A 72,089-nucleotide genomic window follows, 5' to 3' on the forward strand; every position below is an offset into this window, starting at 1 on the left:
ATAGTCTGATTCAGTGCCAAGTCAGCCAAGATTTCTTAAATCTATAGGTAATTTAAACTAGTTTGGGCATCTCGGCTGAAAAGGACTCTAAGCACTTATATATACTATGTGGGCTCAGCTATTGTGGTACTGCTCCAGTTCTTAGGATGAAATCCACAAACTACTACTGTATGATCATTACCTACAGACCTGGAGATTGATGTTCTGTGAAATGCCTTAAGTGGCACTTTGGGTACTTACATTTTCAGCTTCAAAGCAAAAACCACAAAAGAAGTTGCTATTTGCACTGCCCAAGCACAGCAACACTGGAACTTCCAGAAGCAGCACAAGCTAATGAAAAGCTGAAGCCTAAATGTATGTGAGAGGTAGAACAACCTTTGCTTCAAAGGACAGAAGATAACTCCTGAAGACAGGTATGGGACCAGTTCACCACAGTGGCACATTCAGACTGTATTTCTATTTGTAACAGAATATACGGGACTCAAGTAAGTCCTGCATTCATGTGGCAGCAGCCCACTCAGGAGAACGCCTTACAACTTTTTCTCAAATGTAGCTACAGTCAGCTCTGAACTTCTCAATGTGCACACATGGTTGAAGCAGAGCCTGCAGAAAATAGAGCTGGGCAAAGTATTTTTAACCTATCTCCTTGTATAAATAATATAAAGAAAGCCTTTACATGGTCTAAGTTTGAAGAAAGTAACAGTTAAGGAAAAAGTTCCATCTAACCTGTCAACAAACAAAACACATCAAGATATTACCTTGGTATTTTGAAGAGTGCCCTCATGGGGTGCAAGTCAGCAAGGGGTGGATCTCCATCTCCCAACTCTATTGCAGTAATACCCAGTGACCATGCATCACATCTAGCATCGTAGGAGCTATCTAGCTGCTGCTCACAGGCAATCACCTGTTGGAGTAAAAGACTGGGATGGTCAAATGTCCAGATTTAAGAGCACACCCCCAGTTGGAGGAATCTCTTACAGAATATCCAGTGAAATAAACAGACATGCACACATATAGAAAGCTAAAGCATCTATCCAACTGCCAAAAGCCCCCCAGTGTTTAAACTAGAGAAAGCAGGTATCTGTGAACACCACGTTCTCTGGCCAGATGTTCTCTGACATGAAAAAAAGGTACAAATCCATGGCTTTTTCAGCTGAAGGTGATAAACTGCATCCCACAACTGAGGAAGCAGAAGGAAACTCAGCAGCCCTACAACTCTTTATATGGATTATTCCTGCTAAGTAACTATTGCAACTATACTGCTCTCTTTATGAAGTGCAACAATCAGGAAAAAAGAAGCTGAATTCACTATATCTTACTGGGTCCTTATTCAACCAAATCAGCCAATTTCCAGATCAAGTGGATTTGGACAAAGTTCATTAGATCACAGCAAAACAGTTAACTTCATATACATTTCAGCTCATCCATAATGCTGGATGAATCTAGAATTTTTCATTCCATTAGCTGCAGATCTAAACCAACATGGATGTCATTAGTTATACGGTTAGACGTATGTGTATGAACAGAGTATGTTGATAAAAATAAATGTGTATAAACAGAGCAGTTCCACGTGCTATAAACAGATGTACTTGCATGTGTTTGTGTGCACATAAATACTCTAAGCAGATAAGCTTATTTATAAGGAAATATTTTTCCTGTCTCAGCTTAAAATGTATCTTTAAATGCTTCAATTTCAGTCTGGAAAAACCTCCACAGAATCACAGCGCATCTTCTTCATTCATAATAACATTTTCCATTTCTTGCTGCAACAAGTATGGATATATAGTATTAAAACTTTCCAGGTGTAGAAGTCAAAGAAGAAGAAGAAGCTATAATGTGTCACAGTACCAACCTGGTCTCCTTCCATCCACGGGGAGATGAGATATCTATAGTTTCAGAGCTTGAAAGGCTGGAAAGTATCAGTAGTAGTACTCTATATTCTTTAACATTTTAGTAAACATTTCAGTGTCTTGCTCCCTCTCTCTAATATTATAATTTCAAAAATAAACCCCATTTTAACTTAATCCTTCCAAACATGTAAGAAAAAATGGTTTAAAACACTTTTTAAAAGGACATTGCTGTTTCATTTGGTGAAAGGACCAGGAAGAAAAACAAAGAAGAAATGCAGAATACAGCAGCTCAAGTACCAGTGACAAAATATTTTGAAACCTGACCTCTGGAGCCATCCAGAATGGGGTGCCCACGGAGGTGTTCCGACGGAGACGAGTGCTGGTCAGCTGAGCAGACACACCTGGAAGAATGAGGGGAAGCTATCATCAGAGCAGTGGCTATTTCCATCCAAGACAGCCCTTCTGAAGGGTGACATCCTCATCTTGTCATGCTACAACTTCTCCACATGAGAATCTCAAATACATCTTCCCAGTTCTCTGGAAAGAGAGGCCCAGTCCTGAGAGGTGCCCAGCACTTCAGCAGAGGTTCTCCACATCCTTGTTTCCAGTGGCTTCAGCAGGACCGGGACTCAGTCCCAAATGAGCATTTGATTAGTAATCTGACTCCATATATTTTGACAGGTTAATTACAGGTTTTCTATATCCTGTTTTAAGACAGCAGTAAAAGACTTCAGGGGGCGTGGAGGAGTACTGTACCCTCCACAGCTTCTAATGCTCAATACTGACACTAAATGTCTATTTCATTTTATACATACATATATATATATGTATATATATACACATATATATATACATATATATATATGCATATATATATTTCATGTTAATGCTATAAAAGATACCTATGCTCATCTCTTAACTCCTCTGCCATAAAAAAGAAACAACAAAACAGTGAAACCTCAAAAATTCTTACAAAAGCAGAAGTCTCTCCATGCTCAAAGCACATTCTCAAAGCAACAATCCTGTAAATCAGCTTTGCAATATGAGCTGTAGTTTACGGAATTAACTATTTCAGGCCAAGAGTTGGAAAGTGAACTCTGAAATTTAAAGATTCTTTGCAGTTTTGAGTTAAAAGACACTGAAATATTAGAAATTCAAGTGGGCTACAGCACAATTCTGAGCAGCCTGCCACCAATTTCCTTCCTTACAAAACAAGGTGTATTGGTTGGAAATAGCTCTTAGTGCATGCAAAGGGAACAGTACGACACATGGAGAAAAACAGCCCCTTAGCCAGCATGCCCTAAACCATTATGGATTTATGAGTCACAATTAACTGTGAAGTCCACACATAGAGAAAAACAGCCCCTCAGCTTGCATGCCCTAAACTATTATGGATTTGAATAATAGGCAACACTGAGGTCCACCAAAGGCATATTCTTGAAGAGCTGATGCCATGGATGGCCAGAAAGATCCTGTGCTCTACGTATACATGCTCCAGCCTCAGTCTGACTGACACTGGAGCTCACCAATTTTGCCTTCCCACATGCATCTGCTTTTTCTTTAAAATGTAAAGACTCAGTTTCACTCTGTGAGTTCCATCTCATTTTTCTGAAACACATGAAGCTCCAGCGAGCACAACTGTCCAGTTTCAGCTCTGTATTGTCTAGTTTGAAAACGCTTGACCTTCTCTTCCCGAAAAGCCTGCAGACAATTCATAACAAGAGCAATTCACATTAACTATCCAATGGGACTATTAACTAAACCTCTGTCTGGATAGGGTTTGATAGTTTTGGGGTTTTTTTCAGTGCAGTGAAGAAACCATGGAGAGCTTGATCTGTTTTTTCACTCCAAAGCTACATGTTCAGCTCTGATTCACTGAATATCTGCATTTGGCTCTCAAAGAAATGTACGCAACATCTGAAAATAAAGGCTGCAAGGAAGACCCCGCCTGTTCCTTTGAGATAAATGCAACCACTGCCTTTGTGGTTGCCTCCCTCTAGTCTAAACCAGCCTTGAAAAAGCCGGATCTTTTCTCTCTTTATGTCTGCAGAAAGTCCACTACAGTGTTATGCATCAGGTAAAGCAGGACAACGTGAGTCTTAGCTCAAAGTCCATCAATCCTACTTCAGCTCAGCTAAGCAGGGGCTTTGTTTTTACCATCTCAAGGAGTTGTCTGAGGTCCAGCTTCCGGCTCACAGTCTGTGGCTGTTCTGAGCTCTCAGAAAAACATGTCATTTAGTAAGCACACATCACCTCAAGTCTGAAACCATTGCAGGGATGCCAACAGACATTATTAAGTGAGGTCCTTGATTTTGGAGGGAGCTGAGGCTACTCTCCCTTCCTCCGTGTTGTGGGAGTCCCCTGTGCATAGCTCTTCTTTTTGCAGTCTTGGACAAGGAAATGGGATTCAGATCTGCAGGCAAAGAAAGGCACTAACTATATTTTTATTATTTCAGTGTCAGATTTTATAAATAATCATAACTTTCTGTAGAGATAAGGAACAAAATATAAAAGGTACATTAATGTGTTCAATCTTCTCTGTCTATTCACTGTCGGGTTTTTTCCCTCTTCAAACTGTAATTATTAAATGAACTGAAGATTTTTTCCTCCTCACCGTTCTTTTATTTCAGTAAAAAACTGATTTAATTTGAATTGTTCACCACTACTTGCTTTAGGCTCTTGGGGGTTTTGTGTGCTTTTCCTTTGGTTGGTTTTTTTAATCCTTTTGCTCTTAGCACTAAAGTGGCATTTCAGATTATGCAGTGGAGGCCTTATGAAAAATGATATTTCCTTGGGCTTTTTCTGTGTATAGAGGAAAGATGATGTAATTCCACACTTAGTAACATTTCTTCCAGCATTTCAGTAACCAGTCAGGCATATGGCTGGCCGCTTTTTAAAACTTATATATTCTCAAACAAAATTATCTTGCTCCTCCCCTTCCCATTTACTACTCCTTTGTTGCAAGATGAACTAAATATTATCCTAAGAAAATATAAAATATGTCATAAAATGGTGTTTAATTACACACAAATGATTTTTTCTCATGAAAGCTAAGAGCTTTATAAATATGTGCATTAATAGTACCAATGCACAACAAAAAGAAAATATTGTGCATATAGCTGCATTTCTTTTTAATTTTTCAGGCACCATTTTAATAATAAAAACTGAAAATCGGGACACTTACACTACGAGTATTATTCAAGGTTTTCATTGCCAAAATGGGCATATTGAAATAACATTGCAAGTAAAGCTGTCTACGCCTGATCTTAGCACTCAAGAAAAGAAAAACAGGGCAGAATAAGTTCCCTATTATTAGGAATGGCTTGTCTTAGAGTGCCCAATCTGAGCAGACAACATTCTGATCTGAACTGGGAGGCTGCACAACATCACTTTATGATGACGTCCTGTGACAGAAGTATGCACATATTAGTGGTTGATGCCAGTGAGGGAATGGCGAGCCCTAGTAAATTGTAGTGATCTCACATTGGACACAGCAGGGAGACCGGATTCATAAATAATGACCTTGACCTTACCCCCAAGGGCTTACACTCCTTTAGCTATTTTTCCTTCTTTATTTGTGCCTTCAGTGTACATTTCACTACCAAAACATCCTCATTGTGACCTCCTGTAGATTAAGAACATGTAACTCCATCATTCCTCAAGGTAGCATGTGGACCAAAACCTGCTCACACTGTCAACCCTGCAGATCTAAACAGGCAAAAATGCTTTGAATTATTTCCCAACGCTTTTTAAATCTCCTAGAGAAAAAGATGTGAATCAGTAGTGGTTTTACACTGCATTCCCCTTAAGCCCACTGGCAGGTATGTTTTGCCATTCCTGTTCCATGTTGTGTGATGCAAAAAGTGGCCTCTCCTTCCTCATCTCTTTGCCCGAAGGTGTGAAGTCAGTCTCTCATAAATCACTCGATTCCACCTTTTTTTAGTACACCTGAAGGCAACAGGTCCTAATGGTTTTCCACTAACACCTTAAGCTTCACTTTGAGAAGAAGCTACTATTCTTGTCAGGATGCAGACTGGGAAGTAGCTACTTCCTTCACAACAGTGGTGGAGTTATAACTCAATTCCTCTGTAAGTGCTGATACACTTGACACTCATTTCTTTGCTTCTTTCAGGTTGTATTGGTGTAATGATACATATCCAGACAGAGTATTTCAGAGAGATTAGCTGAAATGCATACAAAATGAGAAGAAAAACGTCAATCATGCAATTCCTTCATACTTCATAATGACAAAAGACAACAGGGAAAGAACAGTATTAAACCAAGGCAATTCTGGTAGTCCAAATGGCAAACATCACAACACACAAGTGGTATGCAACCACATGAAACCACATGCAGTGGCATCCCCACTAAGACTGTAAAAGCAGATCAAAGAGCTTCTCCCAGGTTTAGTTACTCATCATGAATAGAAAGCATAAAGATATTTTATAGAAAATGTTACTAACAGACAATAAGGGGACAAGTGGTTGGTTTGATGACTTTACAAGAGACGTGTCAGAACCTTTTTGAAACAATGTCAATATTCAAAATTCCTTATAGATTATAAACTCACCCCAAAAGTAAACTTTTAAACGAATAGGGCACAGAGACAATACAGCTTTCCTGTGTGAGCTGTTGCAAGAAAAGCATGCTTGAGAACTTCTGCTCATTGATAAGGACTCAAATTAAATCTAGAACTAAAAATCAGGTTCTGACCAATAAGATGGAAATAAAGAAACAGAAAACATAGAAATAGAAAAGATTAGAATTTCCAGCAGCATTTTATTTTGAAAGGTGTTACATTATGTTATGAGGAAGCATGACTTGCTTTTCATAAATCCATGCTGCCTACTCCCAGTCACCTTCTTGTCTATGTTTAGAAATGATTTCCAGGATTACTGGCTCCATCATCTTCTGTGATGGAGATCAGAAGTGGGTCTGACCAGACTGTAGTTCTCTGAATCTTTCTTCTTGCCTTTCTTGAAGATTGGAGTGAAAATAATTTTCTTCACTGCTTAAGGAACCTCCTCCAATCTCCAAGATGTTTCAAAGATTATTGGCAGTGATCTTGCAATGACATCAGCCAGTTCCCTCAGCACCCGTGGGTGCATCCCAACAGGCCCCACGGACTTGTGTACATCCAGTTCTTTTAAATGCTCTCTAACCTGATTCCCCTTTACTGAAGGTACATTTGCCTTGCTCCAGACTTCCCCACTGGTTTCAGGGATTACAAGTTAAGACTGTGGCAAAGAAGAGATTCAGTGCCTCCACCTTTTCCGTGTCCTTTTTCACCCCATTCTCCATCTTTCTGTATTATTTTGATGTACATAGTGTGTTTTACAATTGAAAACAAGTGTTTCCCAAACCCTCAGGAAAACACACACTGCAGATGCAAATTTTCAACTGAAATAGGCATATCCAAAAGATAACCAAAAGGCCCAGAAAGATCAAAAGCTTAGTATTCAAGAAGACCATATATATAAACTCCCTGGGAGATGAATAATCTATGGTATTTACTACAAAACCAAGAGACATGGAGTAGAAGGGGATAACAAACATAATCTGTACTATCAAATACAGGGTGATATAAATGGATGTCAAAGAAATGAAAGTCCAGTGGCTTTCACTCACCATGAGGATTAAAGACAAAGAAAAGACATTTTTAAGCATACAAGGAAAAAAATTAAAATCCTAAATCTGACACAATGTAAATCATGAGGTACATACTGATAATAAAATGACAAACAGTGCTCTCTCTAAAAGAAGGCAGAATGTTCACTACATTTGTGAGATATGTAATCTTTTTTAAACAAAAGGGTTTAATACAACTTCTTGCTTTAAGAAATCCAAGATCTTTCATTTTAAAGACTGGGCCTCCAGTAAAACAGGTGATCACAGACTCTCCTCCACATGCTCCTGACAGTTCAGTGCATCACACCACCAGTGATTCTAATCAAATCTCATGCTTCGGGGCTTCATATGGTTTCCTGAAAGGGATGCACAGGAACATTTGTTTTCCTGTTGCACAATTGGCCAGATGTACTTGGATAGGAGAACTAGTCTTCTCTAGAGCCTCAGGGACTTGTACAGCTACACACAATCTGGTGCAGTATGATGGTGAGGAAATTCCTCCTTCTCAGAGGCTGCCTTCCTTATACCTTAGATTTCAAACTTACTGCCACTTTGACACCTAAAAAGGATTTTTTTGCCCCTATATGACTGGCAAAACTCCGGAGATTTTTCATTGTTCCGTGACATGGTTTTTCTGTTGTGATAATCTGGGTTACTGGGGTTACTGGCAACACCTATGCTGATAGAGCAGAATATTTAAAATACCTCAGGACTGGAATACTCCAGTACAAATAAGTCACCGGGTTCAACGTTCACATAAAAAATGAATGGGGGTTTACTATACAGATGAGACCAGAGGATTTCTTAATAACCTCAAGAGATGACTATTTTGTGACCCATCACAAAACAAAGTGGAAGTCTTTGCTGGCCAAGAAGGATTATTTTCTCACTTCATGTATCTCTGGCATCCAACACTAGCTTTCAGTGTCAAGCTTCTTTAATGTTTAAGCCACCAGTGACATCCTTATGTGAATTAATAGAAGAAAATATTTGAAAGACCAAGTGAAAAAGCTTATCCTGGATATAGCATTTGGCCACATGATTTCTGTTTTTTGTTACTGGACAGCACAAAGGTTTTCATTCAAACGTGCCCCCCCCCAAAAAAAAAAAATTTTCAGGACTAAGCCTTCAACAAAGAATTAAACATTCAACAATGAAAAAGCTCCACAGCTCAAGTCAATGCAATCCATCTTATCCCTGCTCACCCTCGGCTGAAAAATTTGGAATTATTACTTTGATTGGGTTCAAACCAGTTTGACCAGCTGCTCATGAACAAAGCTTTCTTCAAAGTCTTTTACTTTTATTGGCTTCTGCCACAGTCTCCCAGTAGATGCATTTTAGCAGCAACAGGTGAATGTCTTGCTATATGGTATACAGAAATGACAACACAATAACAGCCTGGTTTTGATCTGAACCAGTGAAGCAGACAGCTTTATTATGGATGCATGCTAGAATGACTAAGACAAATACAAGTCTTGCTATGACTCATTGCTTAAAGTAAGCTAAGGGCAGAAAGAAAATTATTTTATTTTTGAATACTTTCAAATTAAATTATTTTAATTAATTGTTTCATTTTTGCAGAATGATTCAGACAGCATTTATAGCCAATGCAGGGCAAGTACAGAAGGACAAAATAGGATATTCTGACTACTCTGGAATAAGTAATAGACGGAAGTTTTGAAACACTACTCAAGGTCATGCTGAGCTCCTCTTCAATGTCAGCAGGACATACAAAGCTGGGAATGATGATACATATTAAAAAGGACAGAGACTGAAATGGTCCAACACTCAAACTTGGATCACTCACAACTCAGCCTATTCTCTGAGCACAAGGTGGCTCTAGACTCCCTCCACTGCAGCCCGATCTGTGCCATGTGCAATCTCAGCACAGTCCTTGGGAGCCTTCTTGGCCTCTTCAATGCCACATGCCCCAGACACTTGCCAGGTTGATCTGTGATCAGCCAACAAACTGAACCTATCAAGGCTATTCATGGTCATTTAGGTCATGTTAGGAATGGCCAAAGCACTGTGTCACAGCGAGATGACAGGAGAGCCGGTGAAGTGTCACAGTGAAAGGATGACACTCAGTGCCCGTGGCTCCCTCCCCAACCTCTGACCAGAGATTTCAGATGCTTTGTTCCCCACAGGACCAGCAGGAAGCTCCCTCATGCACCAGAAAACCTGGAATTATCAAGATGCAGTTGTACCATGGACTCATTATTCCATGGAGATTGTCCCCATTGTTTTGGACATGCTGTACAGTGTAACTGATTTTACTTCTCTTGCTTTGTCATTACAGCAGCTTCTGGCTCAGCTACACTTCAAAAATTCAACCTATTTAGCACATTCACAGAATTTTAAGCATTTTGGCCTGTATTTCTGTATCAGAAAAGGCATAAATATCATGGAACAAAACTTAACAAAAACACCTGTGCATTATAACACATGTTGATCAATTGTTATTGATCACTAGTAGTGGTAAAGCACTACTAACAGTCTGTAATTTGTAAGGAAGAAGTAGTGCACCACTACTGAGACACAATACAGAATGTTGGCAGAATTACTGTTTTTTAGGGGAAAAAACCCCCCAGTAAATTAATTTTAATAACTCAATTGAATTATGAGATTAATAGTTTCATTTATTATTGCCCAAATGAAATTATGTATATATTTTAAAGTAAACATAGAATGAATATAAAAATACACTACGAAAACAGTCTTGCCATTGTTTCACCAAATTGCAATTTTGAATAATAATAATAAGACCATCTTGAAACACCAGTATTAAGATTTATTTTCTTCTTAACTTGGAAAGACTTGAAATAGCTTTAAAAGAAAATAATAACCCAATTACATTCCAAACACAAAAGCTGACCTCTGTCTACCTGCAGTTTCCAAACTGCAATAGTTCAAGTATTAAACAAAGCCATACCAGTATGTCTAAATAGAGCAATACATATTCCCTTTCCCAATTCAGTTTTTCGCCATTGAGTTGTACTCAGGTTAAATCTCTAGTTGTCCCTGGCTACTGTCCATGATAAAACTGTACTAGCTATATGCAAAGTGGCATATCTGAAACTGCATTTGGAATGCCAAGACAATATTCACATACAACTTCTACACCCAACACTGACACAAAAGCAGAAAAATGCAAACTAAGCATGTTTAAAGTAAAAAAATCACCCTACCTTCACTGTATATTCTATTAATATTACAATACATGTTTTAATTATGCAACCTATTTATCCACAGTGCTAAAGGAACACTTGAAGACATTATTCTATTAACTGCAGCAACACAGCTTGTATTTTTCCACCATCTGCCAGAAGCAGTGAGGCTGCATTACCTTTTTTCCATGTTTTCCACTGGAACCTGCTTTACATATTAAAAAACAAAGATCTTTCCTACGTATTGCTTATCCAGAGCATCTAATGATGGAGAGTTTTAGGTACTATTAGCAAAGTGCCTAAGAAGAAATTGAAAATGGACAGTGCCAACCCTTTTCAATATCCCCTTCCCCACAGTTACATTGCAGGGCAAACTATGGGGAATCATGGGATCTCTTGTAGCTAGAAGTAGGCTTGAATTCTAAAGATTTAATGAATGCCCACATTTTATTTTCCTTATGGGTACTTGAATATTTCTAATATCCATCTAGATGTCTCACTTTTTTTCCCAATGGCCTTTCCTGGTAATAACAGCAAAAGTCTAACTACATGTGGTATGAAAGTATGTTTGATGCATAGACAGGCATGGCCTTCAGAAATAAACAGTGCTGCTGGAAAAATATGCATTTCCTAAGTTGAGGAGTATAATTTATAATTTTTCTGGACATTTCCAAGGCAACAGCTGCTTGTCCTGAGATATTTCCAGTCTGGGAGAGCAGGTTTCAGTAGTCCTGAAGAAGTATGAGCTACCTGTGCTCTTGGTCAAGACTATCAGCCTAAAGGTCAACCCTCCAAAACATAGCTAAAGAGAAATTTTCCATCAGCATTACAGTCTCCCCTTTTTAGCTACAAGAATCACTTGCCATGTGACCATAGGTGTTTCAAAACTTTTAGAGGAAAAATGGTTCTTTCCTCCATGGCTTCTGAGACATGAGCAACATGTTGAGTTTGCTGATAGAGAGTTGTGTCCTCTAGGATCCTCTTTGTTCGAAAACACATAAGCATGAAAAGCTCTGGCTTTCTAGCTCCCAGAAGCACTGAAATGGCAGGGGGTTTCAGAAATAATTTAAAACCTTTCAAAATGACATGTCATTTGGACTTTTTCACATCAAAGTTAAAATAATAATAATAATAATAATAATAATAAATCTAAGTTCCTTTTCTCCCATATTGAAATAGCACATTATAGAACTGTGCCTTAGATTGACATTAATACATGAAAGGCCCTGTGCAGCATCTGATTTCAAGAAAATAAACTGAATTGAGAGGGACTGTTCAAAGAAGCAAGTATTTGTCAGCAGAAGCATATGTTATACCCTCAGCATCCCATGAAATTGGTTACACATTATGAGATGCAGATGAGTATATGAATTTTTACTACAGGTGAAGTGTGCTATGTGTTCAAGTGACTTCAGGCCAGCTTTTTAACTGATGAAAAAAGATCACATACTGACAGATATTTAGGCAGCAAAGGTTGCAGATAAATATGTCACATGACTTTCAAAACCTATCTGGCATTAAATTAATTTCTTTAAATTTCATTAAATTAATTTTCTGCACTTTTAGAGGCTAAAATTTCATTTGAAATCTGTCTTTTTAACATCAATCTGCTGGGTGCTGAGTTCTGAAACAGATGTAAAAACTTTCTTCCCAGAACACTAATAAGAAACTGTGAATATAATTGGGAATATTTATCAAAAAGGAATTTAATTCACACCTTGCTTGCCTCCAGTTCTTTTCATACAACAGATTACATAGCAGTCACTCTTTAAAGTGCTGCAGGGAATTTAATGTAAATGTATATTTTGCTATCAAATCTCTATCTTACACTGAAGACATAGCAGCTACACTTGAATATAACGCAACTATATGATGTGGTAGAGGATATTCCTTGCTTGGAGCCTAATTGCTGCAATTCTCAGGCATATGTCCTACCCTAAAGGTTTTCTATCAGAACAGCTTAACAGCTAATTCCCACAAATGTTCAGGTAGTGAAACTGCCTTCAGTCAGCCTTCTCTTACAAAGAAAGTATGGACTATTAGTGTATTTAGAAGTTTAATGACTTTAGAGACTGAATCTGTGATCAGTGGACACTGTCACAGTACATCCCCTTGACTGCTACTCATTATCTGTAGAAAATAAAAATTAATTAGTTTATCTCTGCTGATCTAAACTATCATACTGGATGGATGTGAGGCAAGAGGATGCATCCCTGGTAACAGTATTTCAAAATTTTTGTGGCTTGGACAGTTTAAACTAATCTGGCAGCTCCTTGATAAGCAATTGAGCTCCAGAAGCATTACTGTGGGATGTTACAGAATCACAGAATGGCCTAGGTTGGAAGGGACCTTAAAGATCATGTAGTTCAAACTCATCTGCCATGGGCAGGCACACTGTTCACTTGACCAGCTGTCTCAGAGGCCCATCCAACCTGGCCTTGAACACTTCCAGGGATGGGGCATCCACAACTTCTCTGGGCAAACTGCTCCAGTGCCTCACCAGCTTAACTGTAAAGACTTTTTTTTCTAATATTGAATCTAAACTTATTCTTTTTCAGTTTGAAGCCATTTCTCCTTGTCCTGTCCCTATATGCTCTTGTAATTAGTCTTTCTCCAACCTTCTTTTCGGCTTCCTTTTGGTATTGGACTTGATTTCATCATTAATCTATACTGGGATTGGGTGTTTCTTAGATACGAGAGTTTGACTGGGGTGATTAAGACTATTACAGCAGAATTTTAAGGGAAAGCAAAAATGTCACTCTTCAAAGCAGTCTGAGTGAAGCATGGCTGTGGGGCTGTGGTATTCTTTCAAAGTCTGTCTCTTTAACTGTCAGTACCTCTAGAATGGCAAACAGTTCAGGGAGTTAGCCTGGATTTTGGAAGAGCTTTTCCCTACATTTTCTGTGCCACCTCAAGCAATTCAGTCTCTCAAAGTTTCAGATCCCCAGCTGTTAACTGGGAATTAAAGCAATTTACTTCTCCATAAGGGTGTTGTGAAGGTTATCCATTACAGACTGTGCAGTGTTCAGAAACTATGGTCCCAGCATACATAAATACCTATGACACAATGACTATAAAGCAATGTGTATAAACTGTGTCACAAAATGCAGCTTCTGAAAAGTTGGTACCACTGTGCAAGGAAGGACTCACCATGGCAGAACACTGAACACTGAGTTCAAAGTGTACTAAAGCAATGAAGGAAAAAAACCCTTTTTCAAAACTGATTCAATTCACTGAAAGTTGACTGTTTTTTCACTTATGACTCTTAAAAAGTTCCTAAATGTATTATTAAAAAAGGACAAAAAAAGCACAAGTACAAATTAAATGATTGCACAATGCACACAGACTGAGAATAGGTCTTTTTCTAGTTTTTTGTTCCATAAGGCACTTCACAAGCCCATCTTTCAGACACAGCGTTTATGTTTAGAAGAAAACAACCATAAATAGTATCAGGGGAGGACAGCAAAGGCTTCTTCAGGAACATCTCATCAGCATCCAGCATGCAAGAGAAGGTGTAGATAAAATTATCTTGGGAAGGGCTCACTTCCCTGGTTATTGGTTGAAGGAGTCCTTGGACGCCTCTATTCCCCTCTCCACACAGAAGAGCTGTGTGCATACTACAAAGGGTGATGTGAATATTTGGGTTGGGATTTTTTTGTATTTGTTTGGCCCCATGTAATAATTGGTTCAGTCTAAACCAAAAATTTTGCTTCCTCTGAGTATTTACTGGGTGAAAAGGACACTGTGCCTCTGTGTCTATCTTACTCCGTAGCCTGTCAATTTTAGAGGCCTGTATAATAAAAGATGGCTGAGTTTAAGCCCCTGATACAATAAATGTTTATGTACAACAGTCTGTAGCAATACCAACATGAGAGATTTTCATCAACTCACATTCCTGGCTAAAAAATGATCTTGGAATCTGATTAATGTGGGATTAAATCCCCTTAAGTAGAAGACATAAATCTCACAAATCCCAGCTGAATTCTTTAAGCAGCAGCCTGAATGGTGAATGGTACATCTTCCATGATGATTTTAGGAAGCCTATAAATTGATTCCATTTAAAACTACTCATTATTGGCTTCAGATTTTCTTCTTGGGGAGGTGGGGGGAAGCCACCTCTGCAATCTACTCCTAAGTTAAAGTGCTATTTATATATTCCTTTGAGAGGCAGGACTGCAGCTGTTACAGTCCCACAGTTTTGAGCCCACAAAAATGTGTGTATATGTATTTCTTGCGCATGGTCTAATCTGTATTTTGGCATCACAATTCTCCCGCAAGAATTTAAGACTATTTTTCAATTACAGCCTTATCAGTAGATTGCAGTTACTGGGGAATAAAGAATTCAGGTCCTCATCCCTACAGCTTGTATGTTTTGACATCTGCATAAGTGAATTAATTTTCAGAAGTATTGATCCTCTAATTGCCTCCAGCACCTTAAAAAATTAGTATCCACAATACATTAAAATACTGGTTTTTGCCTCACATTAAACTTCCAGACTATCAGAAAATACTAGAAAGTGTATGGCAAATGATTTAGGAAGTATGAAAATTTTTCAATGGAAGATTTTGTCTGAGGAATATAAAAGAAATATGTGAAATTTTAGAAGAATTACTAACCCTAACAGTTGTGGGGATTTTGTGTGTGAAGTCATGAGAGTTCCATAAATACAATCTACTGGCAGGAAGATACTATACTAAAGAGAGTTAAAATCCCACGGTTAGTTTAAACAATTGTTATGTATCAATTGAATCAATATAATTAACCAAATAGGAGGTTAAAGGAAAAATATAGATTTTCCATCTGCTGAATTAAAAATATTAACAGTTGTCTGCTGTGCTGTGAAATAGTGACCAATAAATTTAATTTTAACATAAGAAGACAGTGTTCTACCTGAAGATAATGGTTCATAACAACAAGCATTGCAAATTTTTATACCCCTCATATAAAACAACAATAACTTTTAAGGCAAATCACTGTGGTACGGCTGATAAATAACAGGTTGCATCCACTTACCCGTGTCTCTCCTCTTCCCTTTTGGTGGTGACACCAAAGATGAGAGCATTGAAGAGTCACTTTAGCCCTAACAGACTTCAACTGACCTTTTCAATGCCAATTCTTAGATTTAGATTTGCCAAAATCTGTTAGTCTTCCCAGACTTTAGATAGTGGGGATTACCTATACAATATTTCTCCCTCTACTGTCTTCAAGTATGTCTTGCTTTGTTTTAAATCAAATTAATGAAGTATATGTGTCTGAGGTGGAGCTTTCCCATTCTTTACAATATCTAGCTTACTAGATAATGCTCTCATATAAAACATGAAGTGTTTTCCTATCAGGTCCTAATTTCACTGAACCATTGCACAGTTCCTGGAGGAACTAAACACCAACCTTATTTTGAATCCTATTTACTCACTTCACCATTTCACTTACTCTGTGCCTCAAAGCATTTGGCACTTACCACAACCATACTATAATTTCTGGTTTTTAGCCATGCTATTGAAACAGCACTACCAAAATTACTAAAATTTCTATCGAGTTAAAAAAAGTAACTTTGGTAATCCAAGTGATTTTTAATGAAGAACCCAAAAACTTAAAAAAAAAATTAACACAGTTAATATTTTCTGGTTTGTTTACTCTATTTTATTTTCCATACTTCATCTGTAAAACAGGGTCTATATTAGTAAACATAACATACCAAAATCCACAAGCTTGACTCCTCCTTCAGTGGTCAAAAGGATATTATTTCCCTTAATATCACGGTGGATAGTTTTGTTTTCATGCAAGTGCTGAAGTCCCTGGAAGGCGAGATGCAAACATGAACTTTTAACAACAGCTCTGTCCTCTGTATTACATTTGCAGAAACAACAAGGTAGTAGAAAGGTATGAAAAATATTTAAAAGATTTTTTTAAATCCAAAACCACAGGGATGTCATTCTTACTGCAAAACCACTTGCCACATGACAAGGAAAAGCTATTTTTTAATTGCCACACTTTATGTCAAATAGAAATTTTAAGATGAAAGCAGAAAAATATCACTGTAAACCTATATATAATACCTTTAGAGCATAAACTCAAAGAAAACTACTAAGACCTAAATTCCACCGGAGAAAGTTAAATTTCAGTTATAAGGAAATGATAAATACATTTGATCCTAATGAGCAAAACCAAATTCTTGTAGCAGGGTTTGAATATGCTAGATATGTGGATCATTTTACTATAAAAATAGTTTGGATAGAGACATTGAAAGCTGAACAGTATTTTGATGATATTTCTGCTATCTTAAAAGAAAAGCAGTTTTGATGCTGAACTGTATTTACTAAGAAAATTGATCAATGGTCAGGAATCAATTTTCATTCTCTTAATAGTGAAACAAACAGATTAACTGCTATTTACCTTGCTTGCTTAAAAAGAACTATCCTAATCAAACATTGCCTTGATTTCATTAAACACTGCTATAATACAAGATAGTGAGCTGTGTTAGTGGGGACATGATCTTCATTAATTTTAGAAAAGTATGAGTCGAATATTGACTATCCTTTCATTGAAAGCTTATCTTACCATCAGAGCTTCTCGTAAAATGTAGGCAATTATAAGTTCATTCATCCTTTCGCCTCTCTTCAGAAATCCTTTCACAAGATCAGTCACAGATCCACCATTGCACAGCTACAAAACACAAGAGGAATATAAAAAGGAATTAGGGAGTGTTGGAGTAGCCACCTGGTTTTCACTTTCAGTATTTTTTTGTATCTGTAGCCAAATGAGATTCTACTAAACTGACAAACCACAAATTTGTCCTTAAGTCTACCATTTATACAAACAACTTACACAGCAATTTTTGCCAATTATTTTTCACTACTTTCTGCATTTAATTCTTCTTGCCCAAACACAAGTACAGTAGTCTATCTCTTTGTTTTCCTGTATCCATGATTGCTTTTCACTGAAACAGAAGTTGATTACAGTGCAATAAATTAGCTGTGAAAGCATATTTTGTGGGGCATACTAATTGCTTCTTATATTCATCATGTGCAACTCACCACCAATGCACATTATTACAACACCAATTCTCAGGCACAAAAGATATGTACAGTATAAAATGGATTTAAGGCTTCAGAAGACAGGCAGCAGAGAAATTTCCCTAACATGAAATCTTCCAACAGTAAAGCTGCCCTTTTTGCCAAGCAGCACTTAATTCCTAGCATAGGAAGGTGTGATACACAAGGCATGGGTATTGTGGAATATGATGAAAGCACTGTGGAAAGAAAGGTCTTCCACTGAAACAAGGTGTGCCATGGGTGTAAGACTAATTATAGCCCTTGTTGCATCAACCCTGTCAGCTCCTTGTTCCAGGTGCAGAGCCACTATCCGCTCTGGACAATCTTCTCTCACTCTCCAGAGGAGAGAGTCCAGCCAGACTCCTGCAAACCCCTGTCCTGTCCCATACACGTGGGAAGAAGAGACCTGGCGCTGCTCTCTAAAAACAATAGTGAGCACACATTACCAGCAGGTTAGTTTAGACTGCAGTACTTCATATGTTCATTTTTATCACTTACAATTTTTCCGCAGGAAGAAGTAACAATGTAATGTTAGGGAGTACCTACTACTGTAGGAGTTACACGTCTGCAAAGATGAAATTAGCACTTAAGCCCTTAAACTATCCATAATGCACCTGACAATACTCATTGATTGAAGAGCCATTGTCTCTACAAAGGGGTAGCTGCTTCCAATAGAACAGTAAAATAAACTTCAATTCTTATACAGTATCATCATCCAGTAGCTTTTCACATGAAATTAAATACCCATGTAAGGTATTTTAACAATGCAGCACAAAGCAGTAATTCCTTTTCACTACTTTTGAAGTATATTCAAATCAAGGGCATAATTTACCAGTAAAACCTTTCAACTGCAGAATTCTAGACGTCAGATTCTTTTGTGTATGTATATTTTTCACCTGTTCATCTATACCCCTACATTTTTTTCTGTGCTGCAATTAAAAAAAGACTTACACCTTACCATATAAAGCATTTTCTATCCCTTTTTACACAAACAGAACAATAATTCTCTCATTATCTTTGAAACCCCTAGGCTGCACTGAACTTGCACCACAAGAATGCCTCCAGAAATGCCATTCAATACATAACTCTTGTTGCAAGATGTGTCCCCCATCAGGTCAGCAAGGGCTCTGGTCTGACAGAGGCTGAGCTCTATGGCAACAGTCTTGGAACTCACTTAACCTCACCCTTACCTAAGTGGGACAATATGCATGCTTAGAGAGGGAAGAACTCATATGCTTAAATGATGGGATTAAATGCTTTGCTGGATAAGGATCAGATTCCCAAGCAGGATTTCATTTACTGTCATTAGCCATGCTGGTCTGTCTTCTACACCGACATTTTCAAGTTAGTTATTTTTTTACAATGACATTATCTTTTCAGGGTTTCCATCATTTTAACTTTGGCACATCACTGACATATTTAATCAAACCAAATGGATTATGACAATAATCCTGGTTAATTTAATGCACTTGAACTCAGGGCACTGAAACTGTCTGAGAAGTAACAAACCAACTGTGAAATACATTACACATACGATATTCTTCAAACTATTCTTCTTCATTATCTCATAATATGAGATGTAATATTTTGCTTCTTACAGATGGATCTGTTTTCTTTACAGAGCTGTATACCTGTTCAACATAAAGAAAATGAATATATTCTTTTTGTAGGCAGAAGAAAGGAGAAACAACACCTCAGAAATCACCCTCTGATGTTTAGGCAGTGAAGCCAATACTGAATTTATTTGCCTGGGTCAGCAATGTTAATTTTTACTTCCTTTAATATGCTGGTCTAACTAATTTTTCTACTACTTTCATAAGATATAAATCCTTGTTATGAGATAAATACCTGCATTATAAGATAACACCTACTTAAAATATCAGGTAACGTAACATATTAAAACTGTGATTATTTTAGACCAAACAAAACCTTAACATGGGTATGCAAAAGCTCAGCTAAACAAGTCTCAAAATAAAGAACCCAGAAGTCAGCCATACCAGCACGGAAACTCTCTGCCAACTCCCAGGGCAGGGTGGCTGCTTAAACAGAGTTCAGCTGAGGATGTTATAGACACAGGTTCTTGCACACACGCATAGGGCAACTTTTCTTTTGCTGCTTCTGTGCCAAAGAGCTGTACTTTTACTTACATCAGACAACTAATATTTTTCTGAGACCACCAGCATAGGAGGGAGAGGGGGGAAAAAGGCTGGGTATTAGAATACAAGCAGCTATAAGGAGGAAAAGGGATTACTGGAATACAACTACAATTAGAAAAGGAGATTATGGCAGACACTGTATGTGTGTGCTCTACACTGTGTGGGTGGGAGGGGGGAACGATGACGACAACGATGACACGGGTTAGTATTAACCTGTTCTATTTTTACCGTCATGGGTAAAATGCTGTCTCTGCTCTAATTTCCTATCTCTACCGTGCATTTTTTGCAGGTGAAGCTGCCACATGTCCCTAAAACTATGCACATAACTAAAGTTGAAATGGTGATTCTTTCTCCTGACTCAGGGTAGCAAGTTGCATGTGTACTCAATCCAAAGGTATCATAAACACTTCAAAAAGTCCCTGTCCTAAAAAGTCAGGCTCTTCTCTTCCCTTTCAAAACAAGAAGCTACAGAAAGTTATGATACTCCTGCCCAATACAGTGATGGACCATGCTTGCTTGAGAATTTGAGCAGATGGTAAATAAATTATCCTTGGGGATGTTTATCAGGATCTAGTCCATAGAAACTTATAGGAGTAAAAAACCCTAAATCATTAAAAAAAAAAAAATCACATAACCTTGAGTCATACAGTCCTTTAATGAGAGACTATGGGATAAACATTATTTAGCAGTTAGTTATTATGCCAGACAGAAAGTTTCCTGGGGTGTTGTTAAATATTGCAGCTTATAATTATGATATCTGCTGCTTCTCAGTAGCATGCTGTCCACAGTAGAAACACTGTGTAGCCTCTTATCAAAGCTGCTCAGTTTGAGTTAAGCCAACTGAAATGCTTGGATGACAAGAAATCATGAAGGCAACAGAGATAATTTTTTAAAAAGATCTTTCTAGTTTTCAGTGAAGGATCTAGAGAAGGGAGGTGCTGGTAGCTATTATTTTGTTGCAAACCTTGCGAACTCACATGACCAAATGGCTGATCAGTCTGTGTCATTTGCTCTACAGCATTTGGTAAAATCTCCTCAGAACACCTTGATGACAGGCACTGTAAGCAGAGAACAACAAATGCACAGAGAACTCGGGACACAGTCATGCAGCAGAAGCTATATGTCTGTCTGAGCTCTGCCACAGGGCTGCTCCCTACCCTGAAGGTCAAAGCAACTCACCAAATGAAATGGCCTTTCACCTGTCATGAGACATGGCCTCTTCTGGTAGGAGAGGGTCGTAACTCTGTTTCTCTCTCCCATACATTCACACCCATTCTCTCTTACATACACAGAAGCATTTCTTGTGGTTTGTATCAGATGGAAGCCCCCATTTAGCTTTGAATACAGTCAGCTTAAAGGGACATTCTCTTGGAATGTCCAGCCTGTGAGACACAGGAAGGGAAGATATTCGTGATCACCCCACAGGGAAGTAATTTAGAAATGTCAGAACTTTGTACATGAACAATTTACATCAAATTAGTATTAGTCACTTTTTCTATTGTTCCCTTGTGATTTAGAGGTATTTTCCTTACTGGCAGTTTTTTCAGTGCCTGCATCGATAGAATGCAAATACTACCTACAAAAACAAGCAACTAAAAGGAAGGTAAGTTGAACCCTTGAGGCTACCTACAACTGGGTGGAGAAGATAGAGACAGAATCTTCCTAGTGTCACACAGCAAAGGATGAGAGGCAACAATCCTCCACTGCAAGTCAGGAGATTCCTACCAGACATAAACAAAAAATTTTCCCACTCAGTTAAGCACTGGGAGAGATTACACAGTGAGTCTGTGATATATCCATCCTTGGAAATATTCAAATTTGAATTGAAAAGACAGATCTGTAACATTTCAGTTAATAGTCTTTGAGCAAGGGGCTTGACCAAATAACTTCCAAAGGTTCCCTCCATGCTGTACTTTTATATGATTCAGAATATATGAATTTAATGAATTTTGAATTCAGTTCCTAGTCTGGATATTCAGACAGCAGAAAGAGTGGGAAAGAGCAAAAGAAATCTTGTGTACCTAAGCCAATCAAAAGAATGATTTAATAGAAAGCTTGACTCATATAAAAATCTGCCTTAAAGAGCTGTAGCTCTGATGGCCATGCATAGCTGTATCAAAAGAGGTGCTTAGGAACCTTCTGCAGTGGTAGAAAAGGGCTCCTCCCTTATGATTTTCTGGCGCTCAAAAAGGCAAAGACTCATACTGGGATGACATGCAGTTCTCCACCCACCCATCTGCCAGAACCATGTGCTACTGTAATTGAGCTATTAGTATGCTAAGCTATCTGCAGAAAAAAAATATAAAAAAGCATGATCCTAACACATGAAATGTCACTTAAAATTGCCATCACATCACAGTCATGCAGATGTTCTTTTTAGGTCTTAGTCACTCTGACCCAGTTATACATTTCTCCTCTTCAGCTCTTCTCGATTCTGATGCCTGTTGAATAAAGATTCAGTATCATCTCCCTTTTGAAGAAAGCTATCACTTGCACTTTTGTGAGGGCCATTACAGCCTTTAATCATCTAAGTGCTCCTGACTTACGCATCTGTACTAAGCTGTCAGGTAATGTTTGCTTGCATCAAGCAGTTGTCAAGGTGCTTTCATCTTACTTCAGCAGCTTGGATGCAAACAGTGGGACAACTACAATTACTTCCTTCCCTGTCTTTACATACATAAATAACTGGGCAGCACATCACATATGCACAGTTTATGTCATGCATGAATTATCTTATGAAAAAGTCCAACCTTGCTTTAATGTTATCTCACACAAGAATGCTAAAAAGCATCACAGGCACTAATCTCTATTTTCCCCCGTTCTTAGAATAGACAAATAATCTGACCTGTTCTTCTAAGCAGCACTGCCAGTCTCTGAGCTGACAGCACCTTCCTTTCAAGACTGATAGCTGTAAGAACAGAAGACTCTTAGTTGTTGCTGTTTTGTCATCATAAAATTACAGAAGCAGAGGAGTAAAAGGGACCTCAAGAAATCACTTAGTCCACCCCATATGCACTGTGTAGAGACCTGGAACTTTCAGATGTATGTCTAACTTGCTCCTAAAAATCTCTTGAGGAAGATTCCAGTCTTTCTAAGTAGCCTGTTTCTGTGTTTCTCTAGCCTGATACAGCATTTTTCCTGCTATCCAACCTGAATCCTTTTTGCTTCCAACAAAACTGTATTAGTTTTGCCCTTCCTTTCAGCAGTATATGATAATAAATTATCATTATTTTCTATTTCCATCCCTGCCAGACTACTACCATGATATGTCTCTTTTTTCCCCTCTTTTTTTTAGGCTGTACAAGGTTAGTTGTTGTAACCTTTTGAAATTCTCCACATTTTCTCCACTCAGACTGCCTTCAATTTACCACTGATGTTTGTCTCACATTTTGCCCCAAAGTGCATACAGAATTCCTTTGGAAGTCTTGTCTTAGCTGAGAAAAGCTGAACAGAACACAATCATCTTCACTTTACAGAGAATCCCTTTCTGCAGAATAACAGCCTGGTCAGGTATGTCCCATTTTTTATTCCTATGGACAGCAGTACTTTGAATGAATCTCTTTTCTGTGATTCAAAAAAATTCCTCTCCTAGTCACAACTGTGAATCTGATGCTATTCCCCAATCTGACTTTAATTAAACTAGGTATCCACTTCAAATTTTTATGAGGACTTTTTTTTATCACTCAAGTTATTAATGAATAGAAACAGACCAAAAGCAGATGCCTGCTTGAGATTCTCCCAGCCCTGAAGTCCAGTTTTGTGAAAAAGAGGTTATTTGCTTTTTTGTTTTTGTGAAATGTCTGTATTTCCACATTTTCCTCACAAGCACGTCGCAGGGGAGCATATAAAATCCTTACAAAAGACATTCATCTATTGTTTTCTCCATGTTACACCAGTTAGCCTGTTAAAAGACTACATTGTAGTAATACAATTTGTTCTGGCCCAGTCCAAGTTGACCACTTATCACATTACTGGGCTCTGCATGTTCTACAGTGGTTTCTATTAATTTGTTCTGGATCTGTTATGGGTATCAAAGTTAAGCAGATTGGTCTGTATTTTCCTAGGACATTATTCTTCCTCACTGTAAAGACATATACTAAATATTCTTGTATCTCATTTCTCTAGTAACCTTGTCTTTACCACTCTCCACATTAGACCCTCTGAACTTGTCTCTAAATGCTTTAGCTGAGCATTTTTGTTTCTCCTATTTGAAGGCATTCTGAAATATTAGAAGAAGCAGACCCTAATGCATTATCACTAGTCTCTTACTGTGCTTCTATTTTTCTCTGCAACAGCTAATTTGCTATTGTGTTTTTAATGTCTTTAAAGAACTGCCAGCTACCCTGGCACTTTCCTATATTTTTACATTATTTTTCCTAAGTGCAGGTACCTACCAGTTCCCAAAGCCAGCTAAAGCATACTCTCCCTAAGCCCATTATCTTTACCCTGCTGCCATCTTTACCATCCTTTCTTTTCTTAGGTGAGTGAAAGCAACTACTTTGGGGCCTTTTTCACTCAAATTTCCTTCTATCTTCAGCTTTTCAACAGAGATCTGGTCTATTCAAACATAATTGACCTGATAAAGCCATTTCCAGAGTCACTGTCTTTGCCTTCTGTCTCCAAGAAAGAACTCCATGGACTGTCCATCTCACAGGGTCACCTGTGACCAGATAACTCCTATTCTCTGCCTACAGTGTGACATGTTTTCATAATTATTACTGCCAAAGAGCACATTCCACTGACAGCACCTAACACATACCACCCATACTTGAAGGTTCTTGTGAAAACTTACAGGGAACTAAATCTCTTTTCTGTATGGGCCAGGTGGTTCAGTACACAGCTCCTGTCTGTGCAGCACAGTTTTAATTTCATCTCAAATGGAAGAAAGATATGCACTGTAGCTCCTATTTTTCCTAACGACTGGACAAGACAACCCAAACCCATAACCCAACCCAAAAGAAACCACAGCAATGGTTTCTCTATGCTTTTAGATAAAGTTGATTGCTTTCAATTTAGTGTGAACGAAACTTATCACTGAAACAGGCATCTTTCCTGAGTTATTTTGCTTCAGTGATCAAAAACCATGTGGTATTTATGATTTTGCTCTCTTATATCATCTAGCACCTCCAGGGCTGTGTTAGTCACAGCCTCACGGGTGTTTGTGTGTTGCTTCTGATTTCTTTCCTTTCAGTTTGGCTTTTAACTTCTCATTTTCTTTGCCACGCACATGCACTGACAAGACAGCCAGCCAGAGGAACAGTTTGCCTGTTTCATCTTATGCAATGCTGGCCTTCACAAACTCTTATATTTCTCAGTCAGACCATAGATATCTTCACATCATGGCTAAAATGGAAAAGCCACAATGATGCAATTATTGCCTAAATTTCTTTGTTTAAACTCAGCATAATGGAATGAAGCCAAGCAGGTTTTACATAAACAGGAAAAAAACCCTACTCCCCAAAGGAAGGATTTTTCTGTTCTAAAACATTTGTAATATCACAAAAAAAAGCAAGTAGGTGAGGTGACACTGTTGTGAAAAAGGTTTACAGGACAGACCCCAGCTCAATTCTCCTTCTAGCTCATCCTGACACAAACTTACATCCCATAATTCACATTCTTTATAATACGTTTACATCCCCATCAAGGTGCTAATGAAGAAATCAATGTATCACCTGTCCATATCCTCTCAAAAGGTTATACAGCTGAAGTGGTACCAAGCTATGATTACAAATGCGCTCTGCAAAGCAACTGGGGTCAAAACATATTTAAAACAGAAATTCTAAAGGAGCTTCAACTATAGCTTCATGGCCTGGCAACACCATAGCACAGCTGTTTTTTTTTTAATAATCAAATAAATGTAAGGGTCATTTTGCAAAATCAGAGCTAACCTAACCACAAAACTGAGAGGCACTGGTCAGTAAAGAGCCAGGACCTCCTGAGCAAATACAAGAGGGAGCTTACCAAGACAGAATATTTTGATAGAGCAAACTTAGTACAATTCATCATTTTATCATACACAAAGAGCAGTGGTAAAAACAACATTTAGAGGACAAAACCATTCCCTTGGCTAGGGAGAAAAAAAGAGTGATTAACTTGGCATTCATCATGACAGAAGTATTTCTACTGACTGCTGCAAACCTTAGCTGAGGCTCTAGAAAACACAAAGACTCTCCTAAGCAAAGAGGGCAGCCTGTGGTAACAGCAAGCACTTCACAGGTTTTATTGCCTGCTCAGACCTGCCTTACTTTTGTTCACTCTTCACCAGTTAAGAAACATTTCCTAGCACCTTCCTTTTTTGTAGCATCATTTCTATATGATTCAGGGTTCAGACAGTAGGTCCAAGTACTGCCATGTCCACACTGCTCAATCCATTTCATTTGTGTATTTCTACATGAAGACAGTAATTTAGTCTAATTCACTGTAATTTAAATTACTGCAATAGAAATCTTCCCTATTGCGTTTGAAAGCACGGCCGGGGAAACACAGATCCAAACAATGGGGCTTGTCAGAAGGCTGCTTTTACAAAAGGAGTGAAGCTGAAACCCACTCATCCTCAAGGCAATTGGTGTCCTCCTGGGAGTGTGCAGGACATGAAAGGAGCTGCAGGACTCTGTAACTGTCACAGGACCCTACTAAGCAAGAACATTCTGAAGGACTTTCTTAAAGATAATTTTATAAGAACAAAATGATGCTAAACTCAAAAGCCATTTTTTTCTTCTCCTTTTTTTATTTTAATGAACTACTGGAATGATTAACTCCGAGAGACTAGAGCAGACAGAATTGAAATTAAAAGGCTTTGTAAACCAATCTCTCCCTGTTCCCTGTGTGTGTGCAAGGCAGTTCCCTGCTTCCTGGATTTGATTTTGGGAAAGTAGCAGCTTTCTGAATTGCAACAAATGCTGACATTATTTCTGGAGCCCAGGGAACTTTTCATCACCACTGACACATGACTGTCTTGTTCCTGTACCTCCTGGCTCCTTGTTCCTTGAGTACTCTTCTCCTATAGTTTGCAGCTTTCAGCCCCCTCTGCCCAAAAAAGAATGAGGAGTAGACCCCTCTCCCTACCACTGGAGTGACTTCAGTCACTTCCTTTATAAAGAAGCCCAACACGTAAACTGAGCACAAAACCAGCAAAACTGTATTGCCTATCACACTTGATAGGTGTCAGAAAGCAAACCCTCGAGCAAAGAGCAAAAAGGTCTTAGCACAAGCATTCTTACAATGACTGATGCTATTCCCCGTTACAGATAAAGGAGGTCTGGTTATCTGGGATCTAAAAAAAACCTACACAAAAGGTGGGTTTTAGTGTTTTGCTTTATTTTGCTTTTCAATTACCTCACAGTTGGTAAAACTACGATCAAAAATTAAATGTACAGAAAGCAAAGTGATGTTAAATATTAGAATGTGAGAGGCGTATTATTCATATGCCATTAAATTACATCGTGGTTTGGTAAAACTATTTTTTCTGGGCTTCTGCTTTACTGCATGATGGCAAGAATTGTTAAGTTACTGAGAACTGGGTTTTTGCATGTGAGTATTCTCCAGCAAGGTGAACCATAACCAGTTGTTTAAAAGATGCAAACTGTGCAAACCCCAATGTAATATGAAATATACATTATGCAGAGAAATTATGAGTGTTTAGTAAAAGTTTGAAGCATCAAATAATAGTTGTAGCCACACACCTTTGGTCTTGAGAAAATAGGATATGATTCAGGAGTGAAAAATTGCTATAATTGGGAAGCAAAGAGGGACACATTAGAAATGATGAAATCAAGCCCAATTCAGGCATGTAATGGATCAAAACATTCAGTGTTGGTCTGAATAGAGCAATTATAACAAAAGACATTACTGAAAAATGACCTGTGTTAAGAAATATGAAAAAGCAATTTTCAATTGTTTAATTTTTCTTCTATATATGCCATTTGAAAATAGCTAATAATATTTAAGCAAATGACAGCTTCCTTCCCCTCACCCAGCCTTTTATAAAACATAAATGGACTTGTTATTTTCCACTATGCTAATTTCCTGAAACATTACTGTTTTACAGCAAATACCACATAGCAAAAAAAGCTGTATATCTGCTTTCTTATTATAACTGTTATTATATATTCCATTAAACAGAACAACTTCCATTCAAAGCTTTTTTTAAACTCCATAAACTTGCCTTTATTCCCTTAGATGGAAACACATCTGCATATAGTAACTCCTGTATCTAACAAAAGCATACTGTAAGCATGCCAAAGGAAAATCCTAAAGAAATTATTAAACTGTCCATATCACAAGGTCCTCTACTTCATGCAAAAGAGAAGTAATTGATAGAGTGATGTCTCTAGTTTAGCTCATCTATTTGAAAGCCAAAATGAGACTGTTGGGTCTTGCTTCAAGGCACTCCCAAAAATTCCAGTGGGGCTCACTCCAGCCAGTGCTCATTACTCAGAGAGGCCTCACAGAAAGAATCGTGACTGAATTTGGATTTTCCCACCCATGCTAAAACTGTCACAGCAATAAAAACAACTCCAGTTTCCATACTTCTACCCATTCCTTATAGAACCATAGAATATTCTGAGTTGGAAGGGACCCACAAGGATCACTAAGACCAACTCCTGGCCCTGCACAGGACAACCCCAAGACTAACATCATGTGTCCGAGAGTGTTGCCTAAATGCTTCTTGATTCATTACAATTGTATTATTTTTTAAAGACAAAATCTTCAGTCAAATGGCTTTCAACAACTGAAGTCCCAGCAGCTTCAATAACATGAATTTGTCTGCTGAACTTTTGCATGACCAGTGACTTCCCAAGCTCTGTGCTTTCCTTGCAGGCCACAGAAACTGAAGCTGCAGATATTTTCAGCCAAACATGTTTGCACATTTAGAACAAGAATTAGCTGCTTTAAAACACTGACAGCCACTCCTCTCTCCCTCCTCCATGCACAGAGAGGTGCCATGAAGAGTGACACCACCATTAGCTGAGAAAGGAAAAATATCAAGCTAATGGAGAGAAAATGCTTTGCTGCCAGCCACCAGGACTCTTCCACAGCGCTGGAAATCTCAGCAAGAGAGAAGGGCAGAACTACTCATCCTGCTCTGAGCTTCACTTTTTTGTGCCCAGCCTGCTTGGGCATAAACAGCCCCCTGAAGAGGTAGCCTGTGCCTGGCAAAGGAGCAGTGGCTTGTGAAGAGCCTTGTTGTGTTGGCCACGCGGGAGTGACAGCACACTCTCCCTGCCAGAACCATATCCATCCCCTGCTCCATACATGGTACAGGACTCCTTGCCCTTTTAGACTGGGATATGGGAATGAGGTAAAAGCATCGCAAGCTCAGTCAAGGAAGATTATCTAGACAAACAGATTAAAAATAAATATTGATCTATTTACCTAGCACACAGAAGTTATCAGTCTCCCTATATAGCTTAGAAAAGCAAAATTAATGAGTCAAAAGTAAATGAGTAAATATATTGTCATCTACTGCAAAAATTGAGATGATTGTAAAAGTCAAAGAATCTGTCGTGGTTGGTTTGGGTTCGTTTTGGTTCATTAGGGTTTTTTGGGGAGGGTGGGGAGCAGGGTTTTGGGTTTTTTTTTTTTAAATAATTTCTTGTCTTTCTTCACATTTTACATCACCCAGACTTCCAGCTCTCAAACAGCTGAAGCCTCATTCAAGTTAAGGTACAAAACAGCAGTGAAATATTTTAGTCTTTTTTTTTTTTTTTTAAGAAAAATACCAATAACTGGATCTTTGGACAGTTGTTGCTCTCTTTTGTAGAAACCACACAGCAAACTAGAATTGCACTATTAACACCTCAGCTCTGCAGCAGGGAAAAAAACCTCCCATCCTCTCGGCAACTGGACTTGCTGAGACTGTTCTTTCTTTACATGAATATATTCCATAGATCGGACATTATATAACAAAGCAGATGATTTTTTGTTGTTGTTGTTGTTTAAATAAGAAGGATGCACTTCAGTGAGTTTCATGCAACGAAATGCAATTACATGCAATGTTTAAAAGGCAACATGATCAGAAAATCTTTCACATATAGTAGGTCAGTGAAAGATCCAAGACTTTTAACCACACAAAACTTGGGCATTAATTATACTTGTTTTTCTCTGACACACATGTAAATTGTGCTGTCACTGTTCATTTATGAAACTGCGAGGAAAGTTTATAAATATTCCATTAACTCCAAGGCTCTCTTTATGACCACAGTTAGATTTGCAAACATCTGGAAGCATCTGATATGCTAAATTTCTCTCTCCAAAGAGCAGACACAACAGTGCAACAGCACAGCAGACTCACTCCAGGACAGATACTGCAATGTTCAGCATTCTTAATTTTACCTAGGAGTTACTGCAACACCTTCTTCTCTTGGCTTTAATGAGTACTTATCCCTAACCAGCCATCTCCAACCATGCCATTATTCCTTTGAACCCTCACACTGGCTGCCCTTTCTCAGTCATATCAAACATGAGCTGGATGCTTTTACTGTCAAACCCCACAGCAGTTCTAATACCATTTCTTACGCAGCAAGAGATCTACTTCTATCCTTGATCAGCTCACAGTGCTGGCATCCATTGCTGGCTATCTGCTGGCGTAACATGTTTTCCTTTCTGCTTTTAAAGAGCAACTAAAGCAAAACAGAAAATCATAGCACCATCCTCCTTCAAATCCTCCTTAATAACTCTCCTGTACTACAATGCTGACACAAATGCCTGCTGCTGATTGAGATCACAACTGACTTCTGTTATCCATTCAGTTCTCCTTTCCCAAAGCCATTTGTTCCTTCTGGTTTATACCTTTGATGAAAGCTCTCTGCTAGGAAGTCAGTCTTTGGACGGGAAAGGAGTGAAAAATTGATACTCTACACATTGTGCAGGGCTCTCCATCTCTAGGCAAATTCAACAATCGTAGCTCTTCTAAAGGATCTCCACAAAACCTGAAAGGATTTTTATAAGGGGATCTCAGCTTCTTACATTCTCATTATATTTAAACACCTCACCAGACAAAGGCAACTGACCTTGTGATTGGTAACTGGGCAAGAACTGCACTGGTGGGCTACTCTGTGCCCATAACACAGCACAGTCTGTTCACAGGTTCTCTCTCAGCTCTTATCCTGTTACAAGCATTTTGGCAAGTCACTGGAAATAAACTAGTAGTGATGGACCGACATAACCCTGGTATAGCAGGCTGGCAGTTTGATATACTGGCATTTTATTCCTTTTTTCTGTATGGTGCTACCTTTACAATTGTTACAATGTCCCTCCTCTGATTAACCATGGGTTTCTACTTTGTCTATGTTTGCAGAAGGAGTAGCAGGTGAACTGATGCAATAGTTTCCTGTATTCTAGTTTAATTCCAGCTTCTGAGAGCTTCTATTTACTGGGTTTAAGATTTTTTTCTTCTTTCTGAAAATAAATCACAAATAGAAGCATTCCAAGGACTTAAAAAGAGAATTTAGATATTTGTACATTCAATTTTTTTCCTCTTAATATTAACTTTAAATGATCAAAGGTAAGTAAAAAATCTGAATCACTTCAGGCAAATTTTAAATCACCAAACATAGCTGCCAACTGAATCCATCATGACAATATTTCTGTAATTCTTTTGAGTTACCAGTGTCTGGTTAGCATGTTCAATTAACATCAAGAAACATCCAGAAGATGAAACTCAAAGTATACCAGTTTGCCTGAAAAAATCCAGAATTATACAAATTATCAATTTATTTAATTATTTTTCCCATGTTAAAAGGTTGAGGGAAAGGGAAAGGCTAAAATGACACCTCTTCAGAGAAGCAGATTCCAAGCACAAGCTACTCTACACTCCCACAAGATTTCTCTGGTGAAGATTACACTACATCAAGTAAAGGTTCTACATGAGAACAAAGGTGAATCAGATTCACTCAGTCTGGACTGTGCACAACCAGCATCTGTACAGATTGCACCAACTACTCTGCAGGTACTTTTTAACAACAGAGCTGGTCAGAAAATAGAGCCTGGAATCCACTGGAAACTGTATCATATTCCTCCTTCTCAAATGAGCAGGAGTCTAAATTTCTTCACACTGAAATATAATTAGATTTAGAAATATTTTCATAATGTTGAAAACATTATATTCTACTATGTGGAATATTATAGAAATAGAAATCAGCATATAATAGTGATGCAAAAATTCAACTTGTATGCTCATAAGGGGAGACTGTACAGTATGCCTGTATCATCACCAGGTTTAGTGTGTCCATCAATGGATACTAAATGGAATAGTCTGGGACATCTGTAATACAGCAATCATGGTTGCTGGAAAGCATGAGGGAAATGGACTGCAAAAACTGGACAACAGACTCTTCCTAAATAGCATCTTCTAGTGCCACTGCAGTACACAGAAAGTTGAGGCACATGGACCATTGGTCTAACTCAGCAGGACATTGCAAATGTTTTTGAAATGTTCACATACACACTTTGGGGAAAAAAAAAACACCTAAAAAGAGTATTTTGTCAGTCTTCTTGACATTCAGCAGAGTGAAAAGGATGTATTTCTGTAACACTTCTTGGCAATTCCCTCTACCTGTCCAGAACAAGAGGTTTCTAAAATACGCCTAGATATTACAAAACTGTATTTTTGGGTGGAAAGTCATTCCTTCCAAAATTTTTCCCCTACCAAGATAAGTTTTAACTCATTAAATAAGTTTTTTTTTACTTTAAAAATAATGCATGTTCCCTCTATTTCTTAAAAAATATATTGAGGACCATAAAATACACTAGCTTACTTATGTGACTCACAAACCCAAATTAATCTCAAATATGGCATGCGTAACTTTGCATCTTTTGAAAATGGACCAAGATGCTTCTTAAAGTTCTACCTGATCTCTCTAGGAAATGAACTATAGAAATATGTCACATTATGATTCCAGCCTCTGGTTTACAGCAGCAAATAAAAGCTGTGTAATAACTACCACTTACCTTGCTGTGGCTTTTCAGCCTTCACTCTTTCTAGCCTAGGTTGTTTGCACCAGGCAAGGCCTGTGCCATTTGCTGTCCCCACCTGTCCCTGACCTACATGCTCACCTTTAGGGCCTGATATGATTCCTGTCTGCTCCATCTTCCATCAAATGATCTCCAACTATCTCAGATATTTTGTGTTCTCAACTAACATCGAGACCAGAAAGAAATAGGCTACAGCACACTCTGCCTCAGCTGTGTCATCATGCTGCTGTCTGCTGACATCAAACTGCTAAGCTGATTCATCCCACGTATGGGATTTCTTTCCAAAACAGACTCAGTAGGACAGTTTCTTCTGCCTGTGTCTCTGGACACACACGACAAAGCTTAATGCACCTGGCAGGAATCCTCCCTCCAGCAACGTTCTGTATTATAAATGCGATTAGAACAACATCCAAAGAGGAGCAGATGTTCAGCTTATCTGAGTGCAGCCTACAGAGAGAAGGGTATTTCAGAACTGAAAGTCAAGAGTACTGTTACTCTGTACAGATGTTTTCTTGTTTCACTTTCATTCCCATAGGTGGTTTTCTTAAAAATACATTGCATGGGACATGTCTTAAAAAGCTGAAGATTCTTTCCTCTAGGAAAAAAAACCCCAAACCCAAACATCTAAATACATGGATTCAAACACTCCAGTGAATAACTTTGCTGGTAAACAGCAGTGGTGGCTCTAAATGCATTATTAAATGCTGAGTTTTGCCATCTATCACAACCCATTCCTAGTGGAATTTGAGAAACTTTCCCTCCAAATCGTCCTGCCCATGGATCTGATCAAAGAGCACAAAATGGAGATGATGAAAAGATATTCATTCTGATAAAATGCAGGACACCTTAATAGCTGCTGTGAAAAGCAAACTGCAATGGCCCTGTAAAGCTGCACACAAGCTGAAAAGAAGGTGCCACTTGAACAGAGAAATCTGTTTTATGACAGTTTTCTTTCACGTACACTATTATTAACAGGAAAGCTTCACCAAAGTCATTAGTGAGATTTATTTTCCTACTTATGCATATCTACACATACCAGCTGAAATCCATTGCATTCATGGATCTACACGTGCAGTGACAGGAAGCATCCAATACTGTTCCACACACTCCATGCTAACACTTGCACGTGTATAGCTTGGCATGAAAAGAGTAAATATAAAACATACTCCACATGTAGACTCCTGTTTTTCACATAAAGAACATCACTTCATGTGAAATATAAAAGCTAAAATATAAACACTTGACTGTTTCCTCCCAGTCTGTTTCAGCCTGGCTGTTTGGCACCCATCCTGTATAGGCCAGAAGTTTCACAGATGGGAGTTTCAAATGCCCAGCAGATACAATGGAAGCTGGATTTTCCAAGATGCTCACTTCACAAAGACCTGATACCTTTTGATGTCAGTCTAACCTAATAATTTGTTATGATTTTCAATGCAAACAATTCTTAAAAACATCTTCCAAGGGAACACATAAAAATTTGGAATAGATTTTTTTAGAACTTATACATTACTGGTGGCTTGTTTCCGGGATTAGATACCATTGTATCATTGGGATATTTGGTAGGAGATTTGTATTTACTTAGATGAAAAATCATAAAATGCAGCCAATTTTTCAATCTCAATCTTATCAAACCCTGATCAAATGACAGCAAAACTCCTGATTCTTAGGAAAAGCACACTATTCCTGTCAGAGATATTCTTCATTTTCCTCTGGATAAAAGAGGAAGTTTTTACAGAATAGCTTGTGAATCTATGAAAACTGTAATGATTAAGCTCTCTGCTCACAGATTACTCAAAACTTAAGACAAACGCACATTGCTCTGAACTTAATTTGAGGAAATCCTACTGCTTTCAACAGCATTTGGGAAGTAGCTCCTCTTAATTGGCTTATTTATCTATTTGTGCATTTACCTTCCACAGAAAAAAAAAGAATTCAGTTAAATAATTTCTATAATTTCATTTGGAAAAAAAATCACCATACTGTGTTCTTTAACTGCTATGTCATATGTTAGTCATATTTAAAGAACTGCTACTACAAGAAGATTCTCATGGCAAGCCTTTCACCAAAGAAAGATTTTAGGTAGCAAATCCTATGAGTTTATTAGAATTTTTAGGTAGCAAATCCTATGAGTTTATTAGAATTTATATCCTAATTCTGAAGGCACAGGATTATCAGTGTAATATCAAGATAAGAATGCTGAACTCAGAGCAGACAATTTAATCAGAACACTAAAAAGACTAAACAACAGCATTTATCATTTTGCATGCAAAAAAAACCCATTAAACAAATGACTTGCATCTTATTCATTGAGTTTATACCCATCAATGGAATACCAACTGGAATAAACCTCCTATTTTTCTGTATTATTTACCTCAAGAACTAGCCAAAGCTGGTCTCCATTTTTCACATCTTTCTTATAGTACATGCCGTAGAATTTGACTACATTTGGATGATCAGAGAGAGCTTTCAAAATGTTGTACTCAGCTTCAATTTCTTCATCAATATCCTAGTGTCACAAATGATAAATACATAGCAGTTAATAAATAAATAATGATAGCCATTAAAAAAAAAAAACCCCACAAAGTATTTTCTGTCAATTCAAATGTAGTTTGAAATGATACAAAGAAAAAAACAAATAGAACATGAATATACCATTTAGAGAGCCACAAAGCCTGGTTCTGTTTAGTGAATACAAACCAGTTATTTTTTAAAATTTTATTTTGTCCTTATAAATTTCAACTAATGAACACATGGGATATGAAAGAGCAGCCCTCAGAACACTGGGGAAGGAGCAAGGGTCCTGGAGGACAAAAAGCAGTCCATGAGCCATCAGTGTGGCCTGGAATCCAAGAAGGCCAATGGTACCCTGGGATGCATTAGGAAAAGCACTGCCAACATGTTGAGGGAGGTGATCCTGCCTCTCTACTCAGCCCTGGTGAGGCACATCTGGAGCTCTGTGTCCAGTTCTGGGCTCCTCAGCACAAGCGAGGCATGGAGTTCCTGAAGCAGGTCCAGAGGAGAGCTATGAAGATGATTAAGGGATTGGAGCATTTCTCTTACGAGGAAAGGCTGAGGGAGCTGGGCCTTGAGAAGAGACAACTGAGAGGGGACCTCAACAGTATCCAGAAGCATCTGAAGGGAGGGTGTCAAGAATATGGATCCAGGCACTTCTCAGTGGTGCCAAGCAATAGGATGAGAGGCAATGGGCAAAAACCCATTCACAGTAAGTTCTACCTGAATGTGAGGAAGAAAATCTTTACTGCATGGGTGACATAACACTGGAACAGGTTGCCCAGAGAGGTTGTGGAGTGTCCCTCTCTGGAGGGATTCAAGAACTCTCCAGATACGTCCTGTGCATATGTTCTAGAAAGACCCTGCTTGAGCAGGGAGGTTGGATCATATGACCCCACCATCGGTCCCTTCCAACCTTAACCATTCTGTGATTTCAAGGCAAAGCCAGTGCAATCCACAAGTAGGTAGATATGCAGATGCCTTGGGAAATCACGTTCCTGCTTTAGTCTTAATGGAAACCCCAGCTAGAAATGGTGCAGTTGGAACTACCTCTCTACCTCTCTGTCCATGAACAAGTATGACTGCAGCCACATCTTACTCATTTGCCATCCCACTTTCTAGAATTATCTGGGAATTTTTGTCATTTTCTACTGTCATAGAAGCTGGTGACATCCATGATCTCTCTGGGTTCTGCTACTGAACTATAATAATCATGGCTTTTTGTCAGGCTCTCGTTACAAACCTTGGGTTTCTTAGACAGTGAGGGAAACCCATTTGGAGGTGAGGTATGAGGACCAGTTTTGCTAACACATGCACTGGGAGCTGTACAAATCCCTTCAGACCAAACATGGACACAGGCATTGGCAGGCTTTAGCAGGCATTGGATGACTCTGTAAACCCTTCCCACCTGTGCACTGGAATTGCTTATTGAGGGATGATGATTACACTGCATTTGAGTCACACTGACAAAATATTCAATCCCTCCTGTCAACAGATAAAGGCAAAATACCTGCAGCCATTTCCCCCTCATTTAGATCTCAAAAAAAAGTTAACATACTTGTTTCAGATTTAAAACATTTTTAATACAATTTGCTATTTACAACTGCACAAAAAGAAGTGAAAAATCCATTCTAGAAGAAGGAGCTCCACTATACATATGAATGGATTTTGTATCAGTGAAAAGCATCTACTCAGTGCCAAAAACCTGTCTCAGCACAGCCAAATAGAAGTGACCATGGCAGAGAAAGGGGATGCTTTGCATTCCCAATGAAGGATGATCCTTCTCATTCTGTTCAACGCATCCCAAGGTCCCAAGAGGACCTTGCTCACTTGTTTCTTATACAGGTCTCTCCAATATCCAATTCAAGTTCCTCACACAAGCCTTTTGTCTTGAGACCAGCTTGACTGGTCTCGAAGAACTTCCTCTGTCACTGGTATCGTCATGAATCAGGCCATTAAACTTTCATATTAAGATTACCAGGATAACTCTTCTCACAAGGAAGGATTTTAGAGATCTTGTTATTGGAACAACTGAAAAACAGCAGGAATTTTCCTCTTTCTAAAAAAGGAGGAACTCATTTTCAGGTAATTCTCCTATAAGCAAAATACAGAATACAGAAGAAAAATACGAGGGAGGAAGAAAGAACCAAAATACTGAAGGTGGCAGAGAAAGGAAAGAGAAAGAGTGGAAGCAGGGATGAAGACAGAAAATGCATCTGGCAAAAATAAAAGAAAGGAAAAAAAATACAGTCAAAAGCCAAGAAATTAAAAACAAAGCATACAATAGTTCTGACTGCCTTGGGGAAATTGGAAGAGAAGTAGCCCACTGTTCTACTGTGAACTAATAGAGGTTTCTGTCTCCTGAGGGATACTCAGATTTTATGAGATTTTTACAATTATAAGGAGAAATTAAATGAATAGAATATTCATTCTGTGCCTACCAAAAAAAAAATCTTTCTCAGTATTTTATGAAGGAAAAAAAACCTTGAAATATTTGGTTGAATTTAGCATAATTACCTTCACAAAAGAACTGTATTAGAAATGGCAGACTGAATATTTTTATCCTATATATAGAATAATTTGGCTAAGAGTTCTAAAGTACAATGGTATTTACTTATAGTCCTGAGGACAAGATTAAGCCTTCTCAGTTCCATCTTCATATGTTCTCATTTCAACACCTTTGCTTTCCTGTTTCAGTTTCAAAAAGCTGAGCTGTTATTCAGCAAAAAGAATCTGTGCTCTAAAGGATTAAACATTAAATGCTTATTTCAGTTTTATATCACCCATGATAATGTAGGTTCCCAGTCTAATTTCAAAATAGCAGTTAAACCAAACCACATTTCTTTTGCTTTGTTTCCAGTCTCAAGTGGCACAATTCTGAAACGATCTTCAAAGAAAAATAACTGTGAAATGTAAAGAAGAAAATACATAAAGTATCTTTTTCTTCATTGCAATGGCTCCCTCTGCAGCCATTAATAATACTTTCAGTTTAAATAAAAAGAACTTGTTTATTGCTTTCACTCTATTTCCAATACAGGATTGTCATTTCAGCAGTAATATGGAGGTACAGCAGCTGCTCCAGAGAACCTGTAAATAGGAGAGGCCAAAGAAGAATAGTGTTCTTAGAATAAAAAGGGTAAAACATTTAGTTAAGAGTCAAGTGTTGGAAGTGTGATGTTGACTGCGCTACTGCCATTTTTTCATTAAAATAAGGAACCTGTCTTCATCAGTTATACATATGCCTGTCTTCAATTTCTTATATTCCATCTTTATGCATTCTATTTCTTCCATTTTCTTTACAGTCTATTCCTTTTCCCCATTTAATCTATTTCTTTTTCCTCTAGCATCAGCTTTATTATTTCTTTTCTCTTCCTATCATCATCATTTAATCTTTTTTTGCGACCTCCAAAGTGTACAGAACATTGAAAGTTTCACCAATTCCTTCAGGAATTCTTGCCATAGCCAGCTGCCACTTAAGAATCACTCCTGAACACTTGTGAAACAAAGGAAAGCAAAAGCATTTCCTGCCAAACAGGCATTTAGATGAACACCAATGGGAAGGAAGTCATGCCTATTCATTGTAAGCACAAGAACCTTGTTTACAGAAAGCAAGAGAGTCAAAAATAGTTTCCAATGCATTTGAACTCATCAAGATGCTTATCACTCGGCAAGTTATGTTTACTTTGGAAGAGGTTGTGGTATTGAATTGAGATGAGCACCCTTTTGTTGCTTTGAAAGCAAATTGAAATTAAAAGCAGATCAGAAAGAAACATAGCAAAGATAATGGAAGACACTATGTTTTCACCAACACATTCCATGGACTTTCATGTCATGGGATCATAATCTGACACTGTGTGATGTGCAGAGGTAGAAAAGCCCTGTGTGGCTGTGCAGGTCCAGACCTGTAGGGTCCACACAGCATGACATGCTCGTCCCTTCCTGCCCAGAGGTCATGCAATACTGGGAGTGCAGAAGATGAACTCAAAAAGGCCAGTGAAACAGGAACAGCTGCTTTTCCATGTTTCATTCTCAAGTAAAGTCTCAAGCCACGTGCAGCACCAATGAAGTCAGTGGGGTGTGCCTTTACAAACCAGACTAGTGTTCTTCCTTACTCTTTGAGTATTAATCTGCCATCCAACCAATGTCAGTTATTAAGAACGAAATCATATTCTACAACTTCATAATTCCATCTCCCAGTAGCCTAATGCTTTGCGCATAGAGCTAATCCCTTTGCATTTTCCATTTCAAAAGATGGATCTCTCTGTGAGATCTACATATTTTGGCACATTCTGAAAACACAGAATGAACAGTAATAATAAAGTATGCTATTTTATTTTTGAAGTATCACTCATAGCTTGTAACTCAGCTACAAGCATGTACTCAGATGCTTGAAGGTATAGCTCAAGTACTTAGAAGTACGTAACTTCCTTACGGGCTAGTATGTCAAAAACTAAAAAAAAAAGAAAGGAAACAACAGTAAAAATAAAATAAGCTAGGATTCCTAGTACTGAAAAGGAAAATAATCATCTTTGCTTCTGAAAACAAGAGAAAAACAAGGGATAACAAGGTAAAAGTAATAAAGTTTAGGTGTATTTCTGACTTTCACCATAAGCAACCACTTCCAAGATCACTTATGATAAGAAAAATGTATTGATAGCTAGCCTGATACATTGCAGGCTGAAACAGTTCATTTCACTGTCACTTCCAATACAAACTATCTACAAAGATTAAGAGAAAAAAGACTACATAAACACACAATTAACCAAGTATAATATAAGTAACTTACGTGAACAGGATCCAAAATTTTGACTGCTGCTTTGCTGCCATTTTTCTTATTTAACACTTTGAAAACTTTTCCATAGGTTCCTTTGCCAATAGTCTCAATTATTTCCCAGGTATCTGAAGGATCAGGAAAGCTATCAAATATTATTGTTTTTCCAGTCAACGGAAGCATCTCAAATGATGGCTCCTAGGAAAAAGAGATCTCAATGTTCACTCAAAAAATGGTTGATAGCAATTTGCTTCCTACAAATGGGAAGAGAAATACACATTCCAGCCTCAAACACTAGAAATGTGTTTTTGCATATAGTGTGCCTGCACAGATAGCATAATGAACAAGAACTGCTGCACTTGAATTTCCCTTCATTTGATACTGTGTTGACTGCACATACCTTCATTTGATATTGTGCAGTCAACACAATATCAAATGAAGGGAAATTCAAACGATAATTTGAACCAAATTCAAGTTTGAGTGAAGCTAGTAGAAGCTTTCCTATGCACTTCTATGAATATATATTGTCACTCCAGGATCTCTGGGGGGATGGGGGAATGAGAGTCAAGTTCATAAAATCCCAAAGAATTTAGGTCCATTACCAAGAATCAGGCAAGAAGTGGAAAGAAACCGACACAACACATCCTAAGTAGTAGCATTAGGTTCATTCAAACTCTTACAGCAAACAATCATTTTTACAAGCCACTCTTAGCATTTGAATTATGACGTAGATCTCAAAAGGCCAAGCAGATCAAAGTGACAGATCTTTTCACAATGCTATGGTCTTCTGACAGTCAAGCACTCTCAGTCACGGGGAACACGCTTACCAACGTACATCCTTTAACAACTGGTTTACATACTGTAAAGGAAACACCTTTACAGTGACTGAATTGTATCCATCACTGACTGACCAGATAACACCAATGCCCTGGTCCGTGACAGATACAATTCACCAGGAAACCTGCAGCCATCTGTTGTGTACTTGGTACTGCAACCTGTAGTGGCCCAGCCTCTTGATTTCAAATACTGTGGGAATGAAATGACCCAATTTTACCTGATACAATGAATCTTCCTTAACACTATTCCAGGTTAAGGTCAAAGTGAAGATCAAGATCCAGAGACATACATCTGTAATAAGTAAATCCTCAGTTTTTCATTCCAGATTCAGAATTTGCTTCTTTCTTCTGTCCCATGGGATTCACGTAGACTCACCTGAGTCAGGACACTGACTGCAGTCTTTTCCTAAGGCATTACTTCTTCATTACCTTATACCTAGTCTTTATCCATGCCTTGGGAACTTCACCACTTTCGGGCAAAGCCGTTTCTTTCCCCAAAAATGAACACAAATTAGTTACAACTTTTTTTTTAACTTTCTTTTTCTTTGCCTTTAAAGTAGTGCTCAGATACAGTCATTCTGTTGGGTTTTTTAATCACTTCATAGATATTCATATTCATAAATGCTTTGTAATTTGCTCATATTTGGGATTACACAAAACAATAACTAAATTTGGGATGATAAAGGGATTAGGATTCATAATCCCAAACCCTTGCTTTGAGGGTTTCAATAATAACAGAGAAATTTTGAAATTGTATTTAAACTTTAGGTTTTAAAATTGAGGCTAACTATTTGTTTAAGATCTTACTGGATACTAAAGTCTGTAACTAGTGGTTTTTATTTTAAGAGGAAAAAAAGTAAAAAGGTATCAATGGTTGCCTTCATAAGAACTGAGGCATCCAAACCGTATTGAAGCCTGTCTACATATAGGCTATTTTCTACAGAATATGTAATTTTCCATCAAAATCTAGAGCCTGCTATGTCTCACATTACAAGAAAACACAGGAGCTTCTGACCCAGGCAGTAGGAGATATGCAGCGCTGAAGAAAGAAAGATTGAATTCCTCCCTTTCGAAGAGGAGCACTTCTGACACAGGAACTCAAAGAGCAGCTTCACATATTTAGACTGTGCCAGAGCCAAGCAGAGAACTCTGATATCTTCAATCTCCAAATACATGCCTAAGCAAAGGTCCACCTTGCTGTACAGATGTTTCACATGAAGTAGAACACTCTAAGAAGTAGCATTCCAACCTGGTGCTTCAGGCAGCCTCCCAGGCTTCATTAACTTCCTATACATTGACAGAATGAAGCTGAAATTCATTGACTTCCCAGTATCAATTGCTTATTTGTCTGCAGAGACCGGTACAATGAGAAATGTTAAAGGGCTAAGGAAACATGATCCTGCAGGTGCTATTTGGCTACCAGAGAAAAAGTGCTAGAGAATTTCCCTTGTGCTTTTGTTTTCTTCTGAAAATCACACCAGTTGCACATCATCTAGTCTTCTACATCATCTAATAAGTCACCACATACTTAACAAATATGCATTCAGGAGCTGTCATACTTAGTTCAATAATTTAAGAGTGCTATTCCAGAAAGAATTATTCATCCTCATTCTTTGTTTTGATTTACAGCTTCAAAATCATAACTTGAATAAGCCATACTGAATACCATGTTTTGTCACTTTCACCAAGTCTAAGAACAAGTCCCTGCAGATAAATTGTTTAGTTTCCACTTCTATTATTAAAAATATATTAAATAGAATGATTTCAAGTGTTCTATTCTGGATGATGGATAATATTTTATTACATCTCAGTGAAGTTGTGAAAGCTGATAATGATTTAATCTCATATTTCACTGATAAATTGGACTGTTCCTGGAATGTGTCTGGATGCCCAACTAACTGGATAATTTATCATACCCTTCACCATTAAAAATTTACATAAAAACCACCACAATTTATAACTTGAACCAAACCTCTAAGCTGGGAATGTACCCTTGAACCTCTATGAAAAAAAGGACCTTTTTAAAGTACTTCTGGTGTGCTCACCGCGACAGTTGACCCAGCTTCTGCTCAGATTTTGGCTAACCTGCTGGTGAGGCCTGATGGATGCTGGGCACAGTGCCAGTAAGTCAAAGAGCACCAAGCAGGCAGACTGGTGGCCTGAAAGAGCTCAAGGGCCATTATGAGCATTATGCACCATTATTACCAGCAAATCTCTGTCTCCTGTTATCTTTCCTGTTGCAGTTTCCCCAGAATCTGCTCACTTATAAAAATGGTATAGGCCAAACCTCCAAGCTGGAAGGTATAAAATATCAGCTTACCCAAAAAGCTTTAGAAGCAAATCCAACAGCAGCCTGACTGCTGAGGTTTTCCTGCTTCTTGGTGTGATAAAGGGGACACTTGCACTGTGACATAGGAGAAAGGATAAGCAGTCTCTTAGCCCCAGCTAGGTTTTATTCTTTTGGTTTTGCTTGGAGGTGCACAAATTAAGAGTTACAGGTTATAAATTATGAAACCTTATGGCTTGAATGGTGAATAAATGAATTCACATGATAGACTGACCTGGGCAAAAGGGGACTGAGCCCCTCTTTGTCGTGTTTGTTAAAGTTCTTAATGAGCTCATGAAACAAAGTTTAAATCACAGAGTACATTGTCCTGTAAGTCTGAGAGAGCCAAACAGACTGACACAGCAATTAAATTAAGGATATTCAAGGCAAGGAAAAAATACATTTGAAGTTCCAAGTAAACAGGGTTTGGGGTTTTGTTGGTTGGTTGGTGTTTTTTTTCTCTGAGAGGGGGACTTGGTGCCAGTTACATGAACAAATTGGGTGATAATTCTTATGAGTCATTCCTATGTGACTTTTTGCTTCACATCAAACATATGCACCCTATACAGCAAACTTCAGGCCAAATATTAGAGATACCCAGAGATGCCCTGTTCAGCAGCTGTGCTGGCAGACGGCTGCATTCTCCATCATTTTCAATATCTAGTCAGTTTGGAGAGGGAAGTGGAAGCCTACCGAAGAACATAGTATATCTCCTCTGGACTCTCTTTGCTGCCAAGGCAATTCAGTGAAGGACATTTATCACACCCAAAGCTTCAGACACAAACCAATGGCCCTGTGGAGGACTTTGCAGTCAAGGCCACAGAGCATTAGAGACAACACAGTCAAGTGGGAATAAACAATAGGTTTTGCTTCTGCTGGCTGGGTTTAAAGCACACAGAGCCTGAATTATCACCTAATTCTTCAAAGAAGTGCAACTTCTTTATAAACTATAAACTTTCCCCCCCAATAGTTTCTGAATGGACCTTCATCTCACTTGGAGGAAAACATACCCATTTCCTCCATAAAGAGCTAATAAAATGAGAGTCCCCTTGCCTCATGTCATTCATCGTTCTCCACACAGGAAGCCTACATGATTAGCAAAGCAGACATCTATTCACATACACAATGAATCCAGCCTTTAGGTTCCCATCAGCATCTTGTCTTGTCTCCTGGCTACCACAACTTTCTGGTCTTGAAAACTGGAACCAGGATGTCATCAGTTCAGTTCAAAACACACCTACTGAGGTTGTCTTCTGTTTTGTTTGTTCACATCACTCTCTCCTTCACATTGCAAACATTACTTACGTTTAACCAGATAGCTCCTGCACATATCCTGCCCTGTCAAGTGCCAGGTATCTTCCCATATGTCACGACTGGCAGATGTCAGGTGCCAAGAACACTGGCACACATGGCCTGTCAGGTCTGTTACCTCTCTGGAGATGACACAGTGCATTCCTTCAGATTGTGAAACTTAAACCTCTTGCCTAATGGATGCCAGAAAAAGTAATCACACTAACAAAAACAAAACAAACAAAGACAGCTTGTTATATAAAATAAAAAACCCCATCTCACCTCACTTTTTCACCCCCTTTATTGCCTTTTTCCAATATCTCATTTGGAAGTTCTTTGGTCTGACACTGATCACAAGCCACAGTGGGGCCTTCAAATACTTAATGGAATGGCACAATCAAATCCCAAACCACATTTTTTCTTATTTCATGAGTTATGCCACACTGACAAGTACTTAGTAAGAAAGTTAAAGGCTGCCACATGGAATTCTCAAAACAAGCCAAAAAGCATGAGGCTACAATGTGCCCTTCATTGTACTAGCACCTAGCAATTTCTGGATAAATGTCCAAATAATTCGATTATTCAACTAAGAGCATGGATTGCAGCTCAGGTTCTCAGCTAGAGCTATAATGAATGATTTATGCAGTGTTTTATCTTAGCCATCATTCAAAGAGCAAGTTTTGCTCTGGAAATTCAAATATCACCCCTGTTTAATTCTGGGGGAATATTCAGCCTCTGATTTCGATGGTGATGCAACCTGTATCTGAATGGGAACTATATTCAAATCTAAGCTCAGTGTGAGCAGATTATCTAGTTTGGCCATTAGTTAAAGACAAGTGTTTGGAGGTTTGCAGGCTGGTTTTTTTACTCCATTTGTCAAAAGCTGAATGCACTTAGCATTATAATTTCACTCTAAAACAACAACAAATTTGCATAATTACATGATTTTTGTACTCTCCATATGTCTAGATGAATTATCCTCTTCAGCTGCACATCAGTTTGCTTACTACTTTCCACTCTATATATTCCCCATTGCTTTCAATTGTCCTTCTCATCTGCAAGAAACCTTCCAGAGGGAAAAAAAAAAATCTCTTTAGTCCCAGCTATGGTAGACAAAGAATAAAAATCAACAACCTTCTCTAACAGTCAGTTCATGTCTTTCGCTGTTGTGTGCTTACACAAGTAAGAAAGATACAAGACATTAATTTAGGTGAGCTTCACCTTAGCTGATGTGTAGAATACACCTATTTTAACCTAAGCTAGATGCTTTAATTCCATTTCAGTCAAAGCAGTAAAAAATCGATTCACCTTAGCTAGGTAGCATTTATCTTAGCATAAGACAGCTTAGTCTCCAGACACTGTTGATTCTACTGGCTCAGTTTCCACTGCCTACAACAGAAGGCCAGTTACACTGCTTCAGATGCAGAAATGTTAAGGTAAATTAATTCTATCCTATTTAAATGCTGGAAATAAAGAGTTTTAGCTTGACAACTGGCAAAATGAGTATCAGCTCCAGACTACAGCCAAAGAAACTGCAAGTCAGCCACATGTCATCACCTGAAAGCTGTCAGGCAACTTGCACATTGTCTCATGATGCACAGACAAGGCAAGCACCATGGAATGACACTGCCAAGCAAACCCTGAACCCAGCAACCAAACCCTAAATTAATGTAAATGCAGGAATAAATGGCTACGTAAAGCATTTGGAGGCAAGGAGTGGTGATCAATTTAGGCAAGTATCAGACAACATATTTCCTGGGCACAATTCAAAGTACTTACATCAATCTAAGGGCTGTTCAAGGAAGAAATTGATCTGATTTTGAGGCCACTTTTTAGTGTTTACTCTCTGAAAGGCTGGGTAACTGCTTCTTCTGTTTCTAAAAACACTTTTTCTCTTTGGTGACTGTTATCCAGCGACAACTTTCCCAACAAAGCAAGACAGCTTTCAGAGACATTTGATGCCTCTGGACTCCTTGACCTTTGTAAAACTTCTACACACAGTAGAGAAGCAGTACTGTGTGGTATCAGTACCTGATCTCCTTCTATTGATAAATGCATATTGGGTGTCCACACTGACATTTCATCTGCTGATTATTATTCAGCTGATCTTGACATTTTGACTTGCTGCAGACTGAACTGGCCAGCCCTGCTCGTGGGAGGCTCCAGCTCTTCATTCTCTGACTGTTTTCAGAGGGCATAGATGCAAGAGATCTGCTTCAGTGCTAGGTTTCACCTTGGTTTTCATCCATTCCCTGCCATGCCGAACAACAGGCAAAGTCACACTGCATGTTGAGGTTTACGGTTCTAAAGAAACTCCATCGGAGGAGGGAATTTTTTAAGCAACAGGTTAAAGAATCAGCGAGGGCTGTAAGCATTACAATCTATTCTCATGCATAGAGGCTACCCACTAGATTGCAATCCTTCAGAGTTTATACATGATACCAGTACAGGACCCCAACTTTTTTTAAGCCAACTTTTAGTTAAAGGAAGAGGGTATGGAAAGAACAAGGAAACAAAATGCTATATTTAATTACTGTAGTCAATTCTAAGAGCTCTGATGTTTTGAAAACAAATAATAGCTAAGATTTTTGTGGCAATTGTCATCCAACAGACAATATTTATGCAGGGGCATTACAATCACGAAACAAGATTAATAACAGAAGGGGGAACGGTTCATTATCAAATTGTGTTCAGACTTTGTGCCACCAGAAGTAATGAACCAACATTAGCAATCCACGAACTGAATTATATCCAGCTAATTTTGTGGCTCCCAGAAGAGAGGCACTGCAAGTGATGAGAACAATTTTTCAATGACTAAACACTAGATCAATATATTAGCAAATAAGTTGTTTTTCAAAGCCAAAGCATCACTTAGTTTTCCTATTTTAACACAGTAAAACTTTATAAGGCCATAAGAATCGATATGGTGTGACCTCACTCACTCTCTGTTTCTCAGAACTTCTAACAGCAGAAAAGCGCCAACTCGAAATTAATTTAGCTGCTGTATCAATGAGCTTTGTCAGGGCTTGAAATTAAGGCGATATAGTAACTTGATAGCAAGATAAGGAAGGCATTGCAGACAACAAGCAAACTTGCTAGCACTTAGCATTAGCAGGCAAGAAGTTACGGGGCGTGAGTGTACTCTGGGCACGGTAAGACCCCACACGTGTCCTGCCCAGGCCACGGTCACGCCGCAGCCCCGCGTGTCCCTCGGGCGGGCAGCGCCCGGCTGCTCTCACCGCGGGCACGACGCGGACCAGGCATCTCTCCGGACTACTCCGCACGCGTTTCGAACCAGAAACTCACTCACAAGGAAAAAAAAAAAAAGAGGAGAAAAAAAAAAAGGGTAACAAAAAGTAGAAACAAGCAGGATTCATGAGAATGAGACACCGCAAGAGCCAACCCTCACATGCCCCGGTGCCGGGAGCTCCCGGCTCCGAGCAGTCCCAGGCCGCCCCGCCCCTGCCCGGCGCACCCGTCCCGTCCCGTCCCGACCCGGGGCTGCGGACGGCACCGGCCGGGCCGCGGCCGCGCCACCCCTGGGGGCCGGGCCACCATCGCGCGGGGGCCGCCCCGAAGCCCCTCGGCGAGGCGTGGCCGCCTGGCAGCGCAGCTCCATCGTGAGCCCCCGCTCAGGCAGCGACCCCGGGACTCGCCCTTCTGCCCTGCCCGCCGCTCCCGGCCGGGGATTACCCGCCGCGAAACCTCCGGTCCCTGCAGAGCCAGCCCCGCAGAGGGGCTGGGGCCGCGCCGCCTCCGGCCACTGTGCCTCGGGTTCACGGTCCTTCTGCTGCGGACGGCCCCGGCCCGGCTGCCGTCCCGCCTCGGGGTCAGCGGCGGCTGAGCGCTTTGCCCCGCTAATCCCCCGCAGGCGCCGGCAAAGCCGGGGGGGGCTCGGCCCGCCCCGGGCAGGGCGCGGCGGGGGCGCCTGGGCGGCCCGGGCTCCCTCCCGGAGGGACGGCGGCGGCTGCTGAGCCCACAGCCGGGCCGGCCACGGCTGCTCGGGATCCCGGGCCGGCCGCCTCCAGAGCTGGGTCACAGCCCCCGCACCCTGATGCGCCCCGCAGGGATTACACGGCGGCCGCCGAGCGCCTAGCGAGGCTGCTGGCCTGGCACGGGAGAGCTGCGGCTCGTGGCCTTGGGGCTGCCTACGGCTGCGCTGCCCTGAGGAAACCTAATGGACCTACCTGGCCCGCTAAAAATAATTCACATCTGGTGCACACCCCGAGCTCACTTTAGTACCTGTTGCAGAGAGGTGACTACAGCGCAGCAGCACAATGTAAGTGTAATAACGCAATAGCAGAGTGGAGCTGTAAGACAAAGTACTCAGAAGTTTGGAAATAGATGAATTTTATCAGTACAGCTCCTATGTGGTACATGAACCAGGTTTTAATTATGCTGGTTAGGTTTTCTTTGCAAGTTCCCTGACACATCCACTGGAAAGAAGCAGCCAAACTCAGTCAGCACTGGGGATCGTGTGCCTCCAACAGAGAATTTGGCTGTTGAGTCAGTTTGTCAGCTTCCATTTTTCTGATAATATTTGAACCTGGGTTTTGTTTTCAGCCAGGTCTGACATAAGGGGAACTGTTTCAGAGCTGTCTATATTCTACATCTTCCACAAAAGCAGAGTAGACACCTTTCCATGTGAATATATCTATAAGAGGTATGGCTGCTTATCCCATCACAGCCACTAAGGAAATCACACGGACAAGAAACCTTATAAAATACCTCCCTGTGGGAAAATCATCAACAGAAACTTTTCAAACTCCAAAGCTGAACAGCCATGAGCCAGATATGTATAAGGACAAGAGGCCCCTTGATTTCCTTCAACCAAGCACTACTACTTTATTGTATAAAAGTTGTTGACTTTTTTAGACTCTGCGCTGCATTATGCATGTAGGAATGTATGAGGGATAGTTTAACATCCTGTATAGACTTTATCTTTTGTTGCTGGCTGCTCTGTCCCTTCATAACTGTTCTTCCCCTGGCTGAGACCCTATAAAAATACAAAATGAGCTTCCTAGTTTTATGATCCTATTTTACTAATTAGAGTTGGAAGCACTAGCATAATAGGGCCTCAGCTGTAAAAATATCCATACCTTTAGGCTCAAATCACTGCAGGAACAACACTCTGCAAAAGCTTCCCCCTCCCTGAGCAAAGCTCTCATTGCTTTTAGTTGTGCTTGGGAGTGCCTGGTGCCCCACTGCCTTCCGGCTGCATGTCTGATGGATCATAAGTCATATGCAGAAGCATGACAGTCTAATCCTCTGATCATGCAGAAGCTTGACTGGAGTGCACCATCACAAGAAGACTAGAAGCCTCTTAGTGGACACCCAGGTACAAAAAGGAGTGATGGGTGTACTCATAGCTCTTCCAGGAAGAGCTTGCGGGCATCTGAGATGTGGAGCAAGAAGCTGAAAAGTGCTAAGTCATAGGAACCAGAAAAAACAGTAACATGAGTGATTGGTTGCTATGTCCCCTTCCACTTCGAGCAGTGCTGTCTTAAAACCGCTGCTGCCTGCCTCGTCTAACTCTCGCTATCTGTGTGCCGAACTTACCATCCCTTACCTCTGAAGACCTGAAATTCCCTGTGAGCACTCCCTCTGTCAAAAGGGCCTCAAAGGTCAAAGCCCATGCTAGGGCTCAGCTGATCCAGTATTGAACACACTTACGTCTTCTGCATTAATTAATTATTCAGGTGAACTGGTCTGTGAAACTCCAAAAAATTCATATCTGTTTCATTTAGGGAATCCTGAACGGTATGGAAGTAATGGCAGCCTGTTGCTGCAGAAAGGGTCCTAGTTTAAACTAGTTGAAGTCACAACCAATGTCCAAGGCCTGTAGAGCTAGGCACTCTTCAAACAAACAGGGAATTTCAGCCCTTAGGGAATGACAATCTATGTGTCAAATAGACACTGACTGTTCTGGAAAACTTAGTCATGAAATGATTACGTGACATTCAGTGTCAAGCAGCCTAGCCACATTTCTCCTTTGCCTTTATTTTCACTCTTTGATGTTCTTTTTCCATCTCAACATGCTTTGGCTTTTGCTCCTCATCTTCTCAAAAAATTACTGCTTTGCTTTTATTTAGAAAGCCTTTCAGATGAGGTTTCAAATTTCTAGAGTAAATAAGGATATATGTTTTCTCTCCCCCAAAATAAATTTGAAAAAATTAAGGACAAGTATCATGTATTGACAGTATCCAGCTATATATATTAAAAGATAAATGAAGTGTGATCATCTCCAGCTGTACCTGGTATGAGGTTAAGTTGCAGTTAATGCCACAAGACAGCATCTATACTACACTATCTTTTTAACAGATTGTGATTAGATTAGTTTCAGACTTTCTCCTTGCCTTTCAACATAATTTTTACTTTCATTAGAAGTATTGGGGGTGCAAGTCTGAAAACTATTTTTAAATTACTATGTGACAAATATGAAAGCAGTATGAACATACAGCCTTTCAAAGCATCTTCAGCATTAGATCACATTCGTGAATTGCATTTAGAATGTCTTACTCTTCATTATTGAAATATAATGGACCCAAAACATACATAAGTAGAATAGACCTCTTTTACTCCAGAACTGATACATTCAGACTTACACATTCTTAGAAGCTTCTAATAACAAAAAGGGGTGGGGGCTGGGGGGTAGGTAAGATGCTCTTGTGATTAAGGCACCAAATTAAGGCTATAATTTACTTAAAATAATATTTTCTATATTGTGAAAGATCGTACTACATCCAAACAAAGGCAGGATGAAGATAGGCAGTACACCATGGACCCTCCCTACAAAAGGAGGTCCTTGGCTACTGGGCTCCAAATCCTGGGCAGAGCTCAGCCATAGAGAGTTTGTGGGAGCTAAGGCATATGTTCCTCCTTTTCATCTATTTTTTTCTTTATATTTGATTTTTTTAATAGTATTCTACTCAAGAGGAGGTGTTTTGATGGCTAACAAGGTACATATGCAAAGAACAAGTGACACACAAAAAGATCAGCAGATAAATAAATGATAACTTAAGAAAATAAACAAGCATGCTTAACTAGCAGAAGACTACCACTGTAAGAATCAAAGAACTTACCTCTCTGGGGAAGTGCTTTTTGACCTCTCTGGCTGCTTAACTGAGCACAGCCTGTAGCAAATATAAGGAACTCCTCCCCTTTTGGTGTTTATTACAGAGAAGCAGTACTTCCTGCAACACCTGAGTAAATATCCTCTAGGAAAACCACCACGGAGTTTGTCTACATCTAGCTCAGTATTCTTTTGATCATAAATACCATTTACCATAATGAATTATCAGGGTGTCCAAAAGTATAAGTTATTTATTGAATGCATAGTTTTCTCTAAACCAACCCTGAGCTTTGCCAGATATTTTCTGTAGTTGATCAAAGAGCTCTGTAACCCCTTTTGAAGGTCTTAGATGCGTGATCCTTGTAATCACATTTAAGGGGCTGGTTAGCTCAGGAGATTGTTAATAGGATACAAAACCTTTAACATCCAACCCAGATCATTGCAGATGAAAAGCTGTGACTATTCAACAGCTTTTTCATGTCCCGTGACCTAACTTAGTTCCTAAAGAAGTGTTTGTATTCTTTCAAATTTACAGAATGTACTTTTCAGACTTTTTTTAACTGCACGTGTAATACAGAACATTTGACAAATGGAAATAATGTAAAAGCTTGGTGGTAATTATTGAATCCAATTAAATCTGCAATCAAAAGAATTTTGAAATTTCTCACTCCAAAACTGTCTTCACAGTCTCAACAAGCCCGTAAGCACAGGGGAGAGTCAGAGTAATCAAAAGTTAGGAATTGCCTGAAAGTAGGAGTGGTTTAGGAAGCTGACCCAAAGCTTCACTAAACTGTGCCTCTGTCAGTCCCTGTCATTAGACCCAGGAGCTGCACATCTAGCACAGAAGTATTACCTTTGAATGGTGATAGCCTAACTCATGCTTACTGATTCGTATCCAGTAGGGAAAAAAACCCATTACAACTGAAATGTACAAAGCATTGTGTTGAAATTTTCACGGCTATTTCTATTTCACAGGGTTTGAAGTAGCAAAGTTTTAGGGTTTTGCAGGTGTAGTTTTCCATCTAAGAAAGTCCTAAGTTAGACACAGTTTGAACTCATGTCTCAAATTCAATTTTTAAAAAGTGTTCTTAATTTTTTCAAACAAAATATTGGGAAACAATATATTGGAAAATTTGGAGTATAAAACCTTCTACAGTTCTAAAAAAAATGCACTACAGAAGCTCAGGGACCCAGTGATAACTGCAGAGAACTATGCTGCAAAATGTGTCCTGGTGTCATCAGTTACTTAGAGAGTACCCTTATCCTCTTCTTGGAACACACTGATCACTAAAATAACATTAAAGGATTTTGCTTACGTGCAGTGATGTCAACCAGTAAGAAGGTGTTGGGACATCTGAGGATTGCTGCTTTCTGCGTACCTGGGGGTAATGGAAAGTGCCAATCTTGAAAATGTGCAGGTGAAGATCTGGGGTTGTGGTACTGCCATTTCCAAGTGTGTACAACATATCCCTCAGTCATGAAGCTGGCTTGAAAATTGTGGGATTAAAAAACTAAACTAAGCAATAAACAACACCAGTCACATGGTAATATTGGTCATGTGGGTCATCCTGTTAGTCACCTACTTAATACAGCAGTTCCCATACTAACTGCTTAGAGATTTCAGGTTTGGTACTCTACAGTTTTTTGCAACATCTTTTTGAATCAGTTGTATGGAGGGTATCCTGAAGGGTATCACTTGTATCCTGGAGTAGCAGTGCCTTCAGTTTGCCTTTATGAGATGCTGTGTGCATTTCTTTACAGTTGCAGTTCTTCGCAGCCCTTGAAGGTTTAGGTGATCAGCAGTCTGACATTAAGTAAAATACCTATTAAACAAATACTGCTATTGACACTACTAAACACAGGTGTACTTTGGTATATAAATAGGACTGTGAATCTGTAAAGTATAAGCAGCGTCAGGGTATTGATAATTGAAGCAGTTAACTGATGTTTGATATGTGCATCTAATTAGAATCTAGCATCCAGTCTCTTCAGTTCATTGCATTCCAGGTCCTGCAATTTAACCATTTTTTTTAAATGGGGCAAATAGAGGTCTTTTCATATCAGGTGATAAAAGAAGACTCAGTGTTGAACAAGTGTGTTTTTTCTTCTGCCTCTGAAGGGGTCAAAGTGCACAAATGGAAGTGTCAGCCAGCAATGATAGATGTCATTTTGTACGAATGAGATGGAGAGAAAATCTGTCTTGTTCAGTAGGCAGAGAACACACATTTCTATGCAGCCACTAAAGACATTATGGTTTACCTAAGACCAACTGCTCTCAATACTGTATCAGTTCCAGTAGTCCTGACAAGAGTCATAAGGCACCAGATCCTTAATCTGTGGATTAACTGGATGTTGAGGTTACCATTTGGAAAAATTAAACTACTAACCCTCATAATATGTAAGGAACTCTAAAATGTAATCTAAGTATCTAGCAACAAGATGGAAAAGAATGATAACCTAAACAATTTCATGAGTTTTATTTCGCTATATATATTTTTTTAAGTAACTTTTTTTAAAGCAACTACCTTGATTTTGAATGGAAATTACTTATGAGGTTTGAAAATTTGAGACTCAAAATACTATTCTTGGACAATTTCAAGTTTGGAATATCACATAATGTCCAGAATACTAACAATGGCTAAACAGAATGGGTCAAACATTCTTTGTTTTACACATTTTTTCCCTGTTTCAGACATACCAGGAGCTTGCTGTCAGTCTATTCCTTCCGTTAGAGCCAGAGGTAACAATCACATTGCCAGACTTCACACACTTCACAAATACACACTTCATTAATCCCAAACAGTTGCAAAATTACAAAAAAAAAAAAAAAAAAAAAGACCTAGAAAACTATTTTTCTTTCAAGCAAAAAAAGAGACAGGCACAAAAAGAGAATGACAGCATAATTTGAGAATAACCTGGAAAGCTTGTTGTGGAGTTTTTCTCCATTATTCTGCCTGTACTGTTTTGAATTCCTCAACTTTCTAATCCAGAGGCATGCCACAAATGAGTTTTATAAACAGTTTCCTATTTGTGAGCCTGTCATTAGTCTCTGAGATGTTCCAAAGATAGCCCTTGGAGGATTTGGATTTGTCTTCTTTTTCTTTTTAATCCAGTTAGGGAGTATAGCAAACAGTGACACAAACAGGATTACATTTGGAAGGGTTCTGTGCCTGGTTATGTGAGTGGCACACAGACACAGACGCTGAGCTCTGCTTTCCTGCTTGCAGTTTGCTGTCTTTCCAGCTGCTCCTCTTCTTTTCTGGTTGACTGTAAACACATTTGGAAAAACATATTTATTTTGAAAAAAGAATTAGATTTTTTAAAAAAAGAAATAAAGGAGGAGGAGGGAAGCTGTGTGCCATCCTGATTTTAAGCTCGTTATCTGTCTTTGTTACACACTTGTGTCCCAGTGCTCTGCTGTTAGCCGGATGTACATTTCCAACACTCCATTCTCCTGAATGAGGAGACAGCCTTGTAATCTCTTCTGTTAGTAGGAGCAGAACCAAATCTCCTCTGCTCCCACTGAGTACTTCCAACATTTCGGTGGAGATGGTTTTTTAGAACCAAATTGTCATTAGGATTTTGTAGGTAACAAGCACTTTATGAAATAAAACCATGGATTTTTAAACACTGAGGGTAACTTAAAACGCTGAAATGAAATACAGAAGGTACCAGTATATTGTCCCTTTCAGATCACCTTCAAATCAAGGCAAAGAATTTAAAGTTATGAAAAGCTGTTAAAGCATCAGTAATTCTGTGTTCCTGGAAGTAATAATTGCATATTGATTATGGCAGCTGATGTGGTAAGTGGTCCCAATTGCTCTATCCATGATCATCTCTCTCCATTATTTGTAACTCCCTTGATTTCTGCCATTAGCTGCAAACTGTATCAGAAAATAATTTTGCTTCCCTGCTATTGTCAAGAATAAAATTCTTCAGGAGAAAGACAGATTGATATAGACTTTCATTAGAAACATGCCTGGATTTGAATGGTTTTTAATCTGTTAATATCTGGAAACCTACATGTAGCCAGTTTCCAGTCTGTCAAATGGTGATGGACTGACTTTATAGATTCTTAGGACTAATATAAGCTATTTAGAGTGACTGGCTTTGGTATTTCATGTAAATTCAAGGGTTCAAATTTAAGAAGATACCCGGTAATATATTCTGTCAAAAACACTCATAAGATAATCAAGATAAACTTAATAACCTGTAATGTTTTTCTGACTAGAGGCCTAGTTTTCAAATGTACCTTATCTGTACTATGTTATGATTTGCATTAAAACAAAAAAGTCATGGAATGCATTTTATAAGTTTATATATAATTTCTACATTAGGTAGTATTGATTTTGCTGCTGTACCCTTATGCCTCAGATGGTATCTGACATGATTCAATATGAGTTGTAAGCCACAACAACATGGCAGTGTAAATCATTCAGATTAGCTCTGAAGGTTTCAATAAACAAGATCTAAATTAAATGAAAAAGCCATCATTCAAAACTCCAAAGCCAACAGTCAATAAAAGTCAAGTAAAAAGTTTTCTCCTTTGCATTATCTAGATAGGAAAGAAGACTGTGTGTTTGTTAAATAATACACCTTTTCAAAGCTGAGGTAAACTTATCTGGCTGTTCTTTAAAACATTTAAGTTGCAATTAGTATAATGGTCCAGCAGTTTCTGTGTCTAGCTGCCTTCCAGTGCCAGAGTTAGATCTTCAGTTTGCCTTTTAAAATGTCTTTTTGAAAGGGATTGTTAAGGAAACCTGCAGATGAGCTGTAATGGATCTAACCCTGTGGAGGTTTTCAGTCCCGAAGGTGAAAATGGTCTTTATGAAAGTGCTGTAAGGTACAGGTTGAGTGGCATAAACTCTGTTGCTCAAACTCAGCAGCCGTTGCAGTTGCTAATGCTGAAAAGCCTCAGAGGAATGGATTATGCAAAGTGAAATTTAATTTCAATCTGCCCTAAATGATGAACATCACGTAGGTGATGGGTTTTCCCTTACAGAGCCCTGTGTGAACTGGACTTTGAACTGGTTTTCACACCAGAGCACAGTGTCTCAAGGGGTGAGAGAGTGGGGCTGAAAGTGTGTTGCTGGAAGTAGAGGTAGGGCTGTTTCACCCCCCATTACAAAGGTAGCACTGAGAAGAACAGCTGTTTTTAAGATATGATCTGGCCTCACTTGCAGGCAGTCTTAAGCACAGCCTGTTCTTGACTCTGTGACCATAGTAATATTGTCTTCAACTAAGCAGTATATATAATATTTAATAATTTATAGTAACTAATGTTCTTTCCACCTTCCTCACCTGTCCTTACACATATGTGAGTCCACAAGCACACTGTTTGGAAAGACCAGACCATAAGGTCCTCTTCCAGATATCAAGCCAGTCCCAAATGAAGAATTAGGATGAGGCATTTTATATAGGGCTGTCTTATCCCATCTCTGCCTGTTACAGTGCTTCATATACCTTTCTTTGATGGAGCTGAAATTGCTCACTGTTGGAGGCCTGACCCTAGACTGGGTAGCCAACAGGTTTGGTTCACACCTGTGAAAATTTGGTGTTCCTGCTTCAGCCTCAGGATTAGGGTGTTTTCCTACCCTGTTGTTGCCTGACACAGTCTCCGGTGGAGAGCAGCCTCAGCACAAGCCAAGACTGTCTCCTTTATCCCTTTTAACTAAAACATACTGGTTAGTCATTGTTTTCACACACAGTTGAGACAACAATGTGATTTTTTGACTGTTTTGATAAGCCATGGAGAGGTCAGGGCTGCTGCTGCTATCCTGTGTGCACTGCCATCCTCACTCAGCCTGTCTAGAAAGGTTGTTCCCGGAGATAGTTTTGTGTCCTGAGGTTCTGACTTTGATTGTGGCAGCTGCCTTACTTAGCAGGCACGGTGGGAAGCGGAGGGAAAGCAAATCAGAGCAGCGGGGGAGGCTGGTGCTCACCGCCGGGGCACAGCGAAGAGCAGAGCCACCCACCGCTCCCCTGCTGCCATCTGACAATTGAGCTCAGATTTCTACCTTCAGGTCTGCTTGAATCCAAAGAAAGGAGCCGTGTGTAGCAGAAAATCGCATACAAACTTTCTGCAAATACAAACAATTTTTAAAATTTATTTTTGCTAAAACTGGACTTCATTTTGGAAGAAATTCAAAATATCACCTAGGAGAGCTTTGTGTGCATTTGCCATGCAGTGCAAACCTTATGCCTGCTCTGTTTGTGAGTGCTGGAAGGGCAGTGAGCCTGATTCTATGCTCCCTGGACCTCTCTGACTCGAGAAAAAACTCCCAGATTTGTTATGTGAAAGCTATGTCTTCTCGTTTAGTGTTGAGAATGCTACTGCATGCAAGTATCAAACAGTGAATTACTATAGTTGTGTGAGAGAGTTCACTATTGTTTTCTGCTTGGGGGAAGCACATACACGTTTCTGATTATCAGATGCACCTATTAAGATTTACATTCCTAACCCCAATGTCATTCAAGGTAACAGTAAAACGTGTTGGTTTGGAATGGGCTGGAGACTGACCCTTGACAAGTAATTATTTTAAATGAAAATAAGTTGTTTCCCTTATTGCCTTTTTAGATGCAAGACAACAATAGGAGCAATACTTTACACTTTCTGGCACTGTTTATTCCTAGTATTTATGAATATGGTGCAGTGCAAATGCACATCATCAGCCCATTGCCAAAGGTGTTGCAGTAGGCAGTAGAGATCTCCATGCTCACAGAGGGCAGGCAAGATTTCGCTTTTGAAATCTGATCCGGAAGACCCACTGCACAGAAAGCATCAGAGCATCTCGGATGGCTGTCTCAGAAGGAGCAAGGCGCAGGATATGATGTGTTTTGCACCTGTTATGCAACAGGGAACAATTTGCCAATTAATTCAGGTAGAAGAGATAACATGTCTTGGATTTCCTGCTCTTAATTTATTAAACAGCTAAGCCCTTGGGACTAATAAAAAGTATTTCATCCACCCGCAGGAGGTCTACAGTGTCTGATATAATAAAAAAATACCAGCTTTCAGAATGGCAAAGTATCATTAACTGATGCAGACTTTGCATAAAGAGCATTTCTGGTGGACTATTTAAATAAATGTTCTACCTTACCTTCAAACTATACGCCGTAATGGGCAAAATTATAAACAACAAGGTACATGGGTGAACATTTACTCATTTTCTTGCCACTGTTTCTTGATCAGTCCTGAAAAATCAAGATAGGAAATAGCCTTTCCACTTTTTTCTGGCACGTAGGTGACAGGAGACTTTAATTTCCTAGGCATTTGTTACATAGGATTGCATCCTAGGACCTACGGGATGAGCTCAAGTGTCTTAGGTACTAAGCCATGACTGATGGAATATGAATACAGAGGACTCTATGTGTTTACTTAGGAAATAACTGAAAATAACTCAGTTATAAGACTAACTCAGTTGCTAGTTTCTTCTTCTCTGCAGCTTCATTATACAAATTGGAAGAGCAGGTAATACAGTAGAAAGTCTTCTGGCTTGACAGCAAATTCCCAGAATCTTCTCACTTTCAAACTAATAAATAAATCAAATGATCCTTATTCATGAAGATGGCAGTACCATCTTACAATGCTTGCTCCGATGCCAACTGCAGTTTAACTAAAACATAAGGCCTTTTTGTTTTTCACTTGGGGACAGAGGGCTTATTGAGGTCACCAGCTGCTCTAAAAGTGATAACATTTTTCTGCAAAAGGCCATTAAAAAAAAAAAATCAATGTTGAGTTAATATTCTTCAAAGAACTGGGGGTGTTTAACTAGTTCTAGTTTGTACCACATTTATTGAGCTTCTCAATTGGAGTGCCTGTACCAAAGCTCAGGTGATTATGCATCTCCTGATTTGTGGTTTTCTTGCACAGTTATGCTAAGATTTATTTATCAAAGTACCAGTGGAGTTATAATCAGATGGACCAATGAACCACTGTCTTGCCTCTTCTTAGCAGATGCATTACCTCTTTTCTCTCTTTTCAAAATAGGCATCTCTGCAGTAGTTTGAGGACACATCCATCCTCAGTCTGTAAAGTTTATTTCACAATGTAGTGAGGTTCAATCTCAGTTTTATCATGAGATTCATGACTGAAAGCTTCAAATCAAACTGCAGACATGTCTGGTTTTTAGTTGAAATAGTCTCTTCCGCAGACAGAGGAAGGCTGTATTCTCTGAGATGTGAGGTGTGTCACACATGAGATTCATCTTAGAGAAAACTGAGAACTAAACAGAACGTGTTTAGTTTGCAAAGTAGCTGATGTCACAGTCGGTGAAAACTGTCCGCACTGAAGCACCAGTGAAGTTCCCCAATGCAGAATGAAGTGTTTACAGTCAAAGACACAGGAAAAAATTAGGTTTATGTCTAACCTCCAGCTTTCAAACAGCTTCTGAGAAGTCAATGTGATTCATGTGACTTCCAGGCAAACCTCACTGGCAGCACCTTTCTTACGATTCTGGCTGGAGCTGCTCAAAAAATTAATTTCAGCTTCTTTCAAGCTTCTTTGAGTCTTCTTGACATTGGTCACCCTAGGTCAGAGCCTCAGGTTTGCTTTTACCTAGGTTGGTTGCCATGGATTTCCTTGCCAGCACCTCAAAGACTGCTAGTAACATAAGGGCCTCTGCTTTTGTTCTCTAGGTAGCTCTAAATAATTTTTCTTCTTATGAATCAGATATTCTGCAGCTTCTAAATCCAGGTAAAGTAGGATGCTCAGTCACTTCAATTATTGTTTATAACTTTGCCTCTACTACTTAACTTGAGCAGATTCCTATTCAAGTAGAGAAACAAGAAGGTTACATTAGATAGACAGCAGAAATCTTTGTCCAATTATACGTAACACTGAGATTTTTTTTTTTTTAATTTTTCTGTCTATTTATGTTCCATGAAGTCTCTCAAAAGAGAAAGTGGTAATGGAATGTTTTTATTTACTATTTTCTTCATGTTTGCTGCTTTTTCCATGTTTACTATGTACTATTCTTTGTATTTACTATTTCTCTATATCTCTGGATCTCTAGGTTGAGGTGTTGCTTGTTTTGTTGTTTTTTAAAGAGACAAAGACAAAAATGTGGAGGACAAAATTCAAGGCTCATTATTTTAGAGAATACTCCTCAGTGCCAATATAGCTTCACTCTCAGTTCTTCAAGAGGGTTGCTTGCAAAGAATCCAACACAGCACACTGAGTCCACAACACCATTTTTATTCATTTCACACAGATCTGTACACAGCATCCACCTGTCTCCAGAGTAGAATTAGGTCTGTATCACTACTGAATGACCTGGATCAGCATCATCAAAAGATTTTTGCAAGCAGCTCCTATTAAAGCTATTAGGAATGTGATATATTAATCTCTCATGTGCAGATGAGAGAACAAATCCATTCAGTTGCAGAATAAAAATACTGTTAGTGTTTGAGGAACTATAGAAACCTGAACCATTTAACAACAGCAACAATCAACAGAACAATACTTTTGGCTAGTTAGTACCATGCAGTACAGCACAAATAAGTACAGGTACGAAGATAATGCAGTGTGTCCCTCCACTCTCTGGTGGGATTTTTTTTTATTGTTCTGTCATATTGGTAAATGGCAACAGCATTATTCCAGCTTCTAAGAAAACCTGGGAATGCATAATATAAATATTTAGCCCATTGTAGCGGCCAAACTGAAGAGAAGGCAATGAAAAAACAAAAAACAAAAAATTAAGGTAAAAAAATAGGTCTTGATTACCTTTTGGTAAAACAAATAAATATTGCATTTACTTGTTTAAGGGAGTATTTCAATCCAATATTCATGTATGCTTATCTGTAGTAATCAGCAAGTTACTTTTCAGCTATTTTCTGTTTTTATAATGTGATTTCATACCTTCTTCCCAATAAATATTGTTTGTTTACAGTTGAGCTCCTTCCATCCAAATAAAGCAAAGATTCTTCTGAAATCCTGTATTGTTACTTTTATCTGGGAACCAGTCTTACCAGTATGTCTTTCAAATTTCTAGCTCCACTGTTTAAAAATGGTAACTCTAAGAAGGGACATTATAGGGACATCTGTGAGGAAGATTCAAATCTATTAACTGGTTAGTACAGGACATGTAGGTAAACCAGGGAAAAGACAGTAAAATCGAATGTTGGGAGGCATCTGAAGATACTGCAAGGATAGATGAAATTCTGGGTCATGGGTGTTTAAATGTTTTGTATGTGCCTGTAAGAGACAAATGTTTATTGTCCTATTCTATGAGTTGTATATTTGTGAGTAAACTGCCATATGAGAACGTGTCTGGTGCATGTTATGAGCCAACACAAACCTCTCAGAGGCACATTGGGTGGCTTCAGAATGCCATCCTCTCCTGGATATATCTGCCCAGCGAAGAGGATCATCAGGCTGTCTTGCCAGGAGTGTCCCTAGAAACGCCTTGCTGTTTACAGCTGGGACATGGGGTTGAACAGGCTCACAGAGGAGTCAGATTGGCTGGGGGCACTGCAAGGACCAGCTGATCCTCAGGTTTCTCCCTACAGTGCAGTGGGAGCACTTACAAGACATCCTGGAGGCATCCTACAGACTGAACAGGAGGACAGAGGACATGGGAAGGCCCTTCAAGGGCCCTGTTTGGAGTAGTCTGTCAGGACAGCCGACCTGAAGCCACAGGTGCCTTCCAGTGGACATGCAGCCTTGCCTGACTGACAGACTGGCGGCGCTTCTTACTGGGAATGGGGAGCTAACCAGCACAGCCAGTTTTTCTGCATACATTTGAACATCAAATATAGTGCTGATTGCAACAGCATTTGCTAAATGTATGAAGTATGACTTACTGCCATAGCCTAATTCAAAGCCAATCAAAAGGACACTACAAAAGACACCAGCTAAGACAAATCTCCTGTGGTGCACTGAAATAAAAGTCACCCCTGTGCAAAGCAGTGGGTTCCTTGGTGGTCTGCTTTGATGCTAGCTGGTGTTGAGTCAAGGAGCACATCTGAAGAGCTCTGTCCTGCTGTCTGAACTGAGAGTATTGCCAATGGGGATGAAGCTCAGAGTGTCTCCTCAACGTTTGAGGACCTACTTTACATGGCCTGTGGATGTCTTGGAGGTCTTTCAAGAAGCTGAGGATGCCAGACAACAAAACCAAGGCATTTCTTGAGGAAATGAAAGGAGAGATAGCTCATAAAGGAAGAGCTGGTTAACCACACTTGAAGAAGCTCTTCAGGCACTGAAATAAAGTAACCATCCTACATTTCTTGTCACTGCTACAGCTGCATGAAATTTATTTCTGTTTATACATTTTAACATACAAATCTTTGTTGGTTTTTCATGGCCTGGTTCTTGGTAGTGTGGGGGGCCCACAGAGGTAGCTTCTTTTACCAAAAAGTCTGGTCTGGGCCCACTAGAGGAAGTATGAACACTTGTGAACTCTTTCCAAAAAAATAATTTCAAAGTGACAGTTCATCTTTCACCTACATCAAGTTCAGTTACTATAGTTTTCAAACCTGTGACATATATTTTTCTTTTGATTTATACTGAACTTTTTGTTTGGCTCCCCTAATTTGTCTTCTGGCCTGCAATTCAAGCAGCATCCATCATGCAGATGGATGCATCTTTGGTGAGACCTGAATCTTTCTGGCAAAGTAAAATCTCAGGACTCCAGGAGTTTTGTGGTTTACCTGACCCTGTGTGCTTTGACCATTCTAGAAACAAGAGCAGGCCAGCTTTTGGGACTAAATTCACAGACTACCTTCTTGGTTTAAAACATCCAAAATGGAATTTCTAGATTTTGGCTACATAAGTTTACCGATAAGCTCCCACCTGTCTTTCCAGATGTGATCTGATGCCCCACAGACAGTTTTTTTACTATAGAAAATGAGTGGTCATGCGTGTGGATTCAATACCACGTCTGCCAGTTAGCTGCATTAGTCTGGTTTGCCTTACTAACTCTCCTTATAAAGGTCTCAGCTAATCTCATGTGCACAAAAGAGACAGGCATTTGCAACTAGCTGGAGGCTGCAGTGGCGTGCTTTCTCTGTGGCTTTGATCTAACCAGCATCTCAGACTGCTGGCAGGATCAGGGCCTCTGCTTTAGGAAGGAGGGAGGAGGCTGCTGCAAGGTGCTTCATCTGTCACTCAGGCTGGTAGTTCAGTAATTTATTTTCTTCCCCTTTAATCTATGTCCTATAGAAGGTCTAGAATCTTCACTTTCTTGCTTCTGCCTTGAAGCTGCACTCTGTCATTATGAGCTGCTAAGATAATTTCTTTCAAACTGCAGAAATGGGAAGAGGACTTTGTAATCATCTCAGATCTATTTTGTCACATTAGCCTTGGGCTTATATTTGCATTTGAGGCCAATATCCCAATGTTTCCTGCTGCCCTAGTTTTGGCACTCTGTGTTGAGTATGAAGGGAGCCAGGTAAGTCAAGAAACAGCAAAGCTTTGGAAGATACACTTGGCTGAAGCTCAGCCCCTGTCTTGACAGGGCCCATGGCCAAACTGTCTTTGACAAAGTCCTATGAGGTTCTCTACTCAAAACTGGATTAAAAGGAAATAGCAATTTATCCACTTAAGAATACCAAAACAAAATTAATGGAAATGGTGATATTCTAGGTGAAAAATGTTGTTCTTAGGAGCCCCAAGACAATGCAGCATTGCAGCCAGAGACCTGGCCTAGGGAACGAGTCTGGAACATTCACAGTGAGAGTTTGTCATCAAGTAAGAAATGTCATCAGCTGCCAGAGACTGAGATATCCATGAATGGAATCCAGAGGAAATACAGAAGGCTAAGTGTATAAGGCGTACCTGTTTGTGTTTTGACCACATTTCTGTTTGTGTTACCAGAAACTTCTCTGGAGTGGAGACTAACTAATCACGTGGGTTTGGACAGTTGCACGCCACAGACCAGCAGTGCTGTGATGGAGCTTGAGCCACAGTGTGCTCACTCAGCATGACTTTCCAAATCACTGAAGAACACAGGACAGCCATGGCCATGGCTCCAGTCATTACTACAATTTCCTTTGCTGCATCAGCTGGCAACATATATCTACATCTGCCTGTGTGCAGTCGCACGGGACGGCAGGAAGTCAAGACCAAAGCAATAAAGTGTATTTGACAACCAAGGCAGCCCAACCCAACAGATATGAGATCCATATATTGAGCAATGTGAGAGATTTATGTGGCAACTTTTGATGGAAATCATCAGAGGCAAAGGGCCTTTGGTGAGAGACAGTGCGCCCTGGAGTAGTTAAAAGAGCCATGATATGTCAAGAAACTAAGAGAGCAGGAGCTGCTATGGGACTGACTAACAGCCATGGTGCTGCCACCCAGAAAGAAAACTGGGCTGTGGAGACAAGATAGAGAGCTGCACCAAAGCTACGAACAAGAGAGAGTGCTGAGCCTGAAGGAAAAACAGAAAGCATCTTTTTGATTTCTATCTGGCAGTGCTTCCATCTTAACAGGAGTAGTGCAGGCTCACCCAGCTGGGCTGGGACTGTGAAATAGCCATGTGTGACAGAATGAGCTCTTTGGTATTTCTGTTTTGTGAATAAAAACAAGCATTTTAAATTGATCATGAGACCCGGTGTTAGTACCTAATATGCTCAGTGTCCCCCCTTTTATAGTACCTGTGCACACTATTCCCCCTTTACTCCGTGCTGTTGGATTCTTGGGCAATTAAGTCATTGATTTCAGGCAACTGACTTTTACCAAATTTTTAAACATTTTATCTTAATTGCTGTGTTAAAGAATCACAAGTCAATGAATCACCAGGCTACTAATGAAGGTTCAATGAAAATATAGGACAGCCCCTCATCTGCAAAGGATAAAACCATCTACCTATGGTCTCCATTCCCACATCTCCACAGCTAACAAGCTGGCAAACAAAACTTAGGGGTTTATCAGAACTACTGTGTACATTGTGCTGTCTCTGCAGGAAGGAGTCCAAGTATTATTTATTTCAACATCCCAAGCATAACAAAAGACGGTTTTTAAACCAAACTTTGTATTTAAATTTACACGTGTACATATACTGCAGGTGGATAGGAGGTGATTTGTAACTCAGGATGGCATTAACCAAAGCAGGTTGTCCTGTTTGTCCAGGAAAAATCATACATATTGAACCATAGGAAGAAATATTCAAAAGCAACAGAGTACCACAGAGTGCTTTGAGCAAGTCTCTCTAGAACACCAAAGGACAGAAGAGTCAAGTATCATCTTTTCATCAATGAATTAATATGTTGTCAAAGGTCTGACCACTGCTAACATGTCTTTGAATGGAAGAGAAACCTCAGCGGATTTTATCTCACTCCATGAGCACTGACTCATCTTTTCTGCCTACATTAACTATCTACTGAACTAATCTAAACCTTCTGTAAATGTCTCTTTTCCTTAAAATAAAGGGGTTTTCTGTATTAGTTCTGGCTGCATTTTTATGAACCAAGATAAATGAGAGTTGTTAACACACTCTTCAAGCACTTACTCAGGTTTTCAGGCTTGAAAAATCAAGCTAAGTACATCAGTAAGAAGTCTGCATTCAGCACACACAGCATCTCTGTCACTGGATCGTAATTCCTCCACTCTGGGATTAAATTCCAATGGACCTTGTCCTGCAATCTTACAGAATGTAATTAATGAAGAGAGGCTATATGAAAAGATGTAATTTGGTACAAGAATGAAAGATCACATACAAGGGACCAGTATGTCTCTTGATTCCTCTCATACTTGGCTTGTAATTACTTGCTAAAATGCTAGGATATGAAGAAGTCCAGGTGGTCTGTTAGCTCTGCCTTTTCTCTAAGTGCTCAGCTAAACTTTTCCTTCAGTCTGCTCAAACCCCTTTCTGAAATCAAAACTCTGTGCCTTTAAACAACTTTGTACGGTCATCAAAACTTCTTTTGAACTGCTGCTTGTAAAGAAAATATTAATTTTCCAATGCAAGAGATTTAGTTTTCCAAATTATATCTGCATATACATACATAGATGTTTTCTGATACTGTATTTGATTTGTGTGGCCAGGTTTTGGTAGCAGTGCAGTGTGGGGAGAGGGGGACAGGCTACAGAGGTTGCTTCTTTGAGAGTCTCCTAAAAGCTTCCCCCATGTCTGACAGCCAATTCCAGCTGGCTCCAGGACAGACCCAACTCTGGCCAAGGCTGAGCTCATCAGCCACGGTGGCAGCACCTCTGCAATAATGTGTTTTTTAAGAAGGAAAAAAAGTTTTTGACCAGAAGCAACTGTGGCCAGAGAAGAGAGGAGTGAGAATTGATCCTGCAGACATTAAGGTCAGTGGAGGAGGCGGGGAAGGAAGTGCTTCAGGCACCAGTGCTTTCACTATGACCATGTTCTTCTATGGTGAAGAGCACGGTGAGGCAACTGTGCCCCTGCAGCCTATGGAGGAGCCCCACACTGGAGCAGGGGGATGCCCAAAGGCCTGCGACCCTGTGGGAAACCCATGCTGAAGCAGGTTTGCTGGCAGGATTTGTGGCCTTGTGGGGGGCCCATGCTGGAGCAGCCTGTTCCTGAAGGTCTGCAGCCCATGGAATGGACCCACACTGGAGCAGGTCAAGAAGAACTGGTGCATGTGGGAAGGACTCATGTTGTTGAGAAGTTTGTGGAGGACTGTCCTCTGGTAAGGACCCCCTTCGCCAGACTGGAGGAGGGGAAGAACTGCTCTCCCAGAGGAGAAAGCAGAGGCAAAACCAATGTGATGATCTGACTGTAAACCCCATTCCTTATTTCCCTGCACTGTTGGAGGGGAGAGGTAGAGAATCAGGAATAAAAGCTAAGCCCAGGAAGGAGAGAGGGTTGGGGAAAAGGATCTGGTTTACTTATCATTATCATACTCTGATTTTGATTAATAATGAATTCAACTAACTTCCGCAAGTCAAGTCTGTTTTGCCCATGATAGCAACTAGTGGGTGATCTCTTCCTGTTCTTATCTCAACTTATGAGCCTTTTGTTATATTTTATTTCCCCTGTCCAGTTGTGGAGGGGAGTGATAGAGTGGCTTTGGTGAGGCCCTGGCCTCCAGCCAGGGTCAAAGCACGACAGATGTATAGGCAGGTTGTCCTTCAGAACAGTCATTGGGTTGGTCTGGACATTGCTTGACTACTTGGAGTCTTGTGGTTCATGCCTGGGACAGAGCTTGTTCAGTGAGTGATTAATTTTCTCCTATTAAAAATCACCTTGAAATTTCAGTCAGTAATACAGTACAGCAGAACTGCAAATGCTCTGATCAGCTCTATCAGCTCTATCAGCACCAACATTTTCAAGGAGTATCCTAAGGGACTTAATTGTGTTGCTCTGTGCAGTAAACTGCTCCAGTAAAATGCTCTGCGTTAGGGGCAGGTTACAGCTATCACCTGGCAAATGATGTGAAACAGGCTAGAAGCTGTAATGATCATACAGTAGCAAGTCTCTTGTATTTCAAGAAATTACTTCTGTCCACCCACAATATTGTTTTAAGTGAAGTACTAAATGAGCCCATATTCAATAGGTCTTTATGAAATATTTTAACAGTCTAAATGTTCCAGATGAGGCAAGGCTAATGGCAAGTTGCAATGCATATATGCGCAAGAAAAATCACTTTAGCCACATCTGAAATAGAATTTGCTGGTGTACCTCCTGGAGGCTGATTACAGTTCACATTGAGATACCTAGAGGATTACTATGAGCAGGTGAAATTGCAGGGGGCATTTCACTACAGTAGGACACAATCATGCAAAGACAAAATGGGAGGTTGGGCCTAATGATCCTTTCATATGCCAAAGGTATATGTGGTAAGAAATCACAGACAGACAACCCCAAATTTCTTCAGTGCCTGAAGTACCTCTCCTTGTTTTGTAAAACTAAAGGGACAGTAACATGATGTCCCTAAACCATTCTGAGGTGCCACATCAGACAGACAGGGAAGGAAGAATGCTACCTGCTGCTTTTTTTTAAGGATTCAGATCTCCTTCACTCAATCACTAACCCAGGCTGGCCAAATTTATATTAGAACTGATGCAGTCACAACCTATGCAGGCAAGTCTGGAGAACCAACCAGTGCAATTAGAGATCATGCCACAGAGCATAAATTATAACACTATTAATATAAAGTCTCTGAAGACACCTGAAGGTAAAAAGTGGCTATGACCATGTAATGACTATTTAGGTCTTGACATCACCAGGGGCATATAATTTTATTTTTATGTTTACTGTTTCCTTTTGTAGCTGTATTGTTCTCCAGAACCGTGAGGTACTTACTGATCACGCTATCATTTCTGTAATTTCAAACTCATTTCTTACACATTGGTCTCAGGTCACTTTTCACTTCTTGTTTCCTGCAAGTTATGTCCCCACCCACACTGAAAGGAAGGGAGAACTTTACACATCCAGGACAGGAGTTATCAACCTGAGCATTTGAGCCTTTATACTGAAAGCAACAGAAAGCACTTGCCTTAGTTCTCCCCTCTTGAGGAATTACTCTTAACCTCAAATATGTGGTCAAGAGAAGCTGGGTCTGACAGCATCTCACTCTCCATCTAACAACTTTTCAGTGCTTTCTTGTAGTGCAGAATCCTACTTTTCTCAGTACTTGCCTTCTTTGCAGGGCTTTTGCATTCTCCTCAGCCTTTATGCTCCCATGCCCTGCCTGCACGTGTTTGAGAACACCTCCATCCCCTAGGAGGTGGCCCTAAGGGATGGCACAGTCTCTTCTTCTACAGGTTTTCCTCAGAGCAGGACGGAAGCCATCAGGATGAAAAGCAGCCTTCCACCCTGCTGCCCTTTCTCTTGGGCCTTTTCACAGAAACATGTTAACACACAATATGCAAGAAAGCATTTTAAACAGCTGTACCACCCACTCACCCATTTAAGCCAGAGTTTCCTAGGTGGAGTCTGCCCTGGCTAGTGTGAGGTGCTCTGAAAGGGCTGCAGTGACAGCTGGCTACCAGAAGACATTATCTACTGAATCAGCAGCATTTCCAGACCCAGGAGACATGGGTGCAGTTTCAGCCCTGCAACCTCTAAAATGAAATGAACAAAACTTCTTATGTTCAGGCCAAGGGTCCAAGAAGGCCAATGGTATCCTGGCCTATATCAAAAACAGTGTGGCTGGTAGGACCAAGGAAATGATTGTCTGTCTGTACTCAGCACTAGTGAGGCTGCAGGACTCAGCTTGAATCCTGGGTCCAGTTCTGGGCCCCTCACCACAAGAAAGTCATTGGGGTGCTGGAGCATGTCCAGAGATGGGCAGTGAAGCTGGTAGAGGGTCTAGAGAGTGAGTTATATGAGGAGAACCTGAGGGAGCTGGGGGTGTTTAGCCTGGAGAAAGGGAGGCTCAAGGAACCTTATCACTCTCTACAACTGCCTGAAAGGAGGTTGTAGTCACTGGGGTCAGTCTCATCTCTCAGGCAACCAGTGACGGGACAAGAGGATATGGCCTCAAGCTGTGCCAGAGGAGGTTCATGTTGGACATCAAGAAGAATTTTTTCACTGAAAGGGTGGTTAAGCATTGAAATGGGATCTTCAGAGAGGTGATGGAATCACCATCCCTGGAAGTGTTCAAGAAACAACTGGATGTGGCTCTTAGTGCTTTGGTTTAGTTGACATGGTGGTGTTTGGTCAAAGGTTGGACTTGATTATCCTGGAGATCTTTTCCAACCTTAATGATATTATGATTCTCAGGGGGCATGGCAGGCTGCAAAGTGCCTGGGCTTTCCCTTTCAAACCCTCTCTGCATTTTTTCCAGTGAGTGGAAGAAAGAAGAGTCAAGACCTAAAGAGCCTTTCCTACAGTGAAAGGCAGCCCTGCTTTAGAAATCACTGGTGCCATTAGGAATAATTTTTCAGACAGGGACCATCAAGACAGCAAGGGAGTTGATGGCCAGTGGTGAGCAGGGAGCAATGATCTTCCTGGCTCCTTGGTGCCTGCAGCACTCTACAGGGAGCCCAGCTTGCCCTGGCCCAGCAGAGGGCAATCCCAGCAAATAGCTCAGGAATCAGTGCTGTTACTGGGGTTCAAATTCCCTGCAAAAGTGCAAGGTTGAAAAAGTAATAGAGCCACAGCTACCCAGCTGTTTGTGCCTCCCGTGACCCCTGCCGCCTGCACCAGCCTGTGAGTGAGTGTGAGGCAGGAGCTGGGAACATGGAATGTGAGGAAATGGCCCCATTTCTGCCAGTTTTGGGTCAGCTTGTAACCTCAGGAACCTTGCCCTTTTCAAAGCTTTGACGCAATCAAGCCCTGCTGAAAAGAGGAATTCTGAAAAGCAGCCAAATTGTGCAGACATAGGTATATGGAAAGATCCTGGAAGAACTGTGTTACATCTTGTTTATGCCTCTCTTTTTTTGTACACCTCACTTGTACAACATCAAAAATTTTCTAGGCTTGGCTGGAAGAATATTTGCAAGTAAAAGAAAACCAGAGCAGCTTAATAGTCAGACAGTTTCTGGGTGCTTATTTCTGGTCATAGATGAAGTGACTCACTTCTAAGCCTCCAAGTACCCTGAGTTTACTTTCCCACACACTGGCATCAGCAAACATTTTTGCTGTAAAGCACATTAGCTAGTCATAAGCTTTTTTTTGCCTGTAATTTAATGCAATGTGTGCAAACCCCTGCTCATCTACGTAGGTGTTTGTTTGTTATTCTAGGCAGCTGATTAACACTGAAAAACACAGATACCACAGAAATCATGCAATACCAAGTGTCACTGTACCCCTTTTCTATAAAGAAGGGAACTTAAGGGTATAGCAGTATAAACATACATAAAGAGCACTGAAAAACATACCTATTCGAGGTAATGCTGCAAGAAGGCTTTTGACATTCTCACCATCAGCAGCACTGCTCAGCGAATGACCTAAAACAGTTGCACTACAGTAGACAAACCTGGCAGACACAAAGTCACAGATGAATGCTGTAAGGTCTGCAGTCTCTTGTCCAGCCAAAGGTGATTAACAGCAGCACAGACTTGTGTACTGTTCCTTAAAAGCTGCTGCAGGAAAGCAGGCTGGACAGGGCAGAGATAATTCCGGGAAGTGCCATTAAGTGTAGATCTGTAGCATTAGGAGAGGGGTCTCTTCTAGGGACACCCCCTGTTCCATGTGAGAAGGAAGCAATTGCCTGGGATGTCTTGTGATTGTCACACAGGCTGTCATTTATCCCACACTACCAATGGGTTCAGGAGGGAATATTCAATGGCCTTTGAGGTCCATCTTCTGATATTTTATCTCTGACTTCTAGTGACAAGATAAGATCCACAAAAGCCCTCACCAAAGAATACAATTGCTAAACTCATCTCTTCACCCCATCTTTGGAGAAAATCTACTGTAATGCAAGTCTTCAAGTAATGACTTACCCTAACCCTTCTGCAAATATGTATTATGTGTGTATATATAGATACACATATATTCACATATATATACATATATATAAAATATAAAAAATGTATCTATTCCATACCATTTCCCTAAGCATCCTGGTGCACTATGTCTTATCTATGCTCATCAA

At 39.7% G+C, this 72,089-nt stretch overlaps 1 protein-coding gene across 1 annotated transcript; it reads right to left on the minus strand.

The window, feature by feature from the left end:
- Nucleotides 1-754: 754 nt before the first annotated feature.
- On the minus strand, nt 755-40,294 carry LOC309572899 (myosin-IIIa-like; the record flags this gene model as incomplete). The annotated part of the gene is made up of 6 exons (XM_082281434.1): nt 755-904; nt 2,175-2,251; nt 16,342-16,441; nt 17,205-17,309; nt 35,201-35,335; nt 40,127-40,294. 6 exons carry the CDS (start codon nt 40,292-40,294, stop codon nt 755-757), a joined length of 735 nt encoding a protein of 244 aa, XP_082137560.1.
- Nucleotides 40,295-72,089: the final 31,795 nt, after the last annotated feature.

The sequence above is a fragment of the Coloeus monedula genome (assembly GCF_965178545.1).
Source record: "Coloeus monedula genome assembly, chromosome: 1".
Lineage (NCBI taxonomy): Eukaryota > Metazoa > Chordata > Aves > Passeriformes > Corvidae > Coloeus > Coloeus monedula.